The sequence below is a fragment of the Papaver somniferum genome, unplaced genomic scaffold (assembly GCF_003573695.1).
Source record: "Papaver somniferum cultivar HN1 unplaced genomic scaffold, ASM357369v1 unplaced-scaffold_29, whole genome shotgun sequence".
In the NCBI taxonomy this organism is placed as follows: Eukaryota; Viridiplantae; Streptophyta; class Magnoliopsida; order Ranunculales; family Papaveraceae; genus Papaver; species Papaver somniferum.
The window spans coordinates 3,008,576-3,080,664 of record NW_020639929.1 but is presented as its reverse complement, the minus strand read 5'-3'; the positions used below and the strand labels follow the sequence as shown (position 1 = coordinate 3,080,664).

Below are 72,089 nucleotides of genomic sequence, written 5' to 3'. Positions count from 1 at the left end.
TGCTAGATGGAATTATTTCTAAGAAGGATGACTGGAATGTCAATTTACAGTTTTTTATGGTTACGATTTTAGTCTGTGTAGCTCAAATAATTTGAGTCGTTTGTATATGGAAATAATGATGAACAAATTGGCTCTCAATTTTTGCTTACAAGGCTTGTACTAGATTATCTTGTCTCACTGAATCAATTGAGTTGTTTGAGTATCACTGTCTGAGATAACCATACCTGATGTATCAATGAGTGTTGTTAAATGGTATGAGATCTACCATTCCTGTTGAATAAATGATTCCTGTTTTTATGCTTGTTTAACTTTAGAAAAATTCTTAGTTTTCTGCTCATTTTTTGATATGAAAGTTTGAACAAATCAATTTTTGTAGTTAGTATCTGAACTACATTAGTCTGTATAGTTCCTTAATTTTTTTTTATCTAGGAACTGGATCACGATGAGAGTTCGTGACTGACCTGCTGCTTGTTTTTTAGGTGAGAGTTGCCCTTGTATGTCTAAGAAAAGTTCCAGTGTAGTAACTCAAGTCGTCGATTTTCTTTCATTCCAGATTCTCTGCAAAATTTTACTTCACTTGCCCAACTGATCTTGGCTTACCTTAATTTTGATGGAATTATGAAGGATGACCAGAATGTCCGATTTACAGTAATTTGTTCTCTGACTATGTTGCGTAGCTCAAATAATTGAGTCCCTTCGTTTGAATGTGAAAGATTCTGCATTCCATTCCGTTTGCTGTCAAGCATCCACTACTGTTCTTCCTGCAAGAATGACAAAATGGCATCAAACCGAACCCGCTAGGAAGGTTCACTCATAAACATAAAAATAAATCTAAAACTATGTAGCGCATAACATCATTAGTTTACTTTACATAGATTCAGAGACTTTGGAGTCCAATGGCAAGCAAGCAGAACAATTGATCTGATCGGTGTACACAGAATACATAAGTTGTCTTCAAAAATAAACTAGAAAAATACGTCGATCTTCAGTTCACTCAAAGTTTAACAATCTAATTCAACGATGGCAAAAGGTCAGACAACATAATGGCTAATTTTTGCAAGCAGATTTTCGTCTAATAAATACCTGGTTATGCAAAATTTGTTTGAGACCAAAACCATAAACTAATGTACCCGGCTAGTGCAACCCTCTTATACACCTCAACTGTACGAAACAAGTACTTCAGCACGTTAAACTTTCAATAAAAGAGCAAATGAAAAATTGAAAACTTATCATGTGCTTATTCTTAAAAACAAATTGAAACGTAGAAAGAAAAATTCTTAATTGAGTCGATTTGAAAGTGAAGTAGACATTAATTGAGAAAATTGTTTCCTAACAATATACCTGGACTCCAATTTTAAGTTAGTAGTAACTTTAGATGCAGCTGATCCTGCACATATCAGTAACGAAAAATGTTAATACTTAATCAGCTCTATTGTGCTCAATCAATTGTGAAAAATCTTGAATATTGGCAGACAAAAGTATGATTCTTAACCCCGAAGCCCAAGTCGATAAAAATACTTTCAATGCAGCAAAAATGCTTTAAATCATTCAAAACTTGTGTTCATGACAGCTCTATTAGAGCACACCACCCTTTCCGCGTCCGTTTGCACCCTTTACCGATATGCCACCCCCAACCAGTAAACCGCTGCAAGTTGTTATTTGAACCGATCCACCAAGACGACTCGTGGGCAGCTCTGTGCTAAAATAACCATGTCGGGTATCTAATGTTTTTAGTTTTTATGTCTCTGTGAAGCAAATGAAATTCTGAGTTCTTGTTAATATGAAAATTTGAAGAAATCAGTTTTTATATTTGAGTATCTGAACCACATTAGTCTCTATGGTTGCTTCTGATGTGTGAGTTGCCCTTTCAGTTTGTTTGTATGTCTAAGAAAAGATCCAGTGTACTAATTCAAGTGTTGGTTTCCTTTCATTCTTGATTCTAGCAAAATGTACGTAGCATGCCAAAATCCCAGCAACATTTTCCTTTAGCGGGGGCAACTAATCTAGCTTAATTTAATTTAGATGGAATAATTCCTTGTTAGATGGATCACCAGAATGTGTAATTTACAGTATTTTTTTTTCTGACTATGTTGCGATTTTAACCTCTGTAGCTCAAATATTTGTGCCATTTGTATGTGAGAGATTTTGTATTTCATGCCGTTTGCTGTCAAGTCTACTGTTCATCCTTCAAGAATGGAAAAAAAAATGATGTTTGCTTTCAGGTTCACACAAATGCGGTTTGTGTGGTTGTTTGTTTGCGATTTTGCTACTTGTTTGGGATTTTGCGTATAATTTTTAACTCGTGTTTCGCAAATTTCGCATTAAAGTGACATCAAATGTGGTACAAATTTTTTAACTTGTCTTTAATAATGTAGCTTTGGATTAGGTCCAACATGAAGACGAAGGGTATTTCAAGTGTCATTGTAAAGAAACCAATGAATAGAGATCATGTTCTGAAACTTAAAAGAAACTCATATTTGGCAAAATCAACCTAACACAGTTAAGGATAACACAATTTTCTGGTACAACCCTACTCCTCTTTGTAAATTGGCATGCATATTTTGACCCTATTTTTAAGGTGTTCATGGAAGACACACTAGGCAATCCCGGTTATGCATATTATTGTTCAGCCTGGTGGAGCTAAAATTTAAGGTAAAAAGGGGCACTTCTATACTAGCAAACAAGAGACAAAAATGGATGGTCTGGGGTGGATAACAAACAATCAATAATCTAAAATCAACAATCTGAAATACTTTTATCTAAATCCTCTCTTCACAGAAAAAAGAGTTTCTCACCGGTAATACTTCCGGCTCAGATCTGGTCTTTGTACACCCTTATGGTGTTTTTATCTCCTTTATTAAAGAGGTTTATCTCGATTTTAATGGCCGTTCTTGTGTTCTATGGGTTTTAAGATCACTTGAGATGAATTTCAACGACGAAAACTTCATCATTGTTAGCTCTGGCGACGGAATCTTCACCGGAATCTCCATCATCTATTTTTCCGGCGACGGAAATTTCATGACTAACGCTTTTGACGACGAAATATCCATCACAAGTTTTAAGAAATTTGAGCAAATCACTCCAACTTTTGGAGCACATCTTTATGAAGAAGAAAAACATACAAAATGGTTGGAATACATTTCCGAGAAAAACCATTATTCCTCCGATTTAATCGGTTCTTATTCATGCTTGTATTAGTTCTACACCGATAATCCTTCTCTTTCTCTTGTTGAATTTCTTGGTATATTTGTATGGCGTGTCTATTTGTATTTTCTTAATTTTGATTTTAAAACCATTGTAACCTTGAATATCTATTAATGAAAAGGTTCTTTGCAGAAAAAAAAATCAACAATCTACCGATTTTAACAGATCTGCTGAACATAGTTAAATATGAAGTTTAATAAAATTATAAGGAGAAAATCTTTAGGAAAAAACTTTTCCACGACAAAATAGTCTACATGTAAGAGACATTGTTCAGGAATGAGTACTCATTCGGGACCAATATACATGTTCTTTTTAAGAACCAAAATTTATTGCACCATGACCAGATGACTGGAAAATCAATCTACAGAATTCAGAGAAATTTTGAATCTCGTTAATCTATAGGCTATTGTTGATGGTGGTTTTTAGATTAGGGTTTTTAGAAATTTTGAATCTCGTTAATCTGATGTGACGTCATGGTGTCGTGAGTTCTAACCTCTCCACTGACATATTTATTGAGCCATTCAATATATTTACATGAAATTTATCCAGACTGGCGAATGTAGCAACCATCCTAGATGTTCTGTAAATTTCGGCGCCTTTCATATATTCACTTAATATAAGTTCCTTTGAATGCCTTCTATGTTATGTTCTCCGGGTGAAATCTTAATGTTGATATGGCATGACGATTTGTGTTCACTCACAGCAGTGTAGCACGAATCTCCAAGTATCAAGGATAAGGTCTTTGCATAAGGTATTCAAATCAGAAAAGCATGCTGCTCTCTGGCAATGAACTTAAAAGAATTCTGTGTCAACATATAGAATTCAATCAATAGACCTTACTAACTTGCAGAAGTTAGGGTTTCGCGCCTCGCGCAATATACCAGACTTTACTAACTGGCAGAAGTTAGGGTTTCGCGCCTCGCGAAATATACCAGACCTTACTAACTTGCAGAAGTTAGGGTTTCGCGCCTCGCGCAGTATACCAGCCTTGCTTGTCAAAATTAAGCCTAGGAAAACTAGGTAATTAATCCTTCATGGATTAGCAGGTGCAAAACCTCGCCCAGAATCAGGAAAAACAGGGAGCCGCAACAGCAAAAGGAGGCGTGGCCATGCTTTAGGACAGCTGGCGCCACTTGCCATTATCCACGCCCCATCCTAATCCAACCCTATTTCCCTCGACCAATCCGGTCGCTTTAAACTCGCCACGCGCACATAAGTTGTGGTTGGGCCCATGCTTGGCCGACCCTCTTTTAATCGACCAATCAGGTCGCTCTAAAGCTTCCACACTCTCACCAGAAGTTCATCCGCGACTTATGTTTGGTCGTCCCTCTTTTTCGTGGCCAATCAAGCTGCTCTAAACTTGCTGATATAGTTTTATAGTGGTAAATAAAGTTCGTTCAACTCGGACTTGTGTAGACTCGATTTCAGACTTAATAATAAAGAAAATATATACACAAAAAAAGTTGTCACAATAACGAGAGGTACTGAAACTCGGGATTTCACCAATTTTCATACTCACGTGGTTCAAAAATTAATTATACACAATTATAGCTCATATGATAAAGATTATTGACTCTTATTCTTTGCCAAAGTAGATTCCGAAAGTAATGACTATAAATCTAAAGCATGGGACATCAAAACACTTAAGCTAAGGATGACCCATCAATTGAAATCACAACCATTCAAGAGAAATCATAAATCAATTCAATTTTAGTGCAAAAAGTCATATAAAGAATTAATAGAATTACCACAATGATGAAAAAGGGTTTCCTCCGTCGTCCCAGTGTTGGGTTGAGCTCCTCATATAAAAAACATGCTCAAAATATTTATTCATGGCTCCAAAGTGTTAGAAGAGAGTGAAAATACAAGAAAAAGATAAAACAGATCAATTGCAACGTGTATAAGCGTTCCAGACTGACTGTTACAAAGGACTACAGAGAATATAAGACTTCCTCCTAAACGATACTTCTCTGTTGCAGTAACTAAACTACACTCTCTGCGACTGACTTAGGACGTCAGTTCTTCTTCTTCTTCCTTATCTTCCCTGAAAGTGCAGAAACGACTCTGCAACTTTCTTTCTCTGAGCAGAGACCTCTGTTGTCTCTCCCTAAGCCTCCGTATCAACCCCAAACTCTCTACCCTTTTTTCTTAATACTCCTCCAAGACTATATATACACCACGGTCCAAGAATATTGCTTCCAAATCTTTTTTTCTTTCACCAAAAGACTCGGGATTTTTCCTTTTTCTCTTTACTTACGCGTTTACAATAGGAGCTGAGTTATTCCAAAGGTAAACTCAAGTCAGAAGATAAGATATTCTCCCTGATTTCCTCCATGTAACTTCCATACTCCAACCAATTCTCTTTCCCTGTTTAACCGAGAAAATATTAGACTTTCCTTTCCTTACGATTCTAAAACAGTATCTTCCCTGTTTTGATTAAAACCCCCTTTAGTAAATATAGGATGCGATCCTAGACGTACATATACTCTCTTCATATATCACGTATCTTCCCAAATCATCAACAGACCCGACAAAGTTTCCACCTCCTCTGTTTTATCCAAAACCCATGTAGATTTCCTTTTTTCACGTAACGGAAGTCATTACCAAGCCTGTGCTGTCATAACAGACTAATTCAGACCCAATCCAGCGAGAAAGTCCAGTAATAGCTCGCTTGAATCTTTCCCAGAATTTCACGCGGTGGCTGTAATTTTTCCCGCCAATTTGCCAACTTTGAACTGTGAAGAAGAGATGTCCCCTAACCTATGATGGGGTGTATTTATCCCTTAGTAATTAGGATGTCCCTTATCCAAACTGAGAGTCCGAATAGTAATTTTCTCCCACGAGCTCAAATACCACTTTTCGAGCCAATTTTCCCGCAAAAACTTATTTCTCCAAAAACACCTACAAAGACATAAAATAACCAAATAAGTACAAAATCGAGCACTAACAATATATACAATTGAGATCAAAATAGACACATAAACACGTCTATCACTTTCCACCATACATTAAAGGCCAAACGCACCCTGCCGCGCCACCATACTAAAGGGAAAGCCAAACTCGCCCTGCCACGACAACCTATTGATCGGCATGCCAACATGGCACTATACTGGGGTAACATGCCAACATGCCATTCTTCCGCGGTAACATGCCACTTCGTGGCAACCTGCCATAAATAGCCACCTCACGGCAATCCCAACTCTCGTGGCCGTTTCCACACTACGTCCTTGCCATAGTTCCTTTGGCATAGCCAGACGCGCATGCGAAAACATTCCAGACTCGCATAAAAGGCGCAAATGCCAAACACGCATGCCAAAACATGCCAAACGCGCATAAAAGGCGCACATGCCAAACGCGCATGCCAAAACATGTCAGACGCGCATCCAAGGCGCACATGCCAAATGCGCATGTCAAAACATGACAGACACGCATACAAGGCGCACATGCCAAACGGAAGGTAGCCATATCCGTCCAAGTTCGCCACCAAACTGAAAGACTTGTGGCAACTTTTTAGGCGACGATGCAATTCCTTTGACCACAACGCCAAAACCTTGGTTGTGCCGGCAAACCCTAATTTGGATACGATGCCAATTCTTCGGCCACGACATCAACTTGGCTACAATGCCAATTCTTTGGCCACAACGCCAGATCCTTGGTTGTGCCGCCAAAACCCTAATTTGGCTACGGTGCCAATTCTTTGGTCACGGTACCAAACCCTAATTTGGCTACGATGCCAATTCTTTGGTCACGGCACCAAACCTTAAATTGGCCACGGCACCAAATCCCAGCTTTGGCCATGCCGCCATGCCACAGGCGCGACTATGCCACCTCGGGCCCGCAACATCCCTCTTGAATTCTTCCTGAATTTTACTGTCGGTCTTTATTCACCTCCTAAACGAGCTCAAACCCTAAATATTCCCTCGTGTAGAGATAAAAAATTATTTTCCGATCGTAATGGAGGGGCGGACCGTCAAAATCCGAGTTCGTATGAGAATTCTAAAACGCTTTTAGTAAGGGGAGCTAATTAGGGTTTCGGCATGCCAAACCCTAAACAGACAAAGTTTCCAGGCGCCAACAGAAGGTAGCCATAATCAACGACTACCCTTGTGACAAGTTGCATGCGACCGGCCAAGACGAGCCAAATAGCATCACATGCTATTTTTCTACGGAAAGCCTCTAAATTCTTAATTTTCCACACGTAGCAAAGTGCTGCATGTTTTCCATGCAAACACTCGAGACATGAAGACATTTCACAAACTGGGGGATACTCGTCAGGTTATTGGTCTGACGGTTTACAGGGTGCGGCGTACAATACGCCCGTTACAAGAAAGTGTCATAAAGCAGGGTGGTTAGTAATGGCAAGAAGTGATGGTGAAAACGTATCCTTCATTATGGAAACATAATTCCAGGCGTTATCCGTTACTCCTTTCTTGCATTACTCAAACGTTTCTGCTTCTACGAGACCAGGGTACGTTTTATTTGCGACTTGTATAAATAGGTCTCACCTGAAATCACCTGGTAGCTTTCCATTCTGCTAGCCAGTGCTACATTCTGTTACAAGTAATAAAACAACCACACCTTCAGAATCAACTATTCTGGTCTCAACACTTTCTTCGCTTCCCTCCCTAAGACCAACCCTTCTCCTTCACTTTGTAACTGAAGCAAGTCTGGAACAACCATTTCTTGGTTTAGGACGGATTTGTACAGATTGATCTATGGAATCAAAAGTACTCATGTGCAATACATTTGTTTAGGGTTTAGACTTGTTCCTCACCCACACAAGAATTTACCGACATCAGGAGAAACCGTTTTCACCCACAAACAATTGGCGACCACGGTGGGAGATTAATCTCTCGGTTACAATAGTAGTTTCCAATTTCCAATTCCATTCTTCAACCCGATATCAAGATGGTAGAAGCAACAATCTGCTCGGGAATCAACGACTCAGTTATCAGTTATCACACGACGAAGAATGACTGGGGACTTCTTACGGTCAGGACGGCGTCCCTTAGGATCCATTTTGTTGGGAGACCCTAAAAACGAGTAAGTATTTTTAAGAAAAGTACATAATATATTACCTTGAGTTTCCGCGCCGATGGTGGAAACCGATAACCATGTTATTCCGAATTTCATCCCATACTTTCCACCGTCGTACAACATTCATGGTTCCATAACTCTCCTGGAATATTTGTGCTACTTACAGTCGTGATCAAAACAACGTTATTCTAAAATGCATTCCAAAAAATAATCCAAAACCCTCATAGGTAACAATTATCTATCAATCAAAATCCAATAAACTAGGCGTTCTGCTTGTCTTTCAAACAAACAAAAAAAAACCCTAAGAAAAAGGAATTCAGAAGACAGAAGATATTCAAAGGAAACCATTCAGCAATGGCTTGTTCTTCTCGGAGAAAGCACCCTTCGTGCTTTGAAGAGCCTCCTGTTTCAGCTTCAACTCCTGGGACAATCTTTTGATTTCTGCTTCCTGTCGACTGATCACATTCGCAGAGGGGCTATCGACCGCTTCAGCCTGCAACCTTTGGATCTCGTAAAAGCCTTCGCATAACCAGGAGACATTGAACTCAAAGCCTATGCACATATCCCGGTGAAACTCCCAACGTTTCTTCAAGTGTAATAGCTCCAACCGTCACCAGAGCCGCTGCTACTCCTTCATCAGGACGAGAGACTGGAGGAGCCAGAAGAAGCCGACCTCCTCTTACCACTGTTGATTTGACGAAAAGAGAAAAGGTTCTCGTAAGGCTCAGACAGACATGGCTACAACTCAGAAAGGGATACCTATTTTTCTCAAGACACTAGCGGAGCGGGCACAATAAAAGTCACGTCAACCCCGGATGTAGCTGACAAGGAATACTTTTAATACCCGGCGCAGTCACTTCAGCAGGACGCGCATTTATAGATGAAGAGGCTCGCGTTCCTCTTAAACGCCCAGTAGAAGGGAATCAGCAATCTAATTTCATCACACGTGAAGATCAGGAACAACTTCTCCAAAATCGAGGCAAAGAAAATCAGCAACCCTCCTGAGTTCACAAAGACCCTCTTCCCGTCAGGAGATGCATGATTTCGGTGGACTTCGCCCACAAAATCGTGCAGTCTATAATGAAACATTTATATGAGATTCCATATTTCTCCAAGGCACAACGTCAAAACATATTTGCAGCCCTCAACCGCACTACATCAGGAAAGCAGTTGTCTGCAGCTAGGGAAGTTGTTCCCAAACCCCAACCTCTCCTAGAATGCACGATTGATAGATGGAACTGGGGACTCCTAACCACTGTTCACTTGAAGGATGTCGATTTTGACAGTACACTGATTGACGCGGGACTTCAACATTGTAACCGTCAAGGCTCTGAGAGTTGCAAGGGAAAATCAAACAGAAGAAGCGTATTCTTTCCCATGAGAGAAAAACACGACTTACCAACCAGCACTATTTGTGCCGTCTTCCAATATGCCATATCGTATCAAGTCGTTTTTCAAAGTCAAAGATTAATAGCTCCCTCACTCTAGTTTTCTCCTGGAGCCGCTTTAACGTTCTCCAGCAGCGGCTCCGCTTCAACGTTCGCTCCAATAGCTGCTTCAGCGTTCTCTCCATAAGTTCAACGTCCTCTCCAAGAGCCGAAGCCGCTTCAACGCCTCCTTCCTGCCAAAGATCGTGCAGTAGCTGCCACACTCCTTCCATCCAATTTGTGGATAGTTTACCCGCTTACTCATCCATCCAATCCCTTTACTTCCATGGACGCCATGTAATTCCATCCAACCTATTTTGTTTCCACGACAATATAGTCTCTTCTGATCACATCGGCTGCCAAGAATGTTGTCGCTCGTTTGTTGATACCAGCCAGAGATTCACCATAGCAACAATCACTACAAAGAAGGCGCCTGCAATACTTTACGAGGCCGCGGTGGATCCCAAGCCTTCTCAAAGGAAACAACTTCAGAAACTAAATAAAAGTGCGACTGGGGACTGCTCATCGTAGTCCATCCCGATGACCATCAAATACTCATGAGATAATTCCAGAGAGGCGGAGGAAATTTTTTCTTTAAGAAACAGAGGGAGACACGATAAACAACATAACTCTCTAATTTCTACCTCTTCGCTATCCAGAATATTTCGTCCATGTTATTTTCTGAGCATCCCAGCATCACATCTAGAAGAGTACAATAAGCTTGTATCAAATACCGTAGACGTGGATTCAAGACGATCCAATGAAAGTAGGCTACACATGAGGACTACCAGCGTGGGACGCTTTCACTCCCCTCAAGCAGGCTATTTCTGATTTTAACATCATCACTGTCGAAGTTTTACAAGCCGCAGGAATTTCTCAACATGAAGCCATACATGCGCATTGAAGACTCCAAAAGCACGTCGCAGAGATACATTCACATATCCGTCCACGCCAATGGATCTAACAGAGGTATATCTGGGGACTGCTTACCGCATCCCATTCCATACAACAATTCAAGATTCAGAAGATGGTTTAAAGGATGTCGCTTGGAACGAAAACCTTGAAGATTTGATAGAAGCGTCATCTCCGCCCGCTCCGTGGTCAAACTGAAGCCAGTTTCCACCATTCCACTGACTGAAGCCAGTTTCCACCATTCCACGGACTGAAGCCAGTTTACACCAACACAGAAGAGCAAGCAAAAGAAGAAACATTGGGATACGTACCTGAATATGCTCGCCTGATTTATTGCTACCACTCTGCCGCTGGCACCAAGTCGTGGAAACAAAGCCAATAATACGAGGCGAAGAGGATAAGTGACGCCTTTTAAAGGCATAGCACCTTTTGGAGATACGATGCCATTTCTTTGGTCACGACACCAAATCCCAGCTTTGGCCATGCCGCCATGCCTCAGGCGCGACTATGCCACCTCGGGCCATCAACATCCCTCCTGAATTCTTCTTGAATTTTACTGTCGGTCTGTTTTCACCTCCTAAAAGAGCTCAAACCCTAAATATTCTCGCGTGAGGAGATAGGAAATTCTTTTCCGATCGTAATGGAGGGGCGGACCGTCAAAATCCGAGTTCGTACGAGAATTCTACAACGATTTTAGTAAGGGGCGCTAATTAGGGTTTCGGCATGCCAAACCCTAAACAGACAAAGTTGCCAGGCGCCAACAGAAGGTAGCCATAATCAAAGGCTACCCTTCCTCAGGAGATGAAATATCATCCATCCAAATTCTCCACCGATCTGGCAGGCTTGTGGCAAGTTACATGCGACCGGGCAAGACGAGCCAAATAGCATCGCATGCTATTTTTCTACGGCAAGCCTCTCAATTCTTAACTTTCCACACGTAGCAGAGTGCTTCATGTTTTCCATGAAAACTCTCGAGACATCAATACATGTCACAAACTGGGGGATACTCATCAGGGTATTGGTGTGGCGGTTTACAGCGTGCGGTGTACAATACGCCCGTTACAAGAAAGTGTCATAAAGCAGGGCGGTTAGTAATGACAAGAAGTAATGGTGAAAACATATCCTTCATTATGGAAACATCAATTCCAGGCATTACCCGTTATTCCTTTCTTCCATTACTCAAACGTTTCCTCTTTTACGAGACCAAGGTACGTTTTATTTGCGACTTGTATAAATAGGTCTCACCTATTTCCACCAGACAACAAGTTCTGGTCGGAGAACAACACAGTATTCAGAAATCACCTGGTAGCTTTCCATTCTGCTAGCCAGTGCTACTTTCTGATAAAAGTCGTAAAACAACCACACCTTCAGAATCAACTATTCTGGTCTCAACACTTTTTTCGCTTCCCTCCCTAAGACCAACCCTTCTCCTTCACTTTGTGACCGAAGCAAGTCTGTGACGGCCATTTCTTGGTTTAGGCCGGATTTGTACATATTGATCTCTCAAATCAAAAGTATTCCCATGCAGTACATTTTTTTAGGGTTTAGACTTGTTCCTCACCCACATACGAATTTACCGAAATCAGCAGAAACCGTTTTCAACTACAAACACTATTTAAAACTTCGTAATCTTGGGCCTAGCCATTTTATTTGGGTCTGCCATTTCGAGAAAAAAAAATAGAAGTAAAATAAAAAAAAACCCTTATCCAATTATTTTACTTAATAGGTGATTTATTTCTGATTAATTCAGATGATTAATTGATGTTTAATCATGTTAGTGTAGATGTAGAAATTAACTAATCTTGATTAATCCTCAAAACATGGATTTTTTTTTTCTTGAAAAAACTCAACCCATAATCAATATACGTTCATGCACTTGTAAACCGACTGTAGTTTATACGACTTAGAACATAGACCGATTGTAAAATTCAAAAGTTTTTCTTTGTTTTTTTCCGCTAGAATCGGTTTACATAAATGCCCACGTAAACCAATTGTAAATATGGGCATCTAATTCTTCGACTGTTTTGCTCATAACTTCTTCGTCCTATGTCAAAATGACCTCATACTTTTTGCGTTCAAATCATATTTTCGTGCTCTATAATATAAAGATAAAAATTTCAGGTTTTTTGAGGAGAAATATAAACATGGTTAATGAATCGGTTGATGTGTGCATTAGCGTATGCCGATTGTGGTTGATGTTCATCACATCTACTCGGAATCGGTTTATGTAAGTGCATGTACCATATCTACCGATTCTGGGGAACATCAACAACAATCGGTTTACGTTGATGCTTATATCAATCGATTGTGGTTTGGTTTCATAAAAATTTGATGAGAAATTTCAGAGATTCATAGTTAAATTGTTGATGAATCCCCTTAAAAGAAATGGATATTAAAGGGATTTAACTCAATCATTCGAATTTGTTTCTTGCCGAAATATTGTCCAAAAACCAAAAAAAAATGATAATTGAATTGTTATTTGACATTAGGTTTTCATTTTAAATTTTGATGAAATGGGTTTTAGTTTTTTTATTGCAGATTGTCAATAGAAATGATTTAGGTTTTAGTATTGATTTTAGATAGTTGGGATTATTAAATTTTTAGAAGGGTAATTTAGTATTTTAATACACTTCAGACATTCCTTACCCTTCTCTATTGGGTGGATGAATAAATCCATAGGTCCCAAATAAATGTCGTAGGCCCCAAACTAGGAACGATTTAAAAAACCAAGCCACATTTGATCAGTTTATGTTTAACATTTGAAATTTCCCGAAGACATCAAATGACAAATGTGGTATAAAAATATTAGTAACTTGTAACTAATATTGTGGCTTTAACATATAAACGGGAAACCGGATATTTTCCTTACAGGTTATATATTTTTGCAATATTGAGATATACTAGCGTATATGGGATGAATGTAAAAAAAATATAAAAAGTAGTTAATATACCTACATATGAAAGCTAAGCATGGGGTTTAATTTCAATTTCTTTTAAAGGTTGAATGCATCTGGTAATATACATGTCCCACTCATTGTAGCTCTAGTGATTATAATAACCACTTTATAAAAATATAGGGTGAACGACATAATTTTCCTTTCCTTATTTATATGGAAATTTTATCTCAACATTTTTTAAAAGGTGAATCTGATAACTTGATTCAGGTTTTTAGAATTAGAAAAGAAATTCCTTCGATTTTACATTTGTTCTTCGCTGATGATTGTATGTTGTTTTTAAAAGCTTCTTTATTGTATACTAGGAACCTTATGAAAATTATAAATATTTTTGTAAAAGTTTCTGGGAAAGCAATTAATTCTGAGAAGCATGGATTTTTTGCTAGTGCTAAAATGCACCATAAGCACATAAAGTTTTCATCTAAGACTTTTGGGATCAAATTTTTGAGTAGTTCTGAGAAGTACCTAGGTACACCTTTTTTATTAACAAGGATAAAACTATATCTTTTCAGTTCTTAATACATAAGCTTTATTCTAGATTAAGTAATTGTAAAAGAACTAATCTAAATAGAGTTGGTAGGACTCTGGTTACTAAGCTAGCATGTTGTTTCTAGTATGTGGTTACTAAGCATGTTCCTTCTAGTCTCGCTGTTAATCATATGTCGTGTTTTCCTTTTCGAAAAATGATTACTTCTAAAATAGATTTTATTCAAAGAACTTCTTGATTGTCTTAGAAAGATCCTAGGCATGCTGTTTATTTTCGATCTTGGAAGGATATTGATAAAGATAAGAAGTGTGGTGATCTTGGTAGTAGAAATACCTATGCCACAAATAAAGTCTTCATATCTAAGTTAGGATGGAGAATTGTTCAAAATCCCGATCAACTGGTTTCTAGATTTTTAAAGGATAGGTATTTTCCTATTAAGGACTTGCTGGAAATTGATCAAGCTGTTGATTCTTCTTCTTGGATTTGGAATGGTATTTTTCTCAAAATAGTCTATTTTTCTTAAAATCTTATATAGTTAGTAAAATAAATGATGGTACTTCTACTAGAATTTGGTCTTCAAACTAGTTAACCTTCGCTACTCCTCCACCAGTATCAATTAATCCTAACTTAATGATTATATATTTTTCTCAGTAAACTTATTGATGGGCAGGCAGTCTAATACTTGGAATGTTAGCCTGTTAAATACTTTATTCTTTTTTCTGAAGATATTATTAAGATTAGAACTATTAGGATAAATGTTCGGCATAAATATAAAATTATGTGGACTTATATTAGGAATGACATTTTCACTATTAAATCGGCTTATAAAGTTTATATGAATGAGAATAGTTTGGTAGAAGAAGCCTCTTTTTGGAGGAAAGTCTGGTCTTTAGATTGTCTCCTTAAAATTAAGTTTTTTATGTAGAAGGTTTTCGCTCGAATCCTTCATGTTAATTCTATGCTTAAGTTTTATAATCCTTCTATTGATGAAATATGTCCTTTGCTCATAAAGTGTCATATTGCTTCTCACGTTTGGTTTGGATTATCTTTTCAACATTTGGTCTTTTCTGATATTCATTGGATTGAGATTTCTTTCTTTATTGGTTTGACAAACAGTTAGGACAATCTCCTTTTTCAGACAATCTCCTTCCCAGGAGGTCATCCATCCCTGGATAGCTCCCGCTCGAGAATGCTTAACAGCAGAGTTTTCACACTTAGTTGCAGAGTGTTCTGCCAATTATGGAGGCAATTGTGCTGAAAAGACCTCGTTGTTAGGAAAGGACAAATAATTACTTATATTCTAATCGTCCAACCACTGTCGAATATCGGGGTGTTGCATTGTTGAATACCATATTTATGTCTCGTATATAAACACTATTTGGTTCCTTAGTGATTCCATTAGTACCGGTCACCCAGAGTAATTTCAACTAAATTTAGTGAACCAGGTAAAATTTTCAGACGGCGACGATGAGGAATGCAATTAAAAGGTGCATCGATATTTAGCCAATTACCCGTTTTATAATTGATTAACATCAAAACAGAGGAATTTCATTTTACTGTTCTTATCTAAAACTGAAATAAAAAATAAATACAGCTTGGATGTGATTTAGAGACCACTGTCCTTTATCTTATCAAAAATATATAAATGAATATAGCTCATTTTCTTCGACATTTTATTTCTTCTGGCGTTAGTTGTAAAACTGGAACTTTAAATGTTACAACCAAAAAGAAACTCAAATTTGGTAAAATCAACCTATTACAATTAGACATCAATACAATTTCCAAGTACAATCTATATCTTTGCTAACACAATAACTGAATTGGAGGATAATAAAAACAAGTACCACAAGGATTGCTGAGAAGTTGAGTACTTGGAGAGCCGAATGACATCAAATACAGCAGATGGTACAAGTAGGAAGAAGCTAAGGAACCTAAAGAATATTGAGATAACAATACAATCACATAAAACAAGTAACTAAGGGTTTACAAAAGTCATGCAGAGCTAAGGGTCGGATTCATGTTGGGTTTAAGTTAGTAAACTCCAGATGCAGCTGATGCGACACTCATCATCGCATATGGAAATATTTGTAGTGAGAAAATTTAATACTTAATCAGTTCTCTTGTGGACAATTAATTGTGAAATTCTTGAATATTGGCAAACAAAAGTATGCTTCTTAACCCGAAACCAAAATCGATAAATATATGAAATTCTCTTGTGCGCAGTCAATTGTGAAATTCTTGTATACAATCAATTGTGAAATTTTTTATATTTTCTTTTTTATAGATTACGTGTAGTTATTCAAAAATGTGCCCAACTTGTTGCTAGGTTATTACCGGTCAATTTCAAAGATTTTATTAAAGATAATGTAATAAATTCCCTGTCTTAAATTCAAAAGAATATGTTAATTTTATACAAAAATAAATAAATAAAAATAATGTTTAAAATTATACAAGACTTGTGTTCATGACAGCTATATGAGCACACTACCCTTTCCATTTACCCCGTGGGCTAATGATGGGCCTCTATGCTCTCTAAAGCTTGTTAGGGTTTCGGGTTTAGAAAAATTGTCGTATAAAACGTGAGTTAGAAGAAGGCGAGTCTTTCTTCCTAAACAGAACCCTGCAGCCTTCATTTTACTCCAAATCTAGATCTGGTCTTTATCTCTTCACTATCCAAACTCATTCTGCGTATATTCTCCCTTAATTTTTCTCTTTATAATGATCTTACAAGTCATGGCTATGAGTAAAATGTTGGTTTTGTCTGGAAACTCTAACATACTCCCCAAATCATCCATCCTATTTGTAGACTCAGCACTATCATTTTTCCTCTCAAGTGAATTTTTTTCGTAGAGTACTTTAGCCGATGAACGGGTCAGTTCTTGGTCTAAATTTCCCTTTTTTGGGTATTCACTAATTGACAGAGAGGTTTCTTTTCCAGTTTTTTTTTTGTTGTTACTCATGGGAGAAAAAAATGCACAAACAAATGTAATATCTTATAAAGAATTTTGAAGAAATAACCATGTCTTGTGTGTCGGGTTGTTGTACATAATATGATATGGTATATAGCATTACTGATTTATAATTGTTTCTAGTTTTTTTATGAAGTATACTGTAAACTCATTCTTTTGGAATGCATTTCTTAATTATTCAGATTGAATTATTTCTTGTAAGAAGGATTATACTGTAAACTCATTCTTTTGGATTGTATTTATTAGTTCAGATTGAATTATTTCTTGTAAGAAGGATTATTAGAATGTCAAATTACATTAATTTGTTTTCTAACCATGTAGGGATTTTAAGTTGTGTAGTTCAAATACTTGAGCCATTTGTATGTGAAAGATTCTGCATTTCATGCCGTTTTGCTGTCAAGCATCTAATGCTACTCACCCTGCATGAATGAGAAAATGGCATTAACCAAACCCTCCAGGCAGGTGGAGTTATAGGTCCAATTGTCCCACTGATCTTAAGCGCTTGTTGGTTGCGAGTATGAAATTGCTATCATGAAAAATGCAATTCTATTAATTGATGACATTCTTGGAAGTGCAAATCCTAATTAGGTTTTCGATGATAGGAATCATTCCTGGAAATGCGAGGGCCAAGGCTTCACACAAACTTTGATAAGTAATAAGGTTGAGACCAAGTAGTGATTCCGGGTGATCAAGTGCACTATATGAGAGAACTCAAAGTTAAAATCATAAGAAGTGGATTGTACAGTCACCCTTCAATACTCTTTGATGTTATGCACTCGAATTAAGCATCTGGATATAATGATGACTCAATTTTGTTTTATAAGCTAAAATCTTAACAAGTGGATTTTTACACTAACCCTTCTATTTCCTCTTAATTCTGTTTAATTACAAGGCTTGTACTAGCTAGGTTACCTGGTAAAAGATTCAAGGGAAGTTTAGAAACTTGGGGTGGAATCAGAACCCTCTTATTTCTAATGCTTTGATTCGATTATAATGTTCTACTTATTTCCCGGGGAATCTGGTCTTGCTCGGAACTGTTCGATCAAATGATTCTTTGGGACTTTGTTTCTTAAAACACTTTGAATGTGGTTCTAACCCAAATGCTGAGGGAAGATGAACAGCCAATTGATGAAACTTTTGTCGCAGTCTTACTAGCTAGCACTCTGTGGTGAATTAGTTGATATATAAAGGATTAGATAATAGTGAAAGCATGACAAAGGTTCATGGTCTAGAACCAGAAGTGAGACATTATGGGTTGTCTAATTGATCATCCGAGACATTATGGCGTTTTTATGGTTATCATATTTCATTATTGGTTCATGGTCAGCTTTTATGTTTCTGTGAAGCAAATAAAAATTCTTAGTTCTTGGTTTCTTTTTTTTTTCAAGCTAATATGAAAATTTGGAGAAATCAATTTTTGGATTTGAGAATACTACATTAGTCTCTATGGTTGCTTTTGAAAATCTTCTTAATTTAGGAATTGAATCACGATGAGAGTTGGTGAATGACCTCTTAATTGCTTTCTGATGTGAGAGTTGCCCTTTCAGTTTGTTTGTATGTCTAAGAGAATTTCCAGTGTACTAATTCAAGTGTTGGTTCTCATTCATTCTTGATTCCGTGCAAAAAGTAGCATGCCAAAATCTCAGCAGCATTTTCCTTCAACTGTGGGCAACTGATCTAGGCTTAATTCAGATGGAATACTTTCTTGTTAGATGGATCACCAGAATGTCTAATTTACTGTATTTTGTTTTTGACTATGTTACGATTTTAACCTATGTAGTTCAAATATTTGAGCCATTTGTATGTGAAAGATTCTGCATTTCATGCCGTTTGCCGTTGAGCATCTACTACTGTTCATCCTGCAAGAATGACAACATTCAACCAAACTCGCCAGGCAGGTTCACTATTAGGTAGCCAATTACATCATGTGTGTGTTTGTTTGGTTTGCGATAACTTTTAACTTGTGTTTCCCAAATTTCACATTAAAATGACATAAAATGTGGTACAATTTTTTTAACTTATCCTTAATAATGTAGCTTTGGAGTAGTGTTCAATAGACCCAACATGAAGACAAGGAGTTGCATTGAAATGTCATTGTGAAAAAACCGAAATATCAAATGAATAGAGATCATATTCTGAAACATGAAATGCTGCAGCTAGAAAGAAACTCAAATTTGGTAAAATGAACCTATTACAGTTAAAAGAGCGGGTACAACCTATATTTATAACTCTGCTAAGACAATAACTAAAAATTTGAGGACAACAACATCAGGTGCCGCGAGGTTTGCTGAGAAGTTCAGTACTTGGAGAGACAAATGACATCATAAACAGCGGATGCTGCAAGCAAGAAGAAGAAGCTAAGGAACGCAGACGATATCATATTGAGACGGCAATACAATCACATAAAACATGTAAGAGTTCACAGAAGTCAGGGAGACCTGAGTGTCAAATTCCTGTCGTGTTTAAGTTAGTTAACTCTAGATGCAGCTGATGCTGCACTCATCATTGCATATGCAAATATCTGTAGCGAGAGATTTTAATACTTAATCAGTTCTCTTGTGCACAATCAATTGTGAAATTTTTGAATATTGGCAAACAAAAATATGCTTCTTAACCCGGAGCCAAAATACATAAAAATATGGGCAATACAAAAAAAATGCTTAAAATAATACAAACTTGTGTTCATGACAGCTCAATGAGCACACTACCCTTTCCGCATCCACTTACCCCTATCGGTACAATCAATCACGCCTCAGCCACCCTCAGTCAATTGCTGCAAGTTGTTATCACAACTTGGGTAACTAGGACAGATCCACAAAGAAGACCAGTAGGCTAATGATGGGCCTCTATGCTCTCTAAAGCCTGTTAGCGTTTCGGGTTTAGAAGAAGATTGTCATATAAAACGTGAGTTTGAAGACGAGTCTTTCTGTGGGGCTTAGTCGGTGGGATAAAGTTTGACCACAAGTGAAACTCTACCTCGACTAAACTTTAGTTACTTCTAAACCAAGTTTGGGAACATTGTTCCTAAAGTAATGATTTCTTAAGGTCCAAGTTTGTGACTCCATATATAGGACTAGAATTGTAGGTTTGTTAATTATCCAACCTAGAAGAGTGGTAAAACTTTGTGCTTAGATTTTTAGTCTTTTTGTTAGGGAGGATTGTGTACTACCGTGAAGGTCAATATTGGTGCGAGAGAAAAACTTGTAGAGAGAGGATTTTGGTGTTCTAGTGTTTAGGGTTTGGAGCTTTGCCCTAAACCTAGTTTCTAGTGTTTCCATGTTTCTCCTCTGTTACTAGCAGCTGTGAAGACAGTGTTGAAGAGAAGACATGAGGCTGGTTTGAAGAATGGTTAGAGAGTTGATTTCTATGGTTTCTTCGATGGTGTTCTCGGGTATGTCTTGTTAACTCTTTGGGTCTGGTCTTGGGTTGCGGAAAGAGCATGTAATGGTCTTTGTTTTAATGGAAGTTTTTCTGGTGGTGTTGGCCGTGGATGTAGCCTGTAAAGGTGAACCACGTATATCTTGTATTGTGGTTGTGTGCTTGTTTATCTTCTGCCTCTCTTATTATTTCTACCATGTTTGGTTCAAATCACCAAATGCCCTTTGTGATCTTGATTTCCCTGCGCTCAGGGTGCCAATTTTCCCAACAATTGGTATCAGATCCATGGAAGGACGGGTGTGATTGAACCTGGAATTGAATGATGGTTTATTATTCGGGTGGAGAAATAGTTTTGAAGATAATATTTCAACCGGTGTTTAGACGAAGATGGATTTGTGATGTGATTTACAAACCGGAGGTTCAACTTGGTAGAAGTTTATGTTCTTCGTTTAGTTTTATGATGTAGTATGGGATGCATAATAGGACTAAATGAGGTGGAATACATATATACTTCTTGAAGGGTGTTAGTAACCATACACTATAAAGAATGGGTTACAAAGTTTGAAAAAAGGATGGGCTGTGAGGTCTCATGTAGAAGCAAGTCAGCAATGCTTCGAATTTATGCACGAGATGTTATGGATTTATGTTCTTAAGTCTATGTTAATGTATTCTTGATGGCTTGCACGTAATATCAAGAATGTGCCCGATGTCGAAAGTATGTACCACAATAATATGGGCATTCACACGGCATGTATTTTAAGCGAGTATGTTGGGTGTGATGGTGGTAAAAGTATGTCAGATTGGTGATGTCTTTGGGAATCGCTCAACGGATTAAGCATGTTAATCATAATGAAAAAATCTGATGGTTTGTTTCAGATACACGGTAATCATGACATGTGTTGTAGTATGATATTGGAGTTAGTTCTTCCTTTCGGGATTAGAGTTTAATATGTTGTTAACTTACTGGTTAGGTGGAGCTGGCGGTGATTCTTCTGGATGGTTCTTTTGGTGATCAATGGTGGAGTCTGTGCAAGGATTCGTAGATAGTGGTAGAAGATTTTCATGGTGTTTGGTGAAGCGTGGCCAGTTTCACAAGTAATTTTTTTTTCTTGAAGAAGATGTTTTGAAAAATTTTATCAACGTCATGGTGTTTTGGTCTAATAGATGGTTCTATGAAGATGGAAGTTCGGATTTGAGCTTCAAAGTAATTTTACGGGTATATAAGATGGTGAATAACTCTGGTGGAAGAAGAAGGTGATTTCTTGTGGTCGTCTCATGCTTGATAGTATGATCCGAGGTGGAGAATTGTGGGGCTTAGTCGGTGGGATAAAGTTTGACCACAAGTGAAACTCTATCTTGACTAAACTTGTGCCTAAAGTTTAGTTACTTCTAAACCTAGTTAGGGAACCTTGTTCCTAAAGTAATGATTTCTTAAGGTCCAAGTTTGTGACTCTATATATAGGACTAGAATTGTAGGTTTGTTAATTATCTAACCTAGAAGAGTGGTAAAACCTTGTGCTTAGGTTTTTGATCTCTTTGTTAGGGAGGATTGTGTGCTACCGTGAAGGTCAATATCGGTGCGAGAGAAAAACTTGTAGAGAGAGAATTTTGGTGTTCTAGTGTTTAGGGTTTGGGGCTTTGCCCTAAACCTAGTTTCTAGTGTTTCCATGTTTCTCCTCTATTACTAGCAGCTGTGAAGACAGTGTTGAAGAGAAGACATGATGCTGGTTTGAAGAATGGTTAGAGAGTTGATTTCTATGATTTCTTCGATGATGTTCTCGGGTATGTCTTGTTAACAGAACCTGCAGCCTTCATTTTACTCCAAATCTAGATCTGGTCTTCAACTCTTCACTATCCAAACTCATTTTGCTTAAATTCTCTCTTAATTTTTCTCTTTATAATAATCTTACAAGTCATGGCTATGAGTAAAATGTTGGTTTTATCTGGAAACTCTAACATACTCCAAAAATCATCCATCCTCATTCAACACTATCATTTTTCCTCTCAAGTTAATTTTTTAATTTAGGCACTTCGTCAAATGCAAGGGTTACTTCTTGGCCTCGATTTTCCTCTTTTTGGGGTTCCAGAGTTGTTTGTTGGTATTCACGGGAGAAGAAGGTGCACAAACAAATGAAATATCTAATAAAGAATTTTGAAGAAATAACCATGTCTGATGTATCAGGTTGTTCTACATAATATGAAATGGATCTAGCTTTACGGATTTAATTGTTTCTAGTTTTTATGAAGTTTACTATGCTTACTGTAAACTTATTATTTTGGAACGTATGCTCAATTTAGATTGAATTATTTCTTGTAAGAAGGATCATTGAGATGTCAAATTACTTGTTTTCAGACTATGTTGAGCCATTTGTATGTGAAATATTAACCAAACCCCAAAGGAAGGTGGAGTCATAGGTCGAATTGTCCCACTGATCTTGAGCGCTTGTTGGTTGTGCTATCATGAGTGCAATTCTATTCATGTGCTTAGTTTGATTAATTGATGACATTCTTGGAAATGCAAATCCTAATTAGGTTTTTGTTAAAACTTTGGTAAATTCCTTTCTTAGTATATGACCACACTTTCCTAAAATATCACTTACCTTATCAGTCTCACATTAATGACTTACATGGACAATACTTTCCATACACTGACCACTACGGTCTTGGAAAGTATTACACTTTCCTTAATACCCCCCCTCAAGACGGAGCATGCAGGTCACAAATGCCCATCTTGGACAAAAGACCTTGAAACTGAACTCGTCCTAATGATTTGGTGAAGATATTCGCCAACTGCAACCCCGTAGGCGTATAAGAGGGAGAAATAATTTTCTGTACTATCGCATCCCTAATGAGATGACAATCCACTTCTATATGTTTAGTTCTTTCGTGAAAAACAGGATTCTGAGCAATATACAATGCCGACTGACTATCACAAAGAAGACTCATTCCCTGTGTATGACAAACTCCCAAATCACCTAGTAATTGCTTCAACCACTTCAATTCACAAGTAGCTGCAGCCATAGATCTGTATTCTGCTTCAGATGAACTCCGAGAAACTGTGTACTGCTTTTTGGTCTTCCAAGACACTGGTGAATCTCCAAGAAGCACAAACCATCCTGTCAACGATCGTCTAGTCAAAGGACAGCTTGCCCAATCTGAATCACACCAGCCTTTTAAACTTAGACTACTATCAGAGCGCAACAAAATTCCTTGCCCAGGATTCTTTTTCAAATATCTAACTACCCGAAGTGCAGCTTCCCAATGTTCTTGTCTTGGATGCTGCATAAACTGTGACAAAATATGCACAGAATAAGCTAGATCTGGTCTAGTCACAGCCAGATAAATCAATCTTCCAATCAGTCGTCGATACCTCTCTGCATCAATCAGCAACGGCCCTGTTGCCAAAGCTAGACGATGATTAGTTTCCATTGGAAACTCTGCTGGTTTTGCTCCCAATAACCCCGTCTCCATAATAATGTCCAATGCATATTTCCGTTGACAAACATAAATGCCTTGCTTACTGCGAGCTATCTCCAAGCCCAGAAAATATTTTAATTTTCCCAAATCTTTCATCTTGAAACACTGTCCCAAATATGTTTTAAATTTATTTAGCTCCACTATATTATCTCCTGCAACAATCAAATCATCCACATACACCAAAACATTAAGCTGCATCTTTCCTTTGATCATAGTGAAGAGAGAATAGTCTGAATAAGATTGCCGAAAACCATAATTCTTCAAAGTTGTTGATAGTTTTGCGAACCAACAATGTGGAGCCTGTTTCAAACCATACAATGATTTCTTCATTCTACATACCATATTAGGATTACCTCTCGCAAATCCAGGTGGTATTTTCATATACACCTCTTCCTCCAAATCTCCATGTAGAAATGCATTGTGCACATCCATCTGATGTACTTCCCAATTTTTAACAGCTGCAACAGCTAGAAAAGTGCGCACTGTTGTCATTTTTGCTACAGGTGCAAAGGTCTCTTTGTAATCTAAGCCTTCCACCTGATGATTTCCAAAGATCACCAATCTTGCTTTTAAACGAACCAAATTCCCATTTTCATCATACTTTTCTGTATATATCCATTTACTTCCTAGTGCTCTCTTTCCCTCCGGTAATTCTTGCAAAACCCAGGTATCTTGTTCTTCTAGTGCTCGTATTTCTTCCTCCATGGCTTTCCTCCATCCTGGATGTTTCATTGCTTCTTTAAAGTTGCGAGGTGCAGAACTCGCAGTTATAGCTGCAAGAAATTTCTTATACGGTCTAGAAAATTTATCACAACTAACATAATATGTCAAAGGATACGGTGTACCTGAGGAGGATGATTGTGATGAATGAAGATGAGATGGACTGTTTTCTCGAGTGGTGTGCGTCACAAATCCCTTAAGCCTACTCGATGGAATTTTCGTACGCTTTCCTTTACCCATATCACCTTCTACTGCAACATCATTGCCCGGACTCATAATGTCAGATCTCTCTTGAACTGCTACACGTTCTTCTTCCGTTGCAGTCACATCTTGAACTGCTACACCTTCTCCTTGTGTCACAGTTACGCCCGGTATGCCTACAGCGTCTCCTGCTGTCGCAGTTACGCCTGGTACTGCCACACTTTCTCCTGTTGTCGCTGTTACGTCTTCATCATCACTCCAGTAAAACGCTGGATTCAGCTGATCAGTCTCAGCTGATACACCAGTCACCTCGGTCTCAAAATCATGACCAGGCTGAACACTCTCGTTGCGAGTCGAAACTGTTGGCTGCTGCAACACAGATGTTTCATTCTTATATGGGAAACTATTCTCACAAAACTGGACGTCTCTTGACACAAGAAATTTTCTTTCATCCAAGTCATATACTTGCCATGCCTTTTTACCAAACGGATATCCAAGAAAAACACACCTCCTTCCTCTACTTGCAAATTTATCACCTTTATTACTTTGATCATGTACATAACACAGGCATCCAAACACTTTCAACTGATTATACGGAGGTTGCTTTCCAAACAATATTTCATACGGCGTTTTATTTTCCATAATAGGTGTAGGAGTACGATTAATCAAATACGCAGCTGTCAATGCGCATTCTCCCCAAAACCGTATTGGCAAGTTGGATTGAAATCTCAAAGCCCTTGCCACATTCAATATATGTTGATGCTTTCTCTCCACTCTTCCATTTTGTTGCGGAGTGCCTACACACGATGTTTCAAAAACTATCCCATTAGTCTTAAAATATCCACGTAATGAATTAAACTCGGTACCATTATCACTTCTAACAACTTTGATATCTTTATCAAATTGTCGTTTCACAAGAGCAACGAAATCAAGAAACGTTCGTTCAACTGCCATTCTATTTGGAAGTAAATGAATCCACACACCTCTTGAAAAATCATCTACTATTGTTAAAAAATATTGTGCTCCACAAGACGATGTAGCCCTATAAGGACCCCATAAATCTATATGAATCAACTCAAAAATAAAACTGGATTTACTTAGACTACTAGTAAAGCTACTCCTATGTTGTTTCGCTCTTGGGCAAATATCACAAACTTCATTATGCTTCTTCAATCTACTCACACCCGGCAACCTTTGCAATACTTTTTCTGATGGATGTCCCATTCGTCGATGCCACAACTCGTATGATTCTCCACTGACTTCCATAACTTCAACTCGAGGCACACCACAGAAAATATACAGTCCACCTTGTCGTTCACCCATTCCAATCACCTTCCTCGTCAACCGGTCCTGTATAAGACATAAACTGTTAGTACATTGTACCGTACACATTAATTCATCAATAAGTTGTGTGACTGAAATTAGGTTACAAGTTATTTGAGGCACATAAAGCACATTATTAAGTCTCAAACCGCCCTGCAGAATAATAGTCCCTATTTTCTCAGATTGTGCATATTTTCCATCTGGGAGTCCAACAGTACACTCCACAATATCTTTCACATCAATCATGTCATCTCTTCTACACGTGACATGATTTGTAGCTCCCGTGTCAATAATCCAATTCGGTTTAGTTTGCTTACCTTGAAGTTGGGACGTATTTTTCTTTGCATTCAAAAACTCAAGCACCTGTCTGAGTTGTGTTGCGGTTACTCCCATCAAATCTGAGCCGTCTGAGGAATATGGACCATTTGACTGCTTTGTCTCTGATATATTTAGATTATGTGCTCGAACCTGATTGCCCGTTCCTTGTCCTCTACCACCTCTTCCATTCGCAAATCCTAGGTGATATACTGGATTGTTCTTTTGCGTATCATAATCTATATTCTTGTCTTTGCTTGATTCTCCATCTTCACCCATTCTCAACGATTTTTTTTTTTTTTTTCAGTTTTCAACCGGCTCGTGATGCCATGTTAAAACTTTGGTAAATTCCTTTCTTAGTATATGACCACACTTTCCTAAAATATCACTTACCTTATCAGTCTCACATTAATGACTTACATGGACAATACTTTCCATAGACTGACCACTACGGTCTTGGAAAGTATTACACTTTCCTTAATAGTTTTCAATGATAGGAATCGTATTCCGGGTCATGCGAGGGCCAAGGCATCACACATAAACTTCGATAAGTGATAAGGTTGAGACCAAGTAGTAATTCCGGGTGATCCAGTGCATTCTAAAATCTTACCTAGTGGATTACACACTATCCTTCCTCTATAATCTCTGATGTTTTTGCATCAGATGCAAAGCATCTGGAAATAATGATGAACAAATTGTCTAAATTTTGTTTACAAGGCTCGTACTAGATCATTTGGTACAATATTCATGGGAAGTTTTGAAACTTGGGGTCGAATCAGAACTCTTCTAGTTCTAATGCTTTGGTTGGGTTGCATTCATTTCGCGGTGAATTTGGTCTTGCTCGGAACTGTTCCATCATTTGGAGACTTCGTTTCTTTGAATTGGTTCTAACCCAAATGCTGAAGGAAGATGACCTGCCAAATGAGACTTTTCAGGAAGTCTTACCATATTGCACCTGTTCTAGATCAGTTGATGAAGGATTAGATAATATTGAAAGCATGAAAAAGGTTCATGAACTAGAAACAGATGTGAAACATTATGGATGGGTAGTTGGTCATCTGATCAGCCGGGACAGGCAACGCTGTAGATAGCATATAAGGTTCGCATTCAGTTTTTTTCATAGGTTTTTATGAAGAAAGCGATAATATGATTACCATACGGTCCATACCAATGCCATTACCTCGTACGATTAATCAAGGTACCAGATCCAGTACTTTAGAACAGATCCACCAAAACGACCCGTGGGCTAATGATGGGCCTCTACGCTCTCAAAACTCAAAAGCTTGTTAGGGTTTCGGATAGAGAAAGACAATATAAATTGTGACTTGTGAGTCTCTCTCTCTCCCAAAAAACAGAAGACTGCAGCCTTCATTTCTCTCAAGAACCAGATCTGGTCTTCAAAGTATACAAACTCATTCTACGGAAATTACATCTTCGATTCTGCGAATTATAGCTATGAATAGATTGTTGGTCCTCTTGGTGGACTCGCACTATGATTTCTCCTCTCAGATGAATAATTTTTATTTAGCATCTCATCCGATGCAGGTGTCTGTGGCCTTCTTCTTTGGGTTAAAAGCATTGAGCGCCAAGAGTAAGGGGGAAGATACACCAATAACAAATAGTCCCTTGAAGCATCTTCATAGCTCTCCTGTATCAATGAGTGGTTTGAGTATTACTGTCTGTCATGAGATAACCATATCTGATGTATCACTAAATGTCGTTAAGTAGTATGATATCTCTACCGTTAATGCTAATATGAAAATTTGAACAAATCAATATATATAATTGAGTATGAACACTACATTAGTCTCTCAAGTAATTTCTGGTTTTATTTTATTTTACTATGTGGAATTGAATCACGATGAGAGTTGGCGAATGATGACCTTGTTTGATTTCTGATGTGAGAGTTTCTCTTTCAGTTAATTTGTTTGTATGTCTAAGAAAAGTTTCACTACTAATTCAAGTGTCTCTCTTTTATTCTTGATTCTGTGAAAAATGTAGCATGCCAAAATCCCGGCAACGTTTTCCTCTAGTTGCCCAACTGATCTTGGCTTAACTTAATTTAGATGGAATTATTTCTTGTAAGAAGGATCAGAATGTCTGATCTTAGTAAATTGTTTTCGACTATGTTGCGATTTTAACCCGTGTAGCTCAAATACTCAGCCATTTGTATGTGAAAGATGCCGTTTTGCTGTCAAGCATCAGCTATTAGTACTGTCCGCTAAGCAGGTTCACTCATAGGTCCAGTTTGCCCATGGATCACATCTTGTGTGTTTTTTTGGTTTCTGATAATTTTTGACTTGTGTGTTCCACAAATTTAACATTAAAATGAAGACAAAGGAGTTGCATGTGAAGTGTGATTGTAATAGAACCGAAATAACAAATAAATATACATCATATTCTTAAACTTAAGATGCTGCAGCTAGAAAGAAACTCAAATTTGGTAAATCAACCTAATACCGTAACCAAAAAACAATTTCCGGGTACAACCTATATTTATAACTCTGCTAAGAAAATTAACTAAAAATTGGAAGTCATAGAAAACTTGTGTGCATGACAAGTTCCGTGAGATTCATGATAGCCTTGTGAGAAATGGGGACTGTGTGTTCTATGCAACTATTTATCTCAAAGCAGCTAACCACTTGAAAGGACTAAACTATCTTCACCTATATCGAAACTTTATGACATGTACACGACTCTTAGCAACATTAGTCATGTTTAAAATTTCCCATTATTTTTAACAAATACCAATTGTTAGTTCATTGAAACAAATTCCTCGTCAAATCTATGGCATGCAATTATGGCACCCTGTTTATCCTAGACGTTAACATCCTATGGATGCAATAAATTTTGTTCCTTCATCACTCAATCCCAGATTGTCTCTTATATCTACACTATTTGGTTTCTCAAGGATTTCAATAGTACCCATGACCAAGATTAATTTCAAGTAAATTAATTTATTAGACTAAATAAAATTTCCAGACAACGACAGCACGAATGCAATTAAAATGTGTATCACAACATGGGTCACTAGAACAGATCCACAAAGACGACCCGTAGGCTAATGATGGGCCTCTATGCTCTCTAAAGCCTGTTAGGGTTTCCGGTTTAGAAAAATTGTTATACAAAATGTAAGTAAGACGACGAGTCCCTCTCCCTAAACAGAAGAACTCTGCAGCCTTCATTTTACTCCAAATCTCATTCTGCTTAAATTCTCTCTTAAATTCTCCCTTTATAATGATCTTACAAACCATGGCTACGAAATAAAATTTTGGTTTTATACTCCGAGTGGACTCAGCACTATCATTTTTCCTCTCAAGTGAAAATTTTAAATCAAGAACTTCGGCAGATGAAAGGGTAACTTCATGCCCTCAATTTTCATCTTTAGGATTCTCATTAACCGACCGATAGGTTATGCTGTGATCGATGAACAAATCGAGGCGTTCCAGTTTTGTTGGTTGTTTCTCATCCGAGAAAAAGGTGCACAAACAAATGAAATATCTTATAAAGAATTCTGAGAAAATAACCATGTCATATATATCAGGTTTTGTTCTACATAATATGAGATTGGATCTACCATTACTGATTTATAATTATTTCTAGTTATTATGAAGTGGACTATGCTTAATGTTAACTTATTATTTTGGAATGTATGCTCAATTTAGATTGAATTATTTCTTGTAAGAAGGATCGTTGGAATGTCAAATTACAGTAATTTTGTATGTTGGGATTTTAAGTTGTGTAGTTCAAATACTTAGCCATTTGTATGTGAAAGATTCTGCATTTCATGCCGTTTTGCTGCCAAGCATCTAATGCTACTCACCCTGCTTGAATGAGAAAATGGCATTAACCAAACCCCCAAGGCAGGTGGAGTCATAGGTCTAATTGTCCCACTGATCTTGAGCGCTTGTTGGTTGCCAGTATGAAATTGCTATCATCAAATGCAATTCTATAAGTGAAGACATTCTTGGAAATGCAAATTCTAATGATAGAATCGTATTCCGGGTAATGCGATGTCCAAGGCTTCAAACAAACTTTGATAAGTGATAAGGTTGAGACCAAGTAGTGATCATAAGAAGTTTATTGTACACTAACCCTTCTATAATCTCTGATGTTTTGGACTCAGAATGAAGCATCAGGAAATAATGATGCACAAATCGACTCTCAATTTTGGTTTCAGGGCTTGTACTAGGTTACCTGGTAAAAGATGCATGGGAAGTTTTCAAAATTGGGGTCTAATGCTTTGGTTCGGTAGTATTTCATTTGGTGGTGAATTTGGTCTCGGAACTTTGTTCGTTGAAATGGTTCTTAAAGACTTAGTTTCTTGCAACATTGATGAAACTTGTGTTGCACTCTTACTAGCACAAAAAAGGTTCATGGGCTAGAACATTATGGGATGTCTAGTTGATCATCTGAGCCTAGGCTGGCAACGTAGAGAGAGCATACGAGGTTTAAGGCATTTGGTTTCATAGGTTTTTGTGAACAAGGCGATGATATGATTACTATACCGATATACCTCCCTAGTGATGAGTACTTGTTAGATGCAAAGCAAAGCCCATGGACGGCCCGCCCAAAGTTTGGTTCGGCGGGCGTACTATTTAAAGGAAAGAGAAGGGATCGCGCAGATTTAGGGCATAATAGTTTCCCCCAAATTTGTGATACGATTCTGAGCGGCGAGAATGACGATCGAAGAAGCAAGAGTGAAATTGAATGATTAAGAATTTCAGAAACAGAAGGATCAACCGAAGTTGTTGTTAGAACCACAAACAAAGAAGAAGAATCAAAGGATATTGTTGTTCCAGCCAGAATCGAAATAGCAGGAAGGAAATATTGCTGTGATAAATGCTATCACTCATACGGACGAGTAACCCATGTTGCTTTAGAAAGGAGAGTCACCCTGGAAGTAAGTAAGATAATTTTGATTTTTGAAATAAAAATCCTGGATAATTTTAGCATGATTTGATGATTTCTATTTAGCTAATTAGTACTACTAAGAGATCAGTCAGATGTTTTGTCAAATGTTATTGCTTGATCATTTCACTGATTATGTGGTTTACTTGTAAGGTGATTGCATCTCTTGGAGGTTGTAGTTTTACTTCATAGCATGACTAGAAAATAAGTTTGTTGAGTTGATTTTTCAGTTGTTTTTAATCTGTTCATTATTACCTTTTGATTGGTTGTTCACATAAGAGTTAGCAGAGAAGTTAGATATGTTCCTAATGTTTATTTTTGATGAAGCCAGCCCAATGTTGTTATTTCTTATGGGAAGGGCGGGGAGGAAAAGCTATATTACACTAATCGCTATCCAGGGTAACCTACTTCCATTCCTTTGATAAGCTCAAGAGTCAAGATTTTTTTGTACAATCTTTAACCCTTACTACTTTTTTTTATAAACAACTCATGTTTTACTTGGACATGTTCAACTTTACAGGATCAATTCGCATCGCGTCGAAGATGGAATGCTAGATCATCCCGGACTTGTTAGGAAGTACAACACTGTCTGCAACTTTTGTGGTGAAATAGTGGGATGGCACTTTGTAAGTATCTGTTAGCCTCTACCTCCTTGCTTGGATAATTTATCTTTCAATTCCCAGAGAACTGCTGCTCCCCGCCAGGTTACAGAGGATTCCTTTCGGATTGTTTGCAGAGCTCCGTCTTAGGAGGGCAGCATTCTGCAATCCGTCACTAATAGCCTAGCCCCTGTTCCCCTGCATACAAAGCGGCCCAGCTTTCCACTTGTTTTAATACCATCGTGTTCCCTGGTTTCTCTAGATTTGCCAGTTCCTTATTTACATTTTATTCACATATGAAACATTGAAGATATGATGGCTTCCGGCTCCTGATCGGATGCAATTGGACTATTTTGACACCTAAAAAGTGCAGTATACATAGTGGTGGTGTTGTCTATTCGTCATTTTGTTGTTTTCGTGATTTTTGGACCTTATAATTTCTAAGGTAAAGATTTGATAAAGCGGCCACAACCCTAGTCTCTATTACAAATTCCATTGAACTTATTTTTCATCTTAACTTTTCAGACTGGCAAAAGGGATGATATGCCTAGAGCAATGTACTGGTGCGACACTTTGATGGACAGGTGATTCTTTCACTCTCCCATTGACACCAAATTGACCTCTAGTTTGTGTGACGTACCTCTGGCCCAAATCGAGGTGTTTCGCAACATGGATATGTGATGTATCCCTGACATGCGTGTACTATAATTGTGTGAGCAGGGAAAAGGTCGTTCTGCTAGATGAAGAAGAGAATGAAATAGCAAGAGACGGTAATGATGACTCTGAGATGCCGAGAATTAACTACTTGGAGGAAAAGAAGGGAAAGATGGGGTTTACTTATTTTTGTTGAATTTTAAGGTTGGTTTCTGCAAATGATTGTCTGAGGGAGAATATCTCTTCTTTGTGCTTGGCTGTTGTGTGACTCTAGTTATAATTTGGGGAAAGTAATCGTCAGCTACTTTATGATGTTTGTATTTAAAACAGCTTGAGTTTGGTTCGAACCTCTTTCTATGTTTCAGTGGATACGAAAAGCCTTCTGAGTGAATAGATTTGGTTTTGAAAGAAAAACTAGCGTAACCTTTCTTCTAGGGACAAGAGAACCCGGCATGTTTTTATCTAGAGTAGGAGAAACATTCAAAAGCTAAGCCTGAACTCAGCATGAAATGAAACTGAGCCTGAACAGATTCAAATTCTTTTTCCAACCATCCACAAAAAGCTACACGATATCAGGGACAATTTAAAAAACTAAAACCTCAGCCTCCATATGCAACTATTGAGGTTCTCAAGTTGCAAACATGTGGAATGAATTGAAAGTAAACGAGATGATACTCACTAAATTTGGTCCCTATTACAAAGAAGATGGGGGTAGAGAGACCAATTCATTACAGTGTACATAAATCCAGTCACAAACGAACAAGGCAGATCATTATGATTAACAATAAAGTCACCAGGGGTTTGCGAAACGTTCAAAATCTTAACTAATTACCAATGAGTGAATGGAAAACAATACTTATTAGTTTCCTTTAATGACTGTGATTTTTTGAGTCATAGGACCTAGTTTCTCTGTGCTGGCACAAGCTCAACCCCACGACTCTCAATACCATTAACAAATAAATAAGATACATTGATTACAAAATTTACATAAATCCAAACGCAAACGAACAAGGCAGATCATTCATTACAATGTACATAAATCGAATCCCAAACGAACAAGGCAGATCAGTATGATTAACAATGAAGTCATGAGATTTAATTTTCCCTATCAAAAAAATAAATAAATAAGAAATATGAGTTTCGTGATACGTAATCGATCAAGGGTACCTAGAGTCAGTGATGTTTAATAGGAAGTTAGGAAGAACACAAAAGAAAGATAATAGAATACAAAGAAAAGAACACGATTGTTTCTTCTAACATCTTCTTCTTTAAACTGTGAAAGAAATACTCTATTACAAACCAAAAATATGGCTGCACTCTCTTTCGAGTTTCTCTCCACCTACTAACTTCTTCTTCTTTATTGCTTGAAAGAAAACTCTATTACAATCAATAATTGACTTCTCTCCCTCTCGTTTTCTCTACCTTTCTAACCTACAAGTCTCCTCCTTTTATATGGGTGTAAACTTGTTGGAAAAGAAATAAAGCTATGAGTTTTAGAACTCATCTAAATTAGGAATCCTATCTAAAGTATAAAACCTTAAACTTCTAGGCTCAGTTATCAAACTTCCACCTCTTCTAGAACCTTCTAGATACTCTCTAGCCGTAATATGGCTCAATTAAACCTAAGCTAACGATTAACCTCATCTTTGCTTCTGTTATTTGTTTGTGTGAATATGATCTTCACACCACTAAAATTATGTGCATATAATCTGCACATCCAACTATCTAGCTTTAATATGGATCCGTGGAGATAATCTCCACGTTACTCTTCTAGCCTTAATATGACTCAACTTTTTCTACGGTACTCCTGTATCATGGCTCCCCCATTTTAGGAAGCTGAAACTCTTGTGTAATATCTGGACTCCCACAGTCATAAACACGACCCAAACCTTCGCTTCTAGTACTGAGCTTGGTTTCACCAATAGAAAACATCTGCTCATTCCTCCTATCTTTAAAATCTGAACATATTAATCTCTGGTTATCATCTACTATTTTGAAATCAGAGAACACCATCTTTCTTTTCTTCTTTCCTCGATCAAAAACAAAAACTACATGGTTCGATCGATGTTGTAGTACGAAATATCTGCTACAATTGTTGTAGTTCTTCCTTGTTGTTGGTACTTGACACGATCGAACAGGCATGAGCTTCTTTTCATGAATAGCATTGGTTGATTCACCTTTGCATGTTGAAACAAAATCTCTGATTGCAATAACACGACTTGCTAGTAGAAGTTCAGTCGTCTTCTTCTTATGTCTTGTCAGCACATCCTCTTCATGGTCCGTTACCAAGTTAGTTATGACATTGTCTAAACTTTGCTGTCGATGAAATTTATTGACCCTTGCTCGTAACAATGGAGATGGATCAACAACTAACTTTCTTGGTCCATTGCTGACAGTAACACAACCTATTGCACCATCATTGTCAACCAAATCTTGTCTGATAAGGTACAATCACTAGTAAAACTCTTAATGATGCTCAACTCAACTATTCGACTACCGAGAAGGAGTTACTTGCCGTGGTATTTGCATTAGACAAGTTTAGATCTTATTTGATAGGATCTAAGATCATCATATACACTGACCATGCGGCTTTGAAGTATCTTCTTTCTAAGAAGGATGCTAAAGCTCGCCTTATTCGATGGATACTCTTATTACAGGAATTCGACATCGAAATCCGTGATAAAAAAGGTTATGAGAATGTGGTTGCTGATCACTTGTCCCGATTAACTAGTGAGTCTATTGATGAATCTGAGCTGATTAGAGAATCATTCCCTGATGAACAATTGATGTCTGTGTCAAACCTTCCTTGGTTTTCCGACATTGTTAACTACCTTGCTACAGGTAGAATGCCCTCACAGTGGTCGAGACAAGACCGCTCCAAGTTCTTGGCTGAAGTTAAACATTTCCTTTGGGACGACCCATATTTGTTTAAGTACTGCCGAGACCAAATCATTAGGAGATGTGTCCCCAATACTGAACAGAAAGATGTGATATCTTTCTGTCATGACCAAGCATGTGGAGGCCATTTCAGTGCCAAGAAAACCGCTGCAAAGATCTTGCAGTGTGGATTCTATTGGCCATCATTGTTCAAGGATTGCCATGATTATTGTGTTGCTTGTGAACGTTGTCAAAAGCTAGGAAGCATTTCGAGGAGAAACATGATGCCATTGAACCCCATTTTGATTGTGGAGATTTTTGATGTTTGGGGGATCGACTTCATGGGTCCATTCCCTATTTCTGACGGTAGATTGTACATCATAGTCGCAGTTGATTACGTTTCTAAGTGGGTAGAAGCCATAGCAACCAGAACAAATGACCACAAGGTGGTACTTTAATTTCTAAAGGAAAACATATTTGCACGTTTTGGTACCCCTAGAGCTATCATCAGTGACGGCGGTTCACATTTTCGTAACAAGTACTTTGAGTCTTTAGTACGCAAGTATGGCATAACTCACAAGGTTGCTACTCCGTACCACCCTCAGACTAGTGGACAAGTGGAAGTTTCTAATAGGGAGATTAAGCACATTCTGGAGAAGACGGTCAACCCGTCCAGGAAAGATTGGTCATTAAGATTGAATGATGCTTTGTGGGCCTATAGAACAGCTTATAAGACACCAATTGGCATGTCCCCCTATCGTCTAGTGTACGGAAAGCCGTGCCATCTACCTGTGGAATTAGAACATCGTGCATACTGGGCAATCAAAGAGCTGAACTTCTCTCTGGACGAAGCTGGAATTCAAAGGAAACTTCAACTCAACGAGTTTGAAGAATTGAGAAATGAGGCTTATGATAGTGCCAAGTTATATAAGCAGAAGATGAAGATGTTTCATGATAAGCGTATTCTGCGCAAATCCTTCACTCCTGGTCAGAAAGTTTTGCTGTATGACTCCCGGTTACATCTTTTTCCAGGAAAACTGCATTCCAGATGGAAGGGTCCGTACCTAGTACGCACAGTTTTTCCTCATGGAGCTGTAGAGCTGGAGGATGTTTCCAACAAGAACGTTTTCAAAGTCAACGGGCAGAGATTAAAGCCATTCCTTGAGCCATTTCCACCCGACATTGAAACAACCAACCTGGAGGACCCGGTCTATGTGGACTAAACTGGTCCACTCTTTCCCTAAATAACCAAAAAGTTTTCCAAATGTTTCCCTAAAAACCAAAATTTTTCTTTTTCCCATCAAAACCAAATGTCTCCCGACAAAACCAAATTTTTCCCAAAAAGTCCAATCCCATTAAAAACCAAATTTTCTTGTAGATAATGTGTTAGTTAAATTTCCTTTTGTGTATATTTTGTGCTCATCCATTGTGACTCTTAATATGATGGATTTTTTTTCCTTGAATAACGGAGTTTTAATCGAGCTTTCGCCGCACAATCGGGTATTCTCTCTCCTTTTACTCTACTCAGCATGTTCCTCTTCATATATTGTTTTATAATTCTTTCCATATTATGAAACATTGAGGACAATGTTTAGTTTAGGTTTGGGGGTATAGAGTAGATACCACGATAATATGCCATAATTGAAAACAAAACTCCTTCTTTTTGAAAAAATTGAAAAATTCCAAAAAAAAAAATTAAAAAAAAAAATAAAAAAAAAAATTAAAAAAAAAAATCATAAAAATGGAGCTCATTTACCTTGAAATGTTGACTCTTGTGCAAATATGTAATTATTAGGAGTCTTAGTCTAGATATTTAGGCACCCTGATTCTAGCACAATTCACATAGTGATAAGAAATTTGCACGCGCACGATCTACCAATACATGTATGGCCTCGATCTTCAAGGTGTTTGATAGGAAGTTACGATTGCCAATCACTTTAGAATACTGAACGAAACTTGACTAGCTTGTTCTTTGGTTGGTTGGGATAGAAGGTGGAGGTTACATTAAGAAAGACAACCATCGAATTTAACTGGGTGCATCAAAAAGGGCTACCTCTTGCAAAGTGTCATGTAATCTTTTGTTTCCTTTTGTATGTATCAAAAGTGTTCCTTATTAAAAAAAAAAAAAAAAAAAAAAAAAAAAAAAAAAAAAAAAAACGATGTATATATTCAGAAAAAAAAAAAAAAAAAAAAAATATCAGAAAAATACAAAAAAATCAAGTATTTATCAATTCCATCCTCTCTTGTTCCAAAAATAAAAGAGAGTAGTCAATGTAAATAAGAGTCATGTAAATAGTCATTTTGTTGTTTCATTGTAATAAGCAAGGAAGGGTGTATGCCATTGATGTACAACGCGAGTAATTGTGAAATACCTCCAACTCATTCACAATTCTCGTAAAGTCCGGACAGCTAGCTAGATTTCGACCTTGGTTCTTATCCTGAGAAACTATCTCTTGGTGATTAGTAGTCATAACTTCAGATCTTTCTTTACACATGTGTAGATACACTTTACACTCTTATCACATGTCTTTTTTTGTTATCAGTGCTAGGATTGTGCCTTTGATAGCTAGATTGACATCTCCATTTTGCTGTGAGCTTAAACTATCTTGCACATGTCACATTCGATGGAATCTAAGCTTATATTTTGACCTAGAACTTTGTAGGTACGTTCTAAGCAAACCTTCACGAGACTTCACTCGTCCACTAGGGACACTTAGTGGTTTAAAAGGCTTAGTGCATACGCTAAATGCATTCGAGAGACCAGCGACAGTGGTATAGGTAGGATTTCCTTAGTTTTGTTTTACTTGAGGACAAGTAAAATTCAGGTTTGGGGGTATTTGATGAGTGCTAAAAAGTGCATATTTCTATATAATTTTCTTGGCATTTAACTCATCCTTTGTGCATTAATTCTACATTTTATCCCATATTCTGTATTTTCATTGTTTTCAAGAATAAATATTTTTCTTACTTAATTTTATATTTTTAGGTAATAAATAAAGTATGGATGACTTGCGGAGCGGAAAAGAGCTGAAGAGTGGTGAAAAGCCGGAAGAAATTACGCAAGGAAGCCACAAAGAATGATGCGCACAAGACCAAAAAGTTAGGAATGGGCTCAAGAAGGAAGAATTGTTCTTAAAGAAGATATGGGCTTGGCATACCCAACGCCCAAAACCCTTACCCAAACCCATTTTCTATATCCATACCCGCCTCCATCTTCAGCCGTCAGATTAGATTACATCTGAATCCGATGGTCGCTTCACTATAGTGCATCAAAATCTGAAGTTCTTGTCAAACATCATAGTGCCTAAATTCTAAGCCTTCAGATTAGATTGCATTTGAATCCTACGGTCGCTTCTTTGACTATGCATCAAATCTCAATACTTCCGCTTAACACCATAACACCTAACTCCATCTTGGACCGTCAATTTTGATGTATCCCACATCCAACGGTCGCTCCATACCCATCTCCATCACGCCGTTGGATTAATCCATAATCTTCTCATCCGACGTCTTTCACAAGCAGAACATCGAGATTTGATGATTCCGTCTAACACCCAAGCATCTAATATCTATACACCCAAACCAAACGAACCCTAAGAAAATTCTATCGGGTTTTCTTTCATCTCTTCCTTCTCCTTCTTCTCCATGTCTGCAAACCCATGTCCGCACCAACAGCTCCGCCACCAACTCTCTGCCACCACCACAACCACCACCATCTCTTCTAAAACACCACCAACCCTAATCCCATCATTTTCCCTTCTCTTTAGCCACCTATTTTCCCAATTTCTACACGTTTTCTCTCTAAAACCCTAGCGTGTAAAATTGGTAAACTAGGTCGAAATTGAGAGCAATTGAAGGAATGGGTAGCATCAGGAGAAGAAATAGAAGATTGGGTCGATGCACTTGAGAGTTTTCAGAGATTAGGTAAACCTAATTTCAATCTTTATGAAACCCTAATTTTATGTTTTTTGGAAAAACTTGTGCATGTATAAATAGATGCTTTGGGATGTTGTAATGGGTATGCCTGGATTAGCCAGAGCACCATTTGGAGGCCTGGATTAGCCAGTGCTCTCCACTGTTAGGTTTTGTAATTTTCTGGTTTCATTCTAATTCTAAATTTCAATTTCAATTTTTAGCACAATTTCATGTTCAGTAGAACTCAATTACATTTGCTCACAATGTTCTAGTTTATGTTGTTAAGGTTTAGATGAAACCCCAGTGATTAGAATCCTTTATTTGAGTTACTTTTTCTCCATGAACTAATAATGAAAAGCATGCTTTAACCTCTGAATTCACATCAACTTGCTCTCACCTAGTATGTCATGCATCCTTGGTAGTTAGGTCAAAACTTTGATGTATATTCAAGCCATGTAAACTGATTTTAGCTCAATTTTTGATTGCCCATGCTTTAAACAGATGGGTAATGCTAGGAATTGGCATTTGTAGTTTAATCTCTGCTTGGTTGTGCTTTATCTAGACAACCAATACTTGGATTGACAGACTTCTATCTTAAGGTTAATTCATTCCATGATTGCAGGTGGTTTATCACACCTTCAAGGTATTTGAGGCTAGAACCTTTATACTCCTTGATGGAAAAAGAGGACTAGGATATCACAGTAGGGACTTCTATGAAACTAGGCTGTGGATTCAACAACCTAAACTCCAACTTCTCAGTTCTTTACAATCTTGCATCTCAATTCACTATCTACACTGCCTTGCATGCTGTGCACTGAGCATTGAGCCACAGCATTGCCATTACTTCTAAATTCTTCTACCACTGCTGTTACACACTGTCTTTTTCATAGCTTAGAATAATTTAGCACTTCTTTAACTTGCACACTCCAAGTCTCTGTGGTTCGACCCTGCTTGCCCTGTTCTATACACTAGACCCTGTGCACTTGCAGGTATAGTTTGTGACTCTTTTAGAGAGCCACCAATCTTTCAATAATCCATTTGAACCCTAGAAGTTTGATTTTCTCCGACATAATCCCTAGAAAACGAAATCTCTATACTTTATGCACGACCTATTACTGACTAGTCCAAGAATATGAGTTTATAAAACACTAGATTCTTCGTAAGTGCTGATGTTATGAGTCTGATTTTTATATATATATTAAATTTTTTTTCAAGAATCCTCAATTTTTATGCTTCTTCATTTGATTTCATGGAGTTCAAATAATGGGTTTGGTTCTAATTTCAGTTTTATGATCTGAGTTGTGAGTTAGGTTGCTATATTTATGTACAATCCGGTTGTATTGATTTTCTTGGGTTTATTTTTGTTTTCATTTGGCTTGTGTTGATAGTATTCCATCATTTAGATCTAAAATTTGTTGGATTTACAATGAATTTGGTTTGTGTTTCTTTTGAGAAGATATTGAGAAGATTAGTCAAAAGAAGAGAAGTAGGAAGAATTAGATTTTGGGGGGTTCTCAAGCACAACAGTTTCATGGTAAGCTAGATTTGTACTCGATTTATCTACCTAAAGATGAGTCTTCTACTTGTTTTGTAATATGTATTTCACTTTCATGTCATTGATATTACAATTTGGTGTTATGTTTTTTTGGATGTTGCAGGTGAGCCATCTAAATGACATTGGTAAGAGATTAGACAGTGAACCAGTGATGCTTCCAAGCTGTGTTACAAGCGTTGTGGAATACCTTGTCCAATGGGAGGAATTATTATCTACGCTGCACATGGTATGTCTTCTTAGAAACTGATTATGTGAAACTGCGTCCCTTTGTTATTTAATGAATTGGTAGTGGCATTTGGTTGGGTTCTTCAGTTTACTAAAAGGCCTTTCAGCATTATTTAAATTGTTGTATTACTTTTCATGCTTACAGAGGATAAGAATCAGATTTACCTGTCATCCGTGAAGCATCCAACGCAATTACATTAGGAAGCTGAATTCGGGTGAGCTTTTGGCCAAACAAAAGTTTCATTAGTACCAAATTCCTTAGAAGATTCTAGCTTTATTAGGATTAGATAATTGCTATTAATGTTACTACTTGGGGTAAATGGTGCGCTAATATTTCCAGTTTTATTAAGATTTACGTCAAAGTGATTGTTTTACTCTTGAAATTGAGTTGGTTTTTTGTTTTGTGTACAGATTGATGGGGGGAAATGTTGAGAAACTTGGGGTTTCAAACATCCAAATTTTTATTAAAATGGTGCTGGCATTTATGTTAGCATCTCTCTTTCCTTGGGATTGCATCAAACTTGGATTTGATCTTGTATTGGGTACCTCCAATGTAGACGATGGATTCTTCGGTCACTTAACAAAGGTAACTCACTTATCCATCCATTCTAATATGAGATACTAAGAAGGTTTTTATTTCCCACTTTTGTATTTAAGGGTAAGTCATGTACCTTAAACCTTATTTGTTGAAGCTCTATAAGTATTATCTATTTAAATTACTTGCTTTATCATGTTCTATTAGCTACCATTTCCTAGTAAACAAACTTGAGCAACTGATTCGATCGGGAAGTGCTTTTACTGTGTTGCAGTATAGTTGCAGCTTTGGAGATATAAATCACAATTAATGGAAGCATTGATAAGCAGGATATTCGAGCATTTCTGAATTGGGATGAAGTCCATCTCGATTTTCCATTGTCAAGATGCCCCTCTAACTCATCCAACTGATAAGTTGGAGCCTGTGTGATTCAATTATAGTCAGGTATACAACTTAATGCAATTTTGATACTCTTTTGTTGTTATATAACTTTTAATTTTGACCATTCTCCAGTGCTTATTAGGTACTGGTTCATTAAGGCTTGGGTAGAATTATTGACAACTGCAGTGTCTATCAGGTACTGTTTTATTGTGAACCACCTATTAGTTTTTTATTTTTGTAATGTTGGTACTGCTTTTCATCCTCATTAGGTATTATTTTTACTCTTAATGTCTACACCTTTTGGTTTATTTCAGAAGCACAAGATAGATAAATTTATGGATAGATAAATTTATAGATATAGAGCTGCATCGAAATGTTAATTGTAGAGCTTGTCAAAGGTAACCACTTGGTAAGTATTGTGTTGTAGACGTTGCTTCTACTATTGTTGTTGAAACGCTTTAACATATAAGCTGGTTGAACTAGACAATTGATTATTATAGTATTGTGGAAGTAGAACCAAAACTCTTAGATAATAATCACTATAAATTATAAGGCAGCTGCATCTGAGAACACTTTATATGTAATAAAGGTTTACTTGTACACCATACTCTATCGTTTAGAACGCTGTTAAATTACTAATGATCAGACATATTTTTGCTACGTGTATGTCATACCCATCAGTTAGCAAGCTTAGGTATATTGATTGTGTTTCCTTCAAGCTATAAGTTCTTCTTTTGCTTTTTAGTTCTGATATAAATATGTATGAGTGTACTTGTGTCCATTTTAGCAAGCGTATAATATATTGGCTAATAGATTTTATTTGTGATTGCAGGTTCTAGATATTGAACTGGAACAACCTAAACTCTACATGGGTGAAGCAAAGTTGGAATGGCAGAAGTAATTAAACCGGGAAAAGTCATATATGAACAATTAAAATCAGGTTGGTCACTTCTCTTTGCATTTTCAAAATGTTAACTGAATACTTTATCCTTTAGGGTGAAGGTCATTTTGTTTATGTTATCTAGTTATACTTACACTAGTGGAAATCAGACATTCCGCGACCGCCAAGACACGTCATATAAACGAGTTAAATGACCTGTTCTAGGGTTCTCTGAATGGGTCGTTTATAAAGCGTTTTTTAATTGCACGACCCTAATTGCGTGGGTCTCTGAACAGAGACCGTTTCTTAGAGTAACTAAATGATGACCCGCATACATTAGTCGTAGATTTAAATTATAATATAAAAAATACGAATTCAGATCAGCTGAAATGTCTGAATGGCTGAATCTGAATTAATCTTACTGGTATTTAAGTCAAACAGTCAAGTCAAGTCTAGTTAAGTCAAACTACAGTCAAACGGAAATCCAAATGCAACCTCAAATTTAACTGAAATTCAAATGCAACTCAAATTTAACTGAAATTCAAGTGCAACTTCAAATTTAACTGAAATTTATAATCAAACTGAGAATTCTAACATTCATTCATTTTATCCATTGGGTGTAAAACTACACAAAAAAGATGAAATACTGGGTTCATAGAATACATGTCCAAGATAGCCAAGTTCTGACAACAACATGCTAAACTAATAGATAACTGATAAAAATTCAGCTCCTCCTATGACAATGATCTTAATCAGCCAATATTCAAAAATGATATCAAGTAGAGCATCCATGTGATGTATCCTTGGTTTACATGCGACTTCCTGCAAAGAAAATCAACAACAGTACAATGACTTCGTTCAGTTCATAATACACGGTAGAACAAAATAAGTTACTAGATATAGGTCATGTACAACAATGTGAGGTAATTTGACAGACATTCTATCAATAGGTAGTAGCTGAAAGCACATGTGAGGTAATTTGACATATAGGTCATGTAGATAACAGTTGGCTAATTTATTGCAGGGCACATCACATATGTAACTTAACAACTAATAATATTAGCTGGAGGAAAGATGTATATAAATACATGCAGTATTGGCCACAAACTACAGGAAAGTTATTGCACAACCATAACTACGATAGGAGAAGATTGCAACAAAAAAGAAGCTTCAGGGAAATCGAAGGCAGTTACAGGGGAAGAAGAAGATACTGACACAAGCTAAACTAGTAATCATATGTGCGCAGGGGAGCTATAAGTGGAAGAAGAATAAGATTATAAGTGAGCTCATTTATTAGTATCGAACTTTATATGTCACATATCAAAAATAACTTTGTATGCTTTCGCTCACAAGAAGCATACTAGATTAAGGTCTTAGTAATTCAAACTCATATGGGGGTATAAGTAACGTGAAGGAATGATTATCTTTCAAGTAAACCATATCTACGTTGTAGTTAATTCAACTCTTTCGTTGTGGATTATACCTAGGTGAGCAGCACAAGCATTTCCAGTATTGCCACCTTGTATTCTCCTTGATGTTAACTGCATAATTCAGGTGTAAGTTTCTGATTTATAAGGAGACAAAAAAGAAAAGTAACTAAACCATTTTTCTGAACCCAGTGCTTCTCTCAAAGCTCCATAATCATTTGCCAGCCTGAATGCAACAACTACAGGCTTGTTGTGTCGAATCAAAGCTGAAAGACATTTATAGCAAACACATAAGAGGTCGGAAGTATTTCAAGTGATGCCAGTTAACATCAACAGATGAACAACTTAATCTCAAAGAAGCACATGATAGCTTACTCTTCAGTTAAGAAAACAACCTCGCAACCCTTGTCACCACTTTCCATGACGAATCTCAGTACATCACTGCAATCCCTAAGCACAAAAACTTCATTAGTGATGCATAAAGAGCTTTATGGATCCACAAATAAGACCTCTTCGATAAAAATGTAAAAAAGTATTACCATACATTTCATATTATCTGGCATATTATAAATTATCACTCACATAACTGTTTTAGTAATCTTATCTGCATATAACATAGTCAAATAAACAAAAACTGAAATAAATGGAGTATTACCGTGAACTAACCTTATGAATCAGAGAAAAATAGTTATAATTAGTAATCTTTTTGGAAAATAAATTTCATTCTAAGAACCCTAACAATGGACAGTGGAGTAACCTGAGAAATACGTCAAACAAAAGAAGAACTATATATCCATTCTTTCCTTTACGCAAAAGTCTGTGTTATAATCTAAATAACCAGCACACTACTCAAAGCTACAACACAAAAGAGTTAAAACTTGCATTACCATTCTTAAAATACTTTCAGGATTAACATGAAACAAAAAAATCAAAATAAAACTTCCGTAGTAATCACCATGGAAGATTTGGTGTACAATGTAAGTAAGTCAAGGTTTTAGAACTAAACTTCCATAGTAATCACCATGGAAGATTTGGATCAATGGCTGGTCCTATGTATTAGAAATCAACATTACCAGATGAGCCACGGGACAAGTTATGTCCAAATGAGCTACATGACAGTTACATGAACTGAGAATAATTCTCAAAAAACCTCGAAAACGTTATGTAGTGAACTTATTAACTGGTTAAGTTAAGTTATGAGGTAAAAGATTATAAGTGAGCTCATTTATTACTATCTACCTTAATATTTCAATATCAAAAATAACTTGTATGCTTTCACTCACAAGCAGCATTGCAGCATAAGGTCTTAGTAATTCAAACCAGATGGAGGTATAAGTAAAGTAAAGGAATGATTATCTTTCAAATAAGCCACATGGTATAGTTTAATCATCTCATCTCTATAGTTGTGAATCATACCAAAGCAAGCAGCACAAGCATTTCCAGTATTCCCACCTCCTTGTATTCTCCTTGATGTTAACTGCACAATTCAGGTGCAAGGTTCTGAAAAGGAGACAAAAATGAAACAAACTAAATAAACGAAACTCGCAAGTTCGACAAATGAAATTTTACCTGAGTAGAATGAATGAGGAAGCAAGCCTCTTTGGCTTGTTAGGGTCTACTGCACTGGTTTCACCCTTAAGCTTCTTTTTCTTCTGTTGGTTCACTTTCGTTTTCTGCAATTACACACTGCATTAGACTCCAATTCCACAACAATTCACAAATTTTGTCGAATGGATGAACAAACAAACCTTGATTATGTTTTCAGTTTTCTCCTTTTCTTAAGCATCAGTAAAGCTTCATGCTTATGAATGTTGTCAATGGCCTTTTCGTCTTCAATGGATCCTGCTCCTTCCTACAAATGTTAAAACAAAAAGAGTTAAAACCAATTCAAATCGATATCGAAAATTCTCGCAAAATGCGTAATCAAGTGTGCACATTGCTTACTTCTTTTTCTTGCCATCCTTGACTTCTGTTGCACCTTTTTGCTTGAACTGCAAGTACTGTTCAAGCAGTTCCATTGCAGTTTTATGCTTCTAATCCTCTTCGAGTAGCTTCATCGCCCCGTTCTCGCGCTTCTCTTTGCCAACAATCTTCAAGTAAGCTTCTCTATCATCTTGGTATTTCTCTTCATATTGTTTTTTCTCTTCTTCAGTTACATTCTTCCATTTGGATTTGGATCCTAAAATGTTTGAAACTTCTTTGAATTCTGCATCCGGGTTCTCTTTTTTAACCTCAGCCCATCGATCTTTGCACCATAAAACATAAGTTGATGATGGTTTTTCATCTCTGGGTTCTTCTGCTTCTTTCGCTCTCAGATATTGAACCAGTGGAAGACTCTGCACCTACAAAAAAAAAATCACCAAATCAAAATTAAACCCAGATTCAGAAATCTAACATCAAGAAATTGAAACCCTTAATTCAGAATTTATCAATTAGCCAAGCCCTTAATCTAGAAGAAATCAAATGTCAAGATCAAAACTCAAAACCCTAAATCAAAACTTTTATTTCAACAATTCATGATCAATAAACGAAAACCCTTTATCTAAAATTCAAAACTCCTAATCAGAAACTCTGATTCAGCAAATCAAGATCAAGATATGGAAACCCGTTATCAAAAATTTATGAACCCTAAATTTAAAAACCAGAGATGAAGAAAGCTATACCACAGTAAGATTAAATTTCTTCAACTTCTGCAATTTCTTCAACTCAACTCAATTTAAGTTTCAGTTGTTCTTTCCCTATAATTTCCAACTCCTCTTCTTTCAATTTTAACATCTCATCACGATCATTCTAGATCTCTTCAGTTTTCTCCTTAACCGCAAAGATGAAAAGAAGAAGATGGTTCAAGAACAATAGATGGATTTCTTCCTGACGGGGAAAGGGGATAGGTTTAAGAGCAAAAATTTAATTGATTTCTTCTGAGGTTTTTTTCAGTTTCACTTTGGTGGTAAGGATGAAGAAGATGGATAAGATGGCATGAGGAGGAGACCGAGAGAGCAGGAGAAGAAAGAGAAACTGAGAGAGAGAAAAATGTATTTATATGCTCAATCAAATAATAAAAAATTATCACATCTAAATCTGTTTTCATGGGTCGCGGGATCGATATCAGTTTTAGGGAAAAAACGTAATTATCAGAGACGGCTATTAATCATCTCAGATTTTTTCCGTGTTTTTATCATATCAGAGACGGCTATTTTTGGTCAACGGTCCAACTACTGTTACTGAGGGTCTCGGATGTGGGTTATAAAAACCTCATTTTCCACTAGTGTTATAAAGAGGAAATACTTTTGCTTTCCAGAAGAAGAAGCTAGCTGAAACGTTAGGATCCAAGTGGAGGAGCAAGGATGAGCTTAAATGCTTTTACGAAGCACATGGGAAAGACTTCATTTTTGTTTTTTCTTGTATCTGCTTTGTTACTTAGGTTAACAATAGTAAAAATGACAAAGTAACAAATCTAAATCTTGGGTGATTGTTGATTCTTGAAGTAGTATAATATGTATACAAATTATTCTTCACTATTATATTTGATTCTAGTTTTGTATTCAGCTGAATCCAAAGCTGATTCATCTGAATCAATTTTTTTTTTTATATAAAATATAATCCGACAAAACAATTGTGTCAATCAGCATTACTATGTAGACTGATGAAGGTAGTCGTAACTGAAAGAATTTTTAGTGTTTCAGACACAGTCGTTTTGGAAAATAAGACTACAATATTAGGGCTACCGAACACAGTCCTTTTTAGCGATTATAAGTCTATTTTTGGCAGACTTTTTTTTTGTATTTTCCACTAGTGAATGGAACGCCAGCACCTAATGAAATAGGATATATAATCTCTCCCTCCTTGATCATGTCTTGATCAATTATCGTCAATCTAGTCTCTAAACCCAAGTTATGAACGTTGGATTCACACTCTCCAAAAAAATCCAGCTTGTATAATACAGTTGCAACTTGTTGAAACTTCCATCCCTATTAGGTTCTTTAACAGTCCTACCAACGTGGTAAGGAGGCTTTCAGGTTTCCCAGTGTCGATGTATAACACGTCCTTTGAAGCACCACCATGTTCATGTCTGGAATCATTCAACCTACAGAAACTGACATCAAGCATATCCTTTTTTCCTTTTCCCAGCCTCTTACTGCAATGCAGTTCCAAACAAATACCAAAATTTTGCATAATTTGGGTTTTCATAAGAATTCTTAGGTACTGACTTTCAACTTGGATCAAACCCTAGGAATCCAGCACCTCATGGCATGTCTCATCTGCCACAGTATTCCACCTGGACTTCAATAAAATCCTTCCTCGAATTCGACTTGTATTATTTTCGGCACATGTTTCCTTGTGACAAAAATTTTTCTTGTACCAGTCTGAATTCAAACTAATACTTTCTGCCATATATAAAACTTGAGTTCCATGATTACCACTTCCGTAACATATTGATGGAATACTTAAACAACAGTTTGTTAAATCCCTCATCAACATATTTCTCTCGGTGTTAAGTAAAATTCTCTCATGAATCTTACTTCTGTAACTTGCTCTACCAACTTCCTTGTGATAGTTTGATCCCAAATTAGGATTATCAACAGTATATAAAGTTTGTACTGTATATCGAGTTGAGATTTCAAACTAAAATCATCTACCGGATGTATAGCTTGATTCTCATAAATTGAGTGAGTCTGGTTTGCAGAAATACTTACAATGCTTGTCTCTTTGCTGATAAGCGTATCAACGAGATCTTCTGTAAACAATACTTCCTCTTCAACTTCTGAAAAACTATCGCAAAGTTCTATACAGATTTCTTCAATACCAACCTCTTCTTTATAAGAATTTACAACTTCCTTTTCTTCCCTGATAAGGGTATCAATAGCATCAGATGTAAGAACAACTCCGTCTTCAACTTCTGGATAGCTGTCTTCATCTTCAACTTCTGGACCGTAGTCAAAGACTGGTGGTAAGTTCCGATCAGCAATTACTTCGTCTTCACTTGCAAAATCATCGTGTTTATGCTCTTCAACATAGTTCAGCTCTTTACAGATGAAATCATCATCTTCTTTTAATTCTTCTTTCTTTGTACTTTCTTTTCTACGCATAGGATTTCGTTTGACAGCTCTTTCTTTCATCAACGCAACTAACGTATCTGTTAAGTCTTGTATCTTAAGTTCAAGTTTAGCAAGCTTGTCCTCATATGTTAGTTTCCTCTCATCTTATTCACTTCCTATCTTGGTTCTAATATTTCCTCTAGGTTGCTTTGTCTTCCCTTGATCACGTACAATGAATTCGTGTTAAGTCCATGCTAATTTAGACATTTGTTATTACATCATGGAATTCCATAACTAACTTTTTGGTCACTAAGAATCCATGTGAAGCCCCTCTATTGGAGTGTGACGCCCCAATAATAGGCTTCTTTTGTTTAAAAGGCTTGTACTAGATTATCTTGTATCATTGAACCAATTGGGTGGTTTGGAGTCAAATGGAAAGCAAGCAGAACAACTGATCTGATGATCCATGTACACAAAATGCATAAGTTGGCTTCCAAAAGAAACTTGAAAAACACGTTGATCTTCAGTTCACTTAAAGTTTAACAATCTACTTAAAATTCAACGATGGCAAAAGGTCAGGCAACATAATGAATGGCTAATTTTTGCAAGCAGATTTTCGTCTAATAAATACCTGGTTATGCAAAATTTGTTTGAGACCAAAACCATAATTAAACTAATGTACCCGGCTAGTGCAACCCTCTTAGGATTTATCTAGATACAATTAGATACTAGTTTTACCTGAATCTAGTGGATTTATAATGTTTCTTAAAGAATCTTTAAGATTCTTATAGATATATGATTCTGGATTATAATGGATTGTTTTAAGAGTAATTAGATTTTTAAAAGTTGAAGTATATTACCAATTAGTAATATATTTGAAAAAACCAAAGTCATCATGATTCTCTTTTTAAAAAATCCAAAAATTGAGATGGTGGGTGGAGGTGGTGGTGGGCGGTGGTGGTTGGTGTGTATGGTGGTGGCGGTGATGGTTGGTGGTGGCGGAGGTGGTCAGTGGTGGTGCTGGTGAGCGTGGGCGGTGGTGGTTGGTGTGTGGCGGTGATGGTTGGTGGTGGTGGAAAAACATAACATTTTGTGATAAAAAAAAATTGTCCATAAGAATCAATGAAATTCTTGTGGTTTGGCTTAAGATTGATATGAGATAATAACATACATATTTTGCCTACAAATATCCATAAGAATCCATATATATTTTGTCCTTTAACTATCCTAAAAAATCTTAAACAAATTGAATACCTAGGATATTTGTGGAATCTAAAACAATCATAATTGAATACCATGGATATTTAATGAATCCTTACATATCCTAATTGAATACCTAGAAGTTTTTAGGATTGTTAAATATCCATATAAATCTTAATCCAATACACCCCTGTTAGAAAAACTAAATGACCTAGTTTTTAGTTTTTAGATTCTAAAGAAAGCTACCAATCCCATTGTAATTTACTTGGGATGTACCAAATTTTTATGGATTAAAGTATATATCCTCCATGAGAAATATTTAAAAATTGGAGTAATTGTTTATTTGTTGATTATGATGAGAATATATGCTTTTGTGTGATTCCAAAGCAAGGATAAATTAGAGATAATTTTGGAAAAATACTAAAACTTTCATCTATTTTGGAACAGAAAATAAAACAAGTAAAGTGGAACGGAGGGGTACAAAACTTGTGTTCATGACAGCTCCACGAGAGAGCACACCACCCTTTCCGGTCCGTTTACACCCTTTACCGATTCAATACAACCAATCATGCCACCCTCAATCAGTGCAAGTTGTTATTAGAACCGATCCACCAAGACGATTCGTGGGCTTATGTGCTCTCTCAAGCATGTTAGGGTTTCGGATTTAGAAAAATTGTGACATATAAATTGTGAGTTCTCTCCATGGCATTTTTTTTTGGTGATTCCGGTACTTCTTTCATTAGGAATCGGTGCTAAAATAACCATGTCTGGTGTATGTTGTTGTACCTAACACGGTATCTACCTGTTACTGTGGAATAAATGTTTTTAGTTTTTATGTTTCTGTGAAGCAAACAAAATTCTTAGTTCTTGTTCTCTCTTTTTTATCAAGCTAATATGAAAATTTGAAGAAATGGTTTTTATATTTGGTAAAATGACATAAAATGTGGTATAATTTTTTTTTAACTTGTCCCTGGTAATGTAGCTTTGGAGTAGTGTTCAATAGACCCACCATGAAGACAAAGGAGTTGCATTTGAGGTGTCATTGTGAAAAAAACGAAATATCAAATGAATAGAGCTCATATTCTGAAACTTAAAATGCTGCAGCTACAAAGAAACTCAAATTTGGTAAAATGAACCTAATACAGTTAAAAGAGCGGGTACAACCTATATTTATAACTCTGCTAAGAAAATTAACTAAAAATTGGAGGACAACAACATCAGGTGCCGCAAGGTTTGCTGAGAAGTTCAGTACTTGGAGAGCCAAATGACATCAAAAACAGCGGATGCTGCAAGCAAGAAGAAGCTAAGGAATGCAAACGATATTGAGACGGCAATACGGTCACAGAAAACATGCAAGGGTTTACAGAAATCTGGGAGAGCTGAGTGTCGGATTCCTGTCCGGTTTAGGTTAGTAACTCCAGATGCAGCTGATCCTGCACTCATCATTGCATATGCGAATATCTACAACAAGAAATTTAAATACTTGATCAGTTCGTGAAATTCTTGAATATTGGCAAACAAAAGTATGCTTCTTAACCTGAAGCCAAATCTATAGAAATATTGTCAATGCAGAAAGAATGCTTAGGATCATATAAAACTTGTGTTCATGAGATTCATGACAGCTCTATGAGAAATGGGAGGTTCTCAAAATTTGATTTCTCTAAGGCTTATCAAACAATTTCTATTGGGAAGTTCCAACTTTTGTGACCACTCAAACAAAAATCATCAACTTAACACCTGAAACAGTATATATAATTCACTTTCTACATTTCTGTATACCTGATCTCCAGCAAAAATTAACCAAGCGTGATTACGCGAAGGAATAATCGGTGTTTTCTTGATCAATTTCAGCACACTAAGCAGCAATTGTAGCAGTGAATGAGCAACAACTGCTGCAGCTATCCCCACCAAGTACCTGAGAAGTTCATTACAAAACCAAAAACAAAATCAGGGACTCAGCAAAAGAAATGGTTTTGAAAATCCTAGAGTTCACAAAAGAAAATGCACTTACTCGAAGGAATCAGCAAAGGACCATTTGCAATAAACAGGCAGATGAAAACCATAGATAGTAATAGTAGTTTTCTCTTCAGCTCTAATCATGAATGCAAGAGACATTACGGATGCAAACAAACAAAAGAACCGAAGAGTCGTATGAATCATATCGGTTTTTCGACCAAGATTTTTGCAATTTCCATTAGCTGAAGTAAGTGGATCACTCATTCTTGTTGATGGCATTTGAATTCCAATTTCTGGTGTTGTTTTTTGATTATTCATCTTAAAATCTCAATGAAAAGAGAATTCCGCTATTTTTTCTAAGTTTTCTTCTTTTCTCTCTAGATTTGTGTTTTGTGGTTTCCAATGTCTCTTTTGAAGAAAAAGAAAAGCGTGAGATTTTAAAAAAGAAGGATGGAGAGGGAAGCTTATTTATAGTGTAGGTGCTTGACACTTGGCCAAAATTGAATATCCGTGACTGGTTTTTTGTTGGTTTGTTTTGTTCTTCTGTAATTGCTGTTCCTCGGTACTCAAATGTACATCACGGATAGAGAAATGCCCAATGATGTTAGTTAGAGCTGCACAAGCATTATGCTCACGGGCATATGTTTGCATTTAGCAGGTGGAATGTGAGCCAATGTGAGGGCTAACGCAGTATCTGAGCAACGGGGAAATAGACAACTTTTTTCATTTCCAATGGAGATGGAATTTGGATAAACATTTTATATGGAAACAAATGATTCACCTCTAGTGAAGTTGGCATTTTAGGGGAAATTTTAGAGTTCCCATCTTTGGAGTCTGGAGTAGAAAGGAAAATTCATGTGAAGCAAATGGGCCACTTTTGTTCATCTATCTGACAAATTTTTGCCACAGAAAACCATAAAATTGTAGCTTTTCTCTAACTTCACTCCTTGACTTGTTTGTTCTGGATAATGATCAGAACCTAGCTTGTTCAGGGCAAGTCCGATAGCATAAGAGTTGCATGGCTAAATAGCTGCTAGTTAGATTATCTCGTTTTATCTACAGGACAAACAAGGATAAACAAAACCATACATAGCACAACAGATTCAGAGAAAAACAAGAAAAGGTGGTAAGTATCTAAACATTTGAGACTGTAAACAAACTACAAGAAATTGACACTCCAAAAATTACAGCACTTTTTTGTAACTATGTTCCAGTGACAATCTGGAAAGGGGCATGAGAAAGCTCGAAGCATTAGTGGACAACTGAACTGAAGCCCAACACACTTCGTTATGAAGTATCCAATTACCCTTACCGCAGAACCAGTCCCAAATAGTTTTCACCTCATTCACATTTTACAAAAGCAGTCATCAGATGCCGAACATTATATCTGTAATTCTGGATACGATGGATTTTGCAGGTGTAGCAATCGCACCGGCTGAACGCTGTGCACTATTACCGTTTTGAAGATAATGAGGACTCGAGGAAGCTCTTGAAGGCATCATGTCTACACGCTTACTAGATGATGGTGGAGGAAAAGTCATAAAACCCTGTTTGCTCTGCACATCTTCATCAAGTGCCTGCCTCTGAATAGGATCTACAGGCTTCACACCCACAATAAGAACTCCATTGATCTGCATCCCACTCTTGCAAAGTGCTTTTTGAGCATCACATCGATTCTGCATCCATTTTTTTAAAGATTAAATTAACAATCTAATAGACACAAATGAAACTAGTAACAATTCAATCACCTGCTACTGACGACCAAGTACAAATAGCAACCATAATGTCATTTTCAATCGGCCAGTGATATATTTCGATATAATGATAAAGATGGATAAACATGACAATAAATGAATATGTGCACAGGGCATGACATACAACTATACACAGCACAAGATCGTAAGGTGAGGTTGTTAAATGCCTGACGCTGAAAATAGTTCAAATGAACAAAAAGGAAACTAATGCAGGACCAAAGCAAGGTCATGTGTGAACTACTACCCAATAGATGAAGCTAAAGATTATTATGCAAGGAGGAAATGTGGTCGATAGTAATCCAGCGTAGGAACTGAGACCCGGGATTCATAGAGGAAATAGACAACTTTTTTGACTCCCTATGCAGATGGAATTTGGATAAACATATTACATGGGAATAAATGTGTACATAATAAGGTCTAGTGAAGTTTTGTTGGCATTCTAGCCGGATACCAAAGAGTGCACGTTGCTGGCCTGAAAAGGAAAATTCATGTGAAGCCATGACCTACTTTTGATTGTCTATCTGACGAAAAATTCCACAGAAAACTACAAAACTGCAGCTTTTCTCCAACTTCCGTAAAAATAGTAATAATGAATTAATGACCAATAAAAATAACACAAAAATATATCGTGAAGGTAAGGTGAGGAAAAGAAGATGAAACCTGATAGAGGATATGCATCCAGTTAGCATCACCAGGGCCAGGAACATGCTTCAATATAAGCCCACATTTTTCGAACTCGCGCAAAACAAAATTGGTATCCCCTGGGTGAAATCTGGCCAAGAAGGAAAGACACAATGATTAACTTATTTTTAAAACTACGTAATGAAACTTGAAAAAAATTATCTTACTTTGCCTGGAAAAGACTCGTGTAAGCTAAAACTGCATTTCTAGTGTAGGCGGTCACCAGGTTGTAAATATCAGTTGATTAAGTGAAATAAGAACACCCGAATGAAACATAGGTATACATTTCCACGGAGTATAACAATTTGCAAATTTGGTGTGTCTACCAAATCTGGATTACAACAATCCAGGAATCCTAAAAAGGATTATAATCTGATGTATGTATAACGACGCTATTAGATTTAAATTGTCTACTTTCAGATGACCAAAATTATCAGCAGCAACATCAATATCTAAAACTGACCGCTCCAAAACAGGATATTTGGGAAGTGTGAAAAAGATTACTTTCTCAATAGTCAATAATACCACTAGAAACATGGTCGATGTTGAAAAGTGCAAATGCTGTGACGATTAAAGAGTGAGGCTGTCAACGGGAGTTCGACAAACCAGGTTAAATAAGAACACCGCAATGAGACATAGTTATACACTTCCACAGAGCATACAAATTTGGAAATTTGGTTGTCTACCAAATCTGGATTACAACAATCCAGGGATCCTAAAAAGGAATATAATCTGATGTATGTATAATGACGCTATTAGATTTAAATTTTCTGCTTTCAGATGACCAAAATTATCAGCAGCAACATCAAAATCTAAAAATTGGCGCTCCAAAACAGGATATTCAGGAAGTGTAAATAAGATTACTTTCTCGATAGTCAAATATACAACTGGAAACATGGTCGATGTTGAAAACTGTAAATGCTGTGACGATTAAATGAAACAGTGAGGCTGCCAATGGGAGTTCAACAAGCCAGGGTGAATACTAGCGCAGAATAGTTCACACTGAAATGGAAATAGTCAGTGGTGGTACAACAATTTCAAAAGTCCCTGTAAACTTAAGGTTTACAGAATTTCAGAAGAGGGGTGAAAAGCAGCTTTAACCATTTGAAATATACCTACGCAATTCAAGTAAGATCCGCCTGTAGACTACATTGACAAGCAAAGTATAATTACCCAGCTATGAAAGAAAAGCATAAGCTATCATAACATCTTAATTCTCAAAATCCCAAGTCATTATTTCAGTAATTAATATGAAATTAAGCTTTTCAATTACTTATTTCTGCACATAAGAAGATAACCAAACCCAAATTGGTGCAATATAAACAAAGCATATTCAGTAAAAAAAAAATTGGAATCATACCCATATACAGTTACCCACTCCTCCTCATCCAGATTCCCCACTGGAAAACTATTCTTCGGCAACTCAGGCCTCGCAACCTCCCCCGGTGGTGGAAGTGTAATCAACGAACCAGGTTTCACAACACCTTCAACAGGTGACCCTTTCCCCTTCAACCCACCCCAATCCTCATCAACCCCACCATTCCTCTCATTATCACTCCTACCCGGTGACCACCAACTCGCACTCTGTGGAGTCTGTTGCTGCATCTGCTGCTGAGCAGAAAACGAAGAACTCGCCTCAAATCTACTCTTCAATGGAGTAACAGAATCCCTCCCATCTCTCCCATCCCTTCCATGACTTCCATAATAATCTCTCATTGGTGTCCTAATATCTGAAGATTTAGTATCAGATGACAAAGGATAATCTGACATACCAGACTCCGGTGAAAACTCAACACGATCTTCTAATGTGAAACATGGTGGTGGCGGAGGATCTGAACCACCAAAATTCTCTCTTCTTAAAGCTGATACAGCTGCTGCTTGTCCTGGTGTACTAAATTTACCTCTATGTGTTGCAATTGGTGATGCTAAATCTTGGAAAAACAATGATTTTCCTGCTGATTTTGGTGTTCTTTGTACATTTGTACCCATTTTTTTGAAAAAGAAAACTCTAATAAAGATGAGAAAAAGGGAATTAGAACAAAATTGAAAAAATTACGAAGAAATAGAAATAAGATTAAAGGAAATGAGAAGGGGGGAGTTACCTGAGGATGTGTGTGAGGTTTGAATCGGTTTCTAGGGTTTTCAATTTGGGGTTTCTGGAAGTAATTTTTCCCACCAAAGAAGGAGAAGAATGAAAAGGGTTTTAGAAGAGAGAGAGAAACCTCAAAATATAGGCTCTGTCGAGTAGAAGTGACGCGACTGAAACGAGGAGGGTCAAACATTTGGTCCCAGGCCTTTAGTTACATGGCCAAATATTTTGTCAAAAAACGAGACACAGCCGGACAGACTATCGACTAAAGTCCGGATCAAAACCAAATCCCAGACTATATTTAGTTGGGGACAAAGACCAAAATCAAATATAATCGACGTATAGTGTCCGCCTTACATCAGGCGGGTATATAATCTACGCCCTATACTAGGCGTGCATAAAGTTCAAGCCCCACACTAAGCGTGCTTTATACCTCCGTCCCATTTTTTTTTCTTTAGTCGAACTTATATTAACAGGATCGCGTAATATCTCCGCTCCATCGGGCGAACTTATAATGTACGCTCCATCGGGCGAACTTATAATGTACGCTCCATCAAATTTAGTCTTCTACCGTAGCGTTGCAACACGGACTAAACCCAAACTTTAGTCTTTTTTTTTGTCTTTGGTTATGATCGCATCACTGCAGTTGCTCTTAAGCTTATACCGTTAAGGGTGATTCTCCACGGACCGCCGAACCAAACCACGCCAAAACCGAAATCAGCTTTTTCTCTCACAAAATTTTGGATATGGTCCCGGTGGGCCCTGCAGAGGACAGCAGGAGGTCCCATGTTATGGGTTTTGTTGTGTCTTGGTCAGGACTGTAGCAAAGTATTTGGGGGCCCTAAGAGAAATTATAGAAACGGGGGCCTACATAAAAAAAAAATTTACTTGTGATTTCATATGAAAGATTTAATACTCTCAGAAAATAAAATTTTCTATATAAGATAAAAGACTAAAAATATACAGAAAATGGCTTATCACACAAAGACTATGCTTCAGAAAAAGAAAAACACAAAGATTGATCTTCCTTCCTTTTCCACACGAAGTTATTAATACGACTGAACCGGAAGCATCCTTTGTTTCAAAAAGAAGAGGACGAGTTATTCATATTTTATTTGATGGTCAGAGGCGAACCGAAAGCTAAGCAGTGGTAATTCTACCCCTGGGAAAAATAGAGATGTTTCATACGTTATCCATAATATGTGGAAGTATCGACGTAATTTCATATAGAGTTTGTAATTAATTGTATCTACTATAACAATCTAAACGGATCATATTAAAAGTCTGTTTAATCTTTTTGGTAACAATGTGGTTGGTAAGATTTCATCAACTTCAACTTCAATGGTTGCCCGATTTGCATTATTAGCAATATCCACATATGATTGTCAAATGGTAATATTTATTTTGATTCATTATTTAATCTTCCTTTAAAAAGAAAATAGAGGTTGGAGCATAATAAAATGTCATAAAAATTTGCAGATCATTCATAAGTGTGTGTTGAGTGTAATTATGTGAAGCGTACGGATGTATGTATGATGTTGAGAGTTGAAAAGTCGAGTATATATACTCGAGAGATCCTTGTAACAATATATCATTTCTTATAATCAAATTTGATTTAAACCGTATTGCAGAAATATGAATATTCTATTAATATTATCAGACAAAACCTCAGAACTTCGAAAAAAAGAAGAGAAAATAATAAAGCAGTCAAAAAAATAGCAGAAGACCAAATTAGTAACCTTAATAATACACAATTAATTTGCTGGCACGAAATTTTGAATCGTATTGGACTACAAACGGAATAAGCCTAAACTTTGATGTTTCTGACTAGGTTTTTTATTAACTATAGGTAAAAAAAAGATCTTGATTTGGGGGCCCCTAGGATATGGGGGCCCTAGGCCGTCGCCTAGCTGGCCTATGCTCAGCAACGGCCCTGGTCTTGGTAGTTTTCGTGTGGTTCAATCACATGGTTCACCAAGAACTTTTGATACCGTTATACGGGTATGGTCTTCCGGTAACTCGGTAGGTATCCTGTAGCTCATGCCTCATGTCCCATTTGAAGATTTGAAAGAAAAAAAAATGATACAAAAGTCATTTGTTTATGGTCAATGGTGACATGAAGCGGTTTGGTTTCTAATTCCGAATGATCATCCACTAGGTTTGCTCAATGGTAATTAGATTGTAAACACAAGGCATCGCCTTGTCATTATTAAATCAGAAATCTGAGTAGAATTATAAGGTTCACACTTCACATTCTTTTTGGTGCAAATCTTTATGCGGAGACCATAAATTTTTTTCGGGTAACAATCAAACTCGCCAAACCTATTATAGATTTTGTTAAATTTTTTTTCGGGTAACAAACTCAAACTCGCCAAACCAATTGTAAATTTTGTTGATTTTTTGTGGCTGAATGTTATTGGCGCGTTCGGATACACATCTACAGATAGCTTTTTGGCTCTTGGAAGTCAAAAATTAAAAAATTAGTTTGACCGTAAAATTTCAGAACAATTTCTAGAATCAAAAAAAGTCAACTATTTATAAAGTAAAATATCTTTGTTTCTGGTTTCTGCTTCTGACTTGTAGCTAGGGCTGCACATGGGCCGGTATAGTATGGATTTCTTAAGAACCCGATACTTGTACCTCATGTTCACCGGTTCCCAAATCTCATTACCTGTACTTGTACCTGTATCGGTGATACCAGTCCGGTTCTGACCGGTACCGGGTTTTACCTATTATAGTTTCAAATCAAAAAGAAATTTTTTTCACAAGTTCTTCACATGAACCCTAACTTTAATTTCTTGTACAACCCATACAAATACAAATATACAATGAATCAATGACTAAGGAAACTTCAATTTGGCATAAACCAACCCTAACTTTACCAATTTCTTATACGACCCATACAAATACAGTTTCAAATCAAAAAGAAAATTCAATTCAAATCTACATACAGTTCAATTTCAGATCTCCATCTCTTCTTCATATCTTCAATGGCAGTATCAACATGAATTAAACTTAATATCAATTGAAACCTGTTATTCATTTCCATCTTTCCCTTCTTGTCTATTGCAATAACACGCAAACTTATATTCAGACCAATTTCTTCCCACAGACCATCAAGATCAACAACCCATTCAAATCCTTGTCTTGATTATTAGTAGCAACAGAAATCCCTGATTTGTTGTTGTTGATTGAATAAGAAGAAGCAGAAGAAGTAACTGATTTCTCTTTAGAAGAAGGTGGTGGTGGTGGTGAAGATAAGGATGAGTTGGTCTCGTGAACCTCAGTTGAGAGTCTGAGAGGAAAAATAGAAGAAAAACTTCCATCTCTGTAAGGAAGGAGAAGACTGAAGAGATAATGAAGAAGAAGAGATAAGAAAAATATATCAGGTGGTGATAGATATTTATTTTTAACCTAAAATCAATGGCCCAGATTTATTTCTAAAAATTTCATCAATGGTTCATATTCACTGGTTCTTTGGGTACCGGTTCGATCGGGAATCTTAGCAAACCCGGTACTTGTACTCCCTATACACCGGTTCTGAAAATGAGAACCATTACCTGTATTTCCTTAGCCGGTTCTGGTTCGGTTCCTGTGCAGCCTTACTTGTAGCACTTCTACTTCTTGTATCCAAATGCGCTATTAGAGGACCGAATAAATGGGGTGTTATTTCAATTTTATAATAACACATTTTGAGATGCAAAAAAAGGGGACCATAGATGTTGGCCTACATACCATTGGCTATTGTATATGCAGAAGTGTAGTAGAGCACTAGTCCCAGATATGCTACCATCTTTGCTTTCAATCTCTCTAGAGTAGGCCTTGTCAATGAAAGAATATCCGTTGGATATTCAGAAATCCGATATCCGACAGGTTAAGCATTATCGGATATTCGATATTCGATATCCGGTAATATCCTATAGGATATCAAAATCAGATATCGATTCTGATAGGCTAAGCTATCGGATATTTATCCGATAATATCCGGTTAAGAAAAAAATGTTAAAAACCCTTTAAAACATGTTCATAATTGAAATTTAAGTTCAATTTTTCAAACATTTCATATCGGATATTTGTATTGGATATCGGATATTAGGGTAAATCACAAATAAATCATAAATATGGTTAGGATAAATCACAAATAATCCGATTCCGATAGATTAAGGAAGAAATATCCGATAAATATCTGTATCCGATAAATATCTATATCCGATAAATATCTGTATCCGATAATACGGATAAAATCCTATAGAATCCCGAATACTCAGAAACGGATTTCGGATATAGGTCATATATTGACAGGCCTACTCTAGAGAATACACCGGTGGGAACCTTGCCCCTAGAGTTCTTTGGCTAAGAAAACAGAAAATAAAATACAACGAACCACTTACGAGAGATGATTGATATTGCCGACTGTAACACCACTAAAAGCACTAGAATAACATACTAATGCAGAAACATTATCCTATCAGTGATTATGGCTTTAAAACGTCTTAGGAAAGTTAGGATACATGCGTCTAAAGCAAGGTTTCTAGTTAAATGTGTAAACCAATACCCAATAATATGCAAAAAGCAAAAGCAGACCACTACCGTGAAACAAAATATACAAATCCACATCTCTAGCAGCAACTGTGATTAATCACCAATACCGATCTCGGCCTAATCCAAGTAGTTCGCAAGTTTCTGTACCAATTCTTGGATCTCCTCTTAATCCATGTAGTCCGCCAGGTTTGTATACCAATTCTGCTCCGCACTAACCCACTCTTGTCTACAACTAGCGCATACATGTACCCTCCCTGCTACCCTCTTCCTCCAAACTGACAGGCACCTCTTATGTCCTACATCCCCACAGGATCCGCATTCTACTGCTTCAGCTGCAAAGTGCATTTCCTGATGACAAACGGGACATTGGACATCAATTACATTCTCATCCTTGATACTTGGTGGAGGACCAACATTCACCTCTGACATTGAATATAGGCGATGAAATTCTTCACGTGCACGGGAACCAGCTAATGCCTCAGCTGATGTGGGAATGTTGGGTAGCTCTGTGAGTTGACATGGCTTAAGGCCCTTTCTCCAAATGCGACAATCATTTTGAGATATCCCAAGAACACGAAGAAACACAAAAAATATGTGTTTACATGGGACTGTACTGTCATGGCAGTTGCACCTGCAAGCCGGGGTTGTGGATAATGTGACACTGTACACGTTACCTGTTTCTGCTAAAACGAAATATTCGCCTTCGGATCGGTGGAGGAGACTGATAGCCCCATGGAGGGATTTCCTTATTCGGTCTTCTGAACCATAAACGCTCTGCTTTCGTCCATTTAGAGCCTGTTTTCAATTGCATCCACAGAATTTACACCGACAATAAGATCTTTCTTAATATGCTTCCCACTCTTGCTGAGGGCTTTTTGAGGCTCACTTTGATTCTGGAATCATTCATCAAACCACAAAACAAGTCAATAACAACATTCGGGGAAGAATTATACACGAATACAATGCACCAGTTTGTAAGTGAGGGGAAAAAAGGGGAACCTGGTAAAGGATATGCATCCAGTTACCCGATTGATCATAATCCAATACAATACCACATTTCCCGAATTCTTGCAACACAGACTCTTTATCCCCATAGGTGAAGCTGTAGAAGAAGGTAAAAAATTGATGATATCACCACAATCCTAGAGATTCCAAGTTCAATGCTCAATCATCTTTAAATTAAAATTATAAAGTTTATACCAAGAAATCTGACTACACCTTAGCCTTGAAACTTCAGTGAGAACAAGAGAGTACAGACACAATTTGATTTCATACCTAACTTATGGACTTTCAAGAGACAAAAGGAATATGTGCTGATCATATACTAATCATATAAACACTTCTAAGAAAAAAAATATTGATTTTTGGTTATCTGCTTCAGAGTTCGGATGATGGTCAAATTTTCCAATTAGTCACTTTGGGAATAAAATGACTATGCAGGAGTGCTAAGTAGGGTAGCTTAATACCAGTGAAGACACTCCAGCAGGACTTTAAGAGCCATTATCAAAGTCATTTCCTCCGAAACTACATGTTGGAAAGAATGAGTCCCATGAAGGAGTACATGCTTTGATAATGGAAAATGAAAGGCGTGATGGGAATTAAACATGTCATGTTACTAGCTTTTTGTGTACGAGTTCATGACAGTTAATCAATCAAAATGGTGATTGGTGGTGCAACGGATTCCTAAGTAAGCAAAACATTGCGTGTTCAAAAATGAAGTAAACTAAGTGGTGTATCAAGGAAAAATCTGCTCTACATATATTTAAGCAAATGCATCTACAATTGGGATCCACCTGATGTCTTCACAGTTCACAACAAACATATACTCGATGGAGGGAACCGAAAATCAATTAATATAGGTTTGCAGAGAGGAGTAGTTGGCAAGCAAAATGCCGAAGAAATGATATAAGTGGACCAAAGTGCACTCATAAAGCTCTGCTCAGTATGAAATATGTTGTCACACATAGACAGAGATAGAATCTCAATCAAGATATATCAGTCTGAGTTTTGAAGCTACACAGGATATGCCCTGCACTGGGAGACAATTCACAATTTTGTCACAAAAACCTACTCGGTCAGTTGCAGGTGAAATTCACTTTATTTCTAATGAAGGGTTTAAGGTTTACATGATTATCAAAGTTTTGATCTTTGTCTACATGACAAAGAGATCAACATTCAAAGCATCTGTTATCACCTCATCTTAATGTGAGCCTAGATGAAAGTGTAAGAAAATTATGTGTTGTGGTATATCATACAAGTTTACACAAATGTGCATGAAGGAAAACAAAGCTATGACTAATTTAGATTCTTGTTAGCAAGAGTAGAAACCTATAAAATCAGACCCACTTGAAAGTTTTACAGGCTAAAATAGACTGCATTGGAGGATACGAAAAAATAAATAGAACAAGAGTGCAACAGGAAAAACTTTGAAAGCAAAAAACCCTTGGCGAAACAAATTATATTGTCACAAGGACCCTCTTAGAGGCCTTCTGGTCATGGATATTAGATATGTAAATTAACACGAACCAAAATTCTAAATTAAGACACTGCTAGGACGTGCACAAGTGCAATTTTCATATTACTAGGCTCACATAATGGTAACCTAGGATTTGATCTTTATTCACATGTCAATAAGATCATCCATAGGCCTTCAAGGAAATGCAAGACTTGTAACAAATTAGTTTTATATACAAAGCAAGATAAAAAAAAAGAGGCTAACATGGCTTATTTGAAGCCGCGTTGAAAAGATAGGATATATAGCAACCTCAAAATCCCCCAAATCGGAGAACACGCCTAAATTGCATTTATACCTCATAGCAAGCAAGCTCGATAATGGCGCAGTATAGAACCCACACACTGGCATAATTCGGTACCATGACTCCTATCTCCCTCTAATTCTGTAACCAAACACTAAACACACAAACCTTTTTACTTATGACAAAGATTTATGTCATATAAATAGTCGTAATTTAGCTAGATGATTTCTCCTATGGTGCGCTCGCAGAGCCATTCTCAGCATAGGACTATGAAGTCTACACTCAATAATTTCTCAGTACCCATGTCCAAGATTTTAATTCTACATAGTTCAATAATAAACTAAGTTTTTCACATGAGAATGAAAACTGCAATTCAGTATAAGCAAAAGCAATTTAACAAAACAAATTTTAAAGTCAAAATCATACCCATAAACAGTCACCCACTCCTCCTCGTCAGGATTTTCCGCAGGTAAACTATTCTCCACCGACTCAGGCTTCACATCAACTTCAGGTTTCGGCGGTTTAATATCCGGCTTGAAATCATCAAACGCCATTTCAGATTTGGGGATTTTGATATCCGGCTTGGTAGCAGCCATTTTAGAGTTGGGGATTTTGACATCCGGCTTGGTATCAGTAGAGAAATCAAAACCGGGCATTTCAGATTTGGGGATTTTGATATCTGGTTTGGTTTCAGTATGTTGCAGAAAAGGAATACATTGAATTTCTGGTTTAGGGATTTTGTTACCAAAATCGGTTTCAGATGATACAGTATGAACCATTTTCAGATTATTAGGGTTTTGATATTTGATTTTTGTAGCGGAACAACGGCTGATTGAGCTTGATTTAGTAAGATACTAATTATCTCTTCTACACTTGTTGAATTTCATCTGAAACGAGAAAGTTAGGGTTTTGGAGGTTTGGATTCTGCGCTATTTTTCGCGCCAAAGGGTTTCTTTACTCCTTTCGTTGAAGCGGGAATACGGAACTTATGTAGAAACTGTGGATGGGTTAGTGGGGACGATGGAGTGTATGGACTCGGGTTGTGAAGCGGCAAGAAGTTGCTCAAGGCCCAAGAGCAGAGTAGTATCCACTTGATCTTAATTCTATGGCGGTGTCTTCTTCGCTACTATGACAGGGATGCAAGTGGCGCATAATGATTACGCGTTATAAAGTTGCAGGCCAAGTCAGTGTGCAGTCAGGATGGCGCTACACTGCGCAAACTGTCAAGTGCTAAGAATGTCATAACCCCGTAGGACCAGTGCAAGAGTAGTATTACATTGTAATACATTTGGCTAAGTAATGAAGGTTATTGTCCGACACAATGAAGCTTCATTGAGGAAAGGAACGACAAATCCAAAGTGGCAAGATGCAATATGCGACATGCGATGTTGGCATTATGACGTATACGTAATCCAGAGTTAGCCCAACTCAAGGAATGGATTAAGGATGCAAGATAAGTCATGAGATGACTTACGCATTGGACTAAGGCTTGGCCAAGGCCTGACCAATGCGAATGCAATAGTGGCGTTTCCAAATGCGACATTGTTGGCCATTACTCAGTAAAAAGAATGCAAGTGATGCACTTAACGTATGAAGCTAAACCAAGCAGCAAAACAAGACATGATTGGCATGACTTTACTAATATGTTGGAATCAAAAGAGTTAAGTGCATGGCCTAAATAAATGTAGCGCTAAGATGGCTGCACATTGGCTCAGGCCAAGTTGCATGTAGCGTGATGTTGGCTAAAGTTGTCAGTTTCGAGGGGCATGTGCATCACATGTATGCTGGAGAAAGGGAGTTGGTTGTGATATAATTCTAAGGAGACTTTATAACTAAGTTTGACATGTTCTAACCACCAAGAATAGATGTGGCATCATTTTGCTTGACAACACAAAAGCTGGCAGTTGAAAAGCAGATTGGCGGTTAGGAAAATTACCTGTGGACATGTGGTTGTCTGTAGGATGTGCAAACGGTTGCACACGGTTTTGGCTAGTGAGTTTGTTGTATAAATAGTCCTAAGGAGTGGGAAAATCAGTAGGCTTACATAGGAGAGTTTTATAGACATGTAGTCTCACACTTGAGAGAATAAAGGCATCACCAAGAGGGTGATGGCCTGTTTAGTCCATGTGATGGACTGTTTGATGTAATCTTCCTTTGATACAATAAAATGGGTTAATTGTGTCATGTCTTTGTGTTTATGATGTTGCTGATGTTGTGAGAATTGTAAATTGGGATTGATGTATGGCAGAACTTCTTATGCTTATGGGGCATGAAGAGTTTCGGGTTAATCATCTTACCAGGAAATTTTCATACGCTTTAAATCACGTAATACTCAGCTAGTCGCTCTTGATTCGTCCTACTCGAGTTTGTTTTACGGAGTGCTCTAGTTAGTGCTGTCCATGGATTCCATGCAATTCTCCATGAGATCATTTCTTTTAACTGTATGGATCCTTGCTAGCTAGTTGCTATAATGTAAAATCCTTCTTTCGTTGAATTAGTATAAGCAAAATTGACACGGAATGGGTCTCTCCAGGCCTCACCGGGATTATGATTCTCAAAGATGCATTTCGGAGATAGTAGCTTCGACGAGTACGGGTGCATTTGTTTTGTACTGAATTTGCTGTTAAGCTCGGATTTTATAAGATTTACTTAACTTATCGCAGTATGCTTTCCAGTATCAGACATGTGCACTTGTTGACATGGCGGCGCAGTTTTTATACACTTTGAAATGATTTACTCACCAACTATTCTAGGCTATCTCAGACTTTCAAACCTCTGCTGTCCTGTGCAGTTCACATCCCAATTGGAATTTCCAACTCTTGGTTTTCGAGTTCTTCCTAGTTCTCCGGTTTTGGTATTCCTTTGGACCAAACCTAAGATCCGTAAAGTCGTTTCATGTTGATACTCACGGATTCATCCTCATAATCTCCAAAATCCGATCTCACGCCCTATGCACAGCAGTATAAGGCCGTAGGCTATAAAAATTCTAATAACCCGCCTTGCACACTGGGTTTAGCATTAGGGTTAGTTCAAGGTCATTTCAGTAAATCCCAAAATGTTTTCTATAAATCAATCAAGCCCTAGCTAGAAAATCTCACTAGAACTCTGTGTCAATTCGAGTGAGGAGGCGGCTCTGAGTGAAACCAAAAGAGGTTGCCGTTACCAGCATCAGATGGGGTCTGATTATCGGAGTTTTGATTTACACATAGCATGGAGATCAAAGAGAAGGGAGACACAGATGTTTGAAATTGTCATAATGACTTCTCCTCTCAAGTTTATGTTGTGTCCGTCGGAGTTCGACTTTGGTAAGAGTTCAGATAATCCTTCTTTCAAATTCGTCTTTCAAACCAAGAGATGGAAGGTGGATATTATTCTCTTTCATCTTTTTCTTGCACGCCATCATTGCTTGTTTTTCTTTCAGCTTTTCAGCCTGCAAAGTTATGGCAAATAGATTCATGTTGGGAGATCAGTTGGAAGCTCAAGCCATCGATATACCACAACTAAGTTTGTTTCGATGGATCTGTTAAAAATTTAGCATTTTATATTTGTAATCTTATATACTGGTTTTAACCAGCCCTTGAATTTCTGGACATTATTTACAACTTACAAATATTTAGTTATTATTAGATCTATAATGTTTTTGATGATAATAATTTCGATTGGTGCCTGATAGAAACTCCAATTAAAGTAGAAGTGATTATAGTGCTTGTCAAGGCTTGTATTGCTGCTGATCAGTTTTGAAACGTCATTTCTTGTATCTCATTTTATTTTGATTATTACTGATTTTTCAGTTAAATATTTTAATTATCAGGAGTATGAACCCAAAACTGAGAACAATACGACAAGCATGTTCCACCAAAGTTAGGCATCCATGGAACATATTCAAGCCTGTTACACCAATGCTAGAACAAGAATATAACGTCCAGATGAGAATAAGAATTCCGAGTGTGACACAAAGGGGTTGGTTAAGCACTCAAGTTTGGATGTGTTCTATTCAACAATAGGTAGATATGACATGTTATTATTCTACCGATTATGTCAATATCCTTTCTTAAATAAACTAGTAATCGGTAAACAAAAAACTCTACAATTAACTACCGATTATAGAAGGGCACTTAGGTATTCTCCGGAAATCTCCGTGTGGAATAAAAAAGTCCCCCGTAATTCTTTCAAGATCGACCCTAATAACCTCAAATTAAAAAATCTAGATTTGTTTTCCTTCAAACCGAAGCTCTTCACACCCATGACCAGAGTTTCATCCTCATCTACACACCATAGTCCAGTCTCACACGGCACGTTAGAGAATAGAGAGTATAGTATATAGGCTCCACAGACATTTTAGTCCAAGGACATTTTAGTAAATCATAAAATATGTCTTACTAGGATTAGTCCAAGGACATTTTAGTAAATCACAAAAATTGCTTTATGAAACAACGAAAACCTAAAGTATAAGCAGAACACAAAGTGAGAATAGATAGCTCTAGAGAGTAGCACTGTGAGTGTGGAGGCGGCGTTGACAGAAAAACCATAACCGAAGTTCTTCTCGACGTTCCCAAAATCATATGGTGGAGAGTTACCGTGAAAGTCGTTTTGGTTATGTGTCTGAAGCTTTACACATAGCTTGGAGATCAAAGAGAGAGACTTCACTTGTCCTCTAAAATCTAAGTTGTTTTTGTGCAACAACGGATATAGATCCGTTCACGTGGTAATAAGATCTATAAAATTGGTGTTGTTTGTTAACTTCAGTGTCTTAGCCCACAGTATTAACAACATTCATGTTTTGGTTTTTCTATGCAGGGATTTTAAGCTCCCAGTCAGTTGTGTCAGGATAAACCGATTCGGTTTGGCATTGCTACAACTGCTGAAATCGTAGATCTACAGAAAATTGAAGATACGATATATTTGTAATCATTGATTAGAGATGTTTTAATTTGTTTCTGATTTTTTTTTTTAATTTTTACTCAAAAAGGGCAAGATGAATTAAAAAGATCAATCACTTACCAAGATGGTAAGGACAGATAAAGAATTACATAAGTAGCAGTCTCAATTATAGTAGAGCTACTTAAAATCAAAGAAAACCAAAAAACCAAAGGAAAATAAAAAGCTAAAACAATTGTCAATGCATGACACCTTCCCAACTATGCAAAACAGCGTCTAAGGTTATTCCTTTGAACATGTTTGTACCTACACACCAATTGTAAATAAAAATCTTGACGCTATCATTGATTTCTTGCAAGTTTCTGTACTTCCCATTAAACAATCTTCCATTTCTTTCAATCCATACTGCCCACCAAATAGCAAAAGGAATTATGTCCCAAATGTTTTTCCTAATACTAGTTGTAGTTCTTTTTTTCCTGTTCCATTCCCATATTGCACTCCTAACACTGTTTTGGAAAACCCAGCTCAATTTATAACTCTTCAAGAAGAAAAACCATATTTCGGTCCTCGAAAGCATCATCCCCAACCGGTTTTGATACTTTTCGGTCCTGCTTTTCAAGTTCTGAATTGACTCCTCCACCTTCTATGACTCCATGGCCAGAGCCTTCTCCTCTTCCAAAATAGCCTTTGCAGCAGGAACGACATCAGCGAGAATACCGGCTTTGTCGACCTTCACGATGTCAAGATGATGCCGCAACCAACTCACATTGAACTTCAGGGATTCACAGGTAGACACCATGTTCTCCCACTTTTGAATAGTTGGTTCCACGACGGCACAGATGGATATACTTTCCATTTCAGCGACCATAGGCAAGAGACAATTCACTGTGAAACCAAGGCAGACGAGAAAGGTTGCACCACACTCCTGGTAGCAATGTGGTCGTATCTTTTCCATATCTTCATGTAAAGAGTCACGAATTCCTTCCGCACCAGAAATACACCAATGTTCCGGTAGTTAGAAGATAAACACTTCATGCGGATTTCGAACGACAAACCTGCATTGGGATACTCAAGACAAGAAATGCCTAATTCGGCGTTTTCCAAATCTCCAGTGGTTGGAAGGATCAGACTCGAAGGAAGGGGGGAAACCAAGTCATGCTCATCATCGATAGGAATGCATGCTCCAACAGGATATCACTGCACAGAAAAAAATCTTTTGTCACTCATCAGCAAACAATGAAACATCTATTAATCAACAAAAGCATACTGGTATAATCTTCTTGACTCGGATGAACCGGGTATGAGAATTGTTACGAGAGTTAGGCCTCACGCGCTTGACTGAAGAATCTAGCTGGGTCGAGGATGATCCGCTTCTGATTGACATAATAAAGAAATATGGTCTCGACAAGAAGAAACCTTTACACTGAAATTGGGGAGATGATACAATTTCACCGGCATATATACTGCGGAAACCCTAAAGAGAAACAGAAACGGATGCTAAGCAGACAAGATGGGCCTACATTACAGCCGAAGACTCAGCCTAATTGAAATCTCCCATCAAAACACTAATCAGGGGTAAAGAAAAATGGAGATACGTACTGGGAAACGCTTGCCAGCGTTATTGCTACCACTCCAACGCCAACACCGAGACTCGGGAGCAAAACCAACGATATGACATGAAGAGGAAGGATCACGTCCCCTTTTATAGCCCCAGCGCTTTTGGAATTTGAATAAGGAAGGGATTTACTACTTGAAGCCACGCATGGAAAGAGGCAACCAGGTTCGCAATAGCAGGCTGCACGGTGCCTACAGTCTGCGCCACGCCGTGCCAAGCCAATAGTATGCACCACGCCAAGTCCAAGCTAACATCCACGCCAAGCCGGCACAGTGGCAAGCCAATAGTCTGCGCTATTCCAAATCAGAGCCGATCTAACGCTAACGGATACATTCCAAGCCACCAACACAAGAATCACGAATTCTCCTTACCTCTCGAAAAGGTTAGATGGATCTTCTTGACCATCTTTTCATGACTTGCCATTTCGATTTTGTCCTTTTCTGTCACCATCTTATGCTCACCTCGCCACAATTCCCATGTTCCGATCTAAGCAGGGGACTTAATGTTGATGGTGGTTTTTAGCTTAGGGTTAAAATCGTAAAACCTTAGTCAGATATTGACGTCACACTTGAGTAATAATGTCTCCAGTAGCATATTTATTGAACCATTCAACATGTCTGCGTAAAATTACCGGGTTACCTCTTTTATATGCCATGTTCCACGTCATAGCCCTCGGTACTGACTGGCATCATCTCTGCACATGCCAGCCGCGCATGCTAGCCAAACGTGCCAATCACGCGTGCCACATATTTTAAACTAGGGTTTCGACACGCTAAACCCTAATAGCCATATCTCCGCGCCAAAGGCATGCCAACCATACCATCCACACCACCGTGCGAATGGCATGCCATGACCAGCCACATCTCCGCGCCAAAGGCATGCAAACTATGCCAGTCGCACCACCGTGCCAATGGTATGCCATGCCATCCACATCTCCGCGCCAAAGGCATGCCAACCATGCCAGCCGCATGTTAGACACATTTTTGTGTCGAAGTTGTCCTCAATTTTCTGCATTATTGGTACTCAATTTCGTACTTATTTTGGTGTTTTGTGTGTTTGTAGGTATTTTTGGAAATAAACAGTTTTTGGAAAAATCGGCTCGAAAAGCTTTCTAAAGCACCCGGAGGACATGTGTTATTTGGACTCTCACATTTGGATAAGGGGTACTCAATTACTAAGGGGAACCTCTTTCGGTAGGGTCCACCTTATTTACTATTTA

The 72,089-nt window shown here is 37.4% G+C and overlaps 3 protein-coding genes and 2 long non-coding RNA genes across 8 annotated transcripts; 2 read left to right on the top strand and 3 right to left on the bottom strand.

Annotated features, from left to right (window-relative positions):
* Positions 1-31,050: 31,050 nt before the first annotated feature.
* Positions 31,051-32,927, top strand: LOC113341314. The gene is made up of 5 exons (XR_003355878.1): positions 31,051-31,307; positions 31,647-31,714; positions 31,836-31,941; positions 32,440-32,498; positions 32,635-32,927. It is a non-coding gene; the product is annotated as an uncharacterized LOC113341314 (long non-coding RNA).
* A 6,003-nt stretch (positions 32,928-38,930) lies between these two features.
* On the top strand, positions 38,931-51,442 carry LOC113341320. 4 transcript variants are annotated; one of them, XR_003355885.1, is made up of 10 exons: positions 38,931-39,369; positions 40,817-40,894; positions 41,019-41,141; positions 41,286-41,355; positions 41,552-41,726; positions 41,950-42,119; positions 42,199-42,252; positions 42,371-42,465; positions 42,889-42,996; positions 51,047-51,442. It is a non-coding gene; the product is annotated as an uncharacterized LOC113341320 (long non-coding RNA). The 4 variants fall into 4 exon arrangements; XR_003355888.1 differs by having other exon boundaries at positions 42,189-42,252; XR_003355887.1 differs by lacking the exon at positions 51,047-51,442 and adding an exon at positions 47,548-47,733.
* Positions 51,443-51,624: 182 nt separating this feature from the next.
* Positions 51,625-52,873, bottom strand: LOC113341420 (CASP-like protein 3A1). The gene is made up of 3 exons (XM_026586302.1): positions 52,611-52,873; positions 52,379-52,514; positions 51,625-52,060 (listed from the first exon to the last, which is right to left on the bottom strand). Exons 1-3 carry the CDS (start codon positions 52,871-52,873, stop codon positions 51,845-51,847), a joined length of 615 nt encoding a protein of 204 aa, XP_026442087.1. The 3' UTR covers positions 51,625-51,844.
* Positions 52,874-53,569: 696 nt separating this feature from the next.
* Positions 53,570-57,239, bottom strand: LOC113341456 (nuclear pore complex protein NUP35-like). Its single transcript, XM_026586334.1, has 4 exons — positions 57,093-57,239; positions 56,351-56,998; positions 54,970-55,081; positions 53,570-54,231 (listed from the first exon to the last, which is right to left on the bottom strand). The coding sequence occupies exons 2-4, from the start codon at positions 56,977-56,979 to the stop codon at positions 53,923-53,925; spliced, it is 1,050 nt and encodes a 349-aa protein (XP_026442119.1). The 5' UTR covers positions 56,980-56,998; positions 57,093-57,239; the 3' UTR covers positions 53,570-53,922.
* Positions 57,240-61,534: 4,295 nt separating this feature from the next.
* On the bottom strand, positions 61,535-65,156 carry LOC113341419 (mitogen-activated protein kinase kinase kinase 1-like). The gene is made up of 3 exons (XM_026586301.1): positions 64,804-65,156; positions 62,647-62,723; positions 61,535-62,421 (listed from the first exon to the last, which is right to left on the bottom strand). Exons 1-3 carry the CDS (start codon positions 65,154-65,156, stop codon positions 61,787-61,789), a joined length of 1,065 nt encoding a protein of 354 aa, XP_026442086.1. The 3' UTR covers positions 61,535-61,786.
* Positions 65,157-72,089: the final 6,933 nt, after the last annotated feature.

Excerpts from the sequence above, each read along its gene's own strand:
- LOC113341420 (XM_026586302.1), bottom strand. The coding sequence starts at position 52,873 with ATGAATAATCAAAAAACAACACCAGAAATTGGAATTCAAATGCCATCA. Across the intron at positions 52,515-52,610 it reads TCCTTTGCTGATTCCTTCGA|GTACTTGGTGGGGATAGCTG; the intron begins GTAAGTGCATTT and ends TGAACTTCTCAG. Across the intron at positions 52,061-52,378 it reads TAATTTTTGCTGGAGATCAG|ATATTCGCATATGCAATGAT; the intron begins GTATACAGAAAT and ends TTCTTGTTGTAG.
- LOC113341456 (XM_026586334.1), bottom strand. The coding sequence starts at position 56,979 with ATGGGTACAAATGTACAAAGAACACCAAAATCAGCAGGAAAATCATTG. Across the intron at positions 55,082-56,350 it reads GAGTGGGTAACTGTATATGG|ATTTCACCCAGGGGATACCA; the intron begins GTATGATTCCAA and ends CTTCTTGGCCAG. Across the intron at positions 54,232-54,969 it reads GGATGCATATCCTCTATCAG|AATCGATGTGATGCTCAAAA; the intron begins GTTTCATCTTCT and ends AAATGGATGCAG.
- LOC113341419 (XM_026586301.1), bottom strand. The coding sequence starts at position 65,156 with ATGGTTCATACTGTATCATCTGAAACCGATTTTGGTAACAAAATCCCT. Across the intron at positions 62,724-64,803 it reads GAGTGGGTGACTGTTTATGG|CTTCACCTATGGGGATAAAG; the intron begins GTATGATTTTGA and ends CTTCTTCTACAG. Across the intron at positions 62,422-62,646 it reads ATTGGATTATGATCAATCGG|AACAGGCTCTAAATGGACGA; the intron begins GTAACTGGATGC and ends GATGCAATTGAA.